The sequence below is a fragment of the Pinus tabuliformis genome, chromosome 1_1 (assembly GCF_031772625.1).
Source record: "Pinus tabuliformis cultivar Carrire ecotype Pingquan chromosome 1_1, CPIR1, whole genome shotgun sequence".
In the NCBI taxonomy this organism is placed as follows: Eukaryota; Viridiplantae; Streptophyta; class Pinopsida; order Pinales; family Pinaceae; genus Pinus; species Pinus tabuliformis.
Window position 1 is genome coordinate 494,069,642 of NC_142297.1, and position 72,089 is coordinate 494,141,730.

The following is a 72,089-nucleotide window of genomic DNA, read 5'->3' on the forward strand; positions in this document are numbered from 1 at the left end:
CTTGGGGAAAATTTCATTATGCTAAAATTCCATTTGGTTTGAAAAATTATGAAGCCACATTTCAGCGTGCAATGGACATCGCTTTTGCCAATGAAAAGGATGTATTTTTGGTTGTATATTTAGATTATTTGACAGTGTTTTCAAATTCAGATGATGAGCATCTTCACCATTTGAGGATTGTGTTTCATAAATGTAGGAAGTTTGGGATATCACTCAATCCGAAGAAAAGTTTCTTTGTCATGGATGAGGGGAAGCTGCTTGGCCATATTATATCAAAGGAAGGAATTCGTATTGATCCTTCAAGGGTAGAATCAATTCAGCAGATAGATTTTCCCAAGAACAAGAAAGAGATACAAGATTTTAACGGTAAGATGAATTTCCTATGAAGATTTGTATCCAATCTAGCTGAGCATTTGAGAGAAATTACTAATATGTTAAAGAAGGACAACGTGGTAAAATGGATGGAGGATGCTATGAAATCATTTAATTTGGTAAAGTATTCTTTATCTATAGCCCTGGTTTTGATTAGTCCCGATTATACATGATATTTCATTTTATTCTCATTTGCATCTGAGCATACCATGGTAGCAGTTTTAATGCAAAAGAGAGATCAGTTAGAAAAGCCCATTGCATTTTTCAGCAGGACCATTAGAGATGCTGCTTTGCGGTACAATATAATTGAGAAACAGGCTCTTTCTCTTGTCAAAGCTTTGAAGGACTTCTGAGTATATATTTTGCACTCCCACATCATAGCATACATTCCCAACGCAGCAGTTAAGGATGTGCTGGTACAAACCGATCCGGAAGGAAGGCGGGGAAAATGGATTGCAGCAATGTTAGAATATGATCTGGAGATCAAGCCTACAAAGCTGATCAAAGGAAAAGGCCTGGCAAGGTTGATGGCAGAATCAAATTTGCATGCTTTAGATATAAATCTTATTGCAGCCATGTCCGAAGATGAAGAAGAAAGCTCCCTGATTCAAGTGTCTGAAATGTTCCTTCAGTCACCGTGGTATTCAGATATTGTGTATGTACTTCAGCACCTCTCACCACCTCTGGAAATGACAAAAAACAAAGGTAGAACTCTCAAACTTAAAGCTGCTAAATTCTACATTTTGAATAATGCCCTTTATTGGAAGGATCTAGGAGGTGTTTTGCTGAACTATTTAATTGAAGATGAAGCCCAACAAGTGATGAGTGACTTTCACAAGGGTGATTTTGGTGGTCACTTGTTCTGGAAGACAACAGCAAACAAAATATTGAGAGCAGGTTATTACTGGCCAACCTTATTTTCAGATGTCTACAAAACAGTCATGAGCTGTCATGAATGTTAGGTTTTTCAGGGGAAAAGAAAGTTGTTGCCTCTTCCTCTAAAACCGGTTGAAGTCAATGCACCATTTCAGCAGTGGGGACTCGATTTTATCAGGGAAATCCACCCGACATCATCGGCTTAGCACAAATGGATCCTAACAACAACTGACTATTTTACCAAATGGATTGAAGCAATCCCAACCAAACAGGCAACCAACATGGTAATAATTCAATTTTTGGAATCAAATAATTTATCTCGTTTTGGTTGTCCTAGTAAAATCATGATATATAATGCAGCTACAGTCAAATCCAAGAAGATGATCGATTTTTGCAGCAAGTATAAGATTACCTTAGGTCACTCTACAACATATTATCCGCAAGGTAATGGTTTGGCTAAATCATCCAATAAGTCATTGGTGAACATCATCAAAAAGTTGCTGGAAAAAAATAAGAAAGGCTGGCATAAAAATTTAGTTAATACTTTGTGGGCATACATGGTTAACCAAAAGAAGTCTATAGGTATGTCCCCATTTGAAATAGTTTATGGCATTGACATAGTCTTTCCGACATCTCTTGCAGTTCCGGTTGTGAAACTTTTACAGGAGGCTGGCAGTGAGGAAGATGATTTTCAGTGAAGAATCAATCAGATGATCCATTTACAACAGACAAGGGAGGAAGTTTTCCAAAACACTTTCAGATTGCAGGAGAAGATCAAAAAGATCTATGATCGGAAAACAAAAGCAGATAAATTCCAGCTTGAGGATGTAGTGTTACGGTGGGATGCTAGGAATGAAGATAAAGGCAAGCATGGTAAGTTTGAAAACTTATGGAAGGGACCCTATAAGATTGCTGCATACAGAGGACAAAATTCATTTCTCCTCAAAGAGATGGAAGGACAAGATTTTCCAGGAGGACCAGTCAATGGTAGGCTCCTAAAGCGCTATTTCTTCTAAGGTGATTTATGAAATCATGAAGTGATCATTGTATATACCATTTTCCTTTCATTGCAAGTGTTCAAAGGATACAATTCATTTCAGCTTGGGGCCCGAGGTGAAGGCTATAAAGTTGATTGGCTTGTATCAGTGTTTGAGTCTTGAGTCAGTTTGAGTCTTGAGTCAATTTGAGTCTTGAGTCAATTTTCATAGTGTCAATTCAATCTTTGAAGTATATTGACCGTATTGCCCAATGGATGAGGCACTAGTCTACTTATCCCAGAGATCTATGGTTCTTGGCACCTCCAAGGAGATACCATCCCCATTGGAGCCAATGTTAGTGTCAGTGTCTTCACACTGCCATCAGTGATCAAAATTCACTCTTTTGCATTTCATACTAGGTGTCCCATTATGATGAGTTGCATTCCATTAGGTCATGGATCAACTGATGGTAGGGTCATTTCAGTTTTTTCCCTCATGACACATATCTGCTAACCTCTTTTCATATTTGATTCAGTCAATGGTTCAGGTTCATTTTTAGTTCATTTCATTAAATAGGTCTTAGGTCTTAGGGTTTCAGTCTCATTAGGTATTAGGGTTTTTCCATGACAAATTTTCAGTAACTATTGACTAATAATGGTCAACAGACACATGAGGATGACAATAATCATCAGAAAAGTTTTAATCTCATAATTTGTAAACTTAATAATTTTTTCACCTCAAAACCAGTTTTGAGGTGAAAACAAAGCATTGGTATATTATTTGTAAATTTCATGTAATTTTATTATTTCTCATATGTAATTAATAGTTTCATGTTGCTCCTGGTCACTTGCTGATATTTCCAAGTACATGCCACTACAAAAGCCAAAGAAATCAAGCATCAGTTCACCTGTTTCAAGCAAAAGATCAAGCATCCAAAAAACAGAGTATTTGAAAATGAAAATAGACATTACAAAGTGGGTTTTGAAAATTAAAAATCAAAAGTTGAAAAGTTATATAAAGGTCTTCCCTCTCTTAAGTCATTTCATTGTTTGAGTTAAAGTTCATGAGCTGAGCTAAAACACGATTTTGAAGTGTTATTGAACAAAAGGGGAGAAATTACTGTGTTTGTGGAGAAATCTGAGTGGCGCTATGCACCAAAGTCCGGCGCTACGCATAGAGCTGGTGCTACGCACCTGGGTATTTTCTGTAGTGTAAAATTGAACTGGCGCTACGCACCTGGCAGTTAGGCTCCAAATCATTGCAAATTGCATCAATTCACCTCAAAACTTCCCCATTGCCTCTTTGCAAGTAAGTAACACCATCATTCTTGTTGAAAATAGGTTGTTGCATCAGTCTTTGGTGGTTTTGTCTCTTAAAAAATAAAACCCTAATTTTCACCAAATTGTCTCATATATTTTAAAAAGATCACTCATTACTATTGTCCTATATCATCTATTTTTTGTTCTTTAAATCCCATCCCCCCATATATAATACCCTAGACATCATTCCCTAAAATTTTCCCCAATCCCCAAACCCTATACCTATACCCAAAACCATACATTATTCCCAAACCCTACTCACTCCCTAAATCCCATTCCCACTCTTGTTCACCCTCACCTATTTACCTATAAATTCTCTTCATACTCATCTTATATCCATTCACCCTATATCTTCATTCACCACAAGAGAAACAACTATACAACAATGGAGAGGGACAGTGAGTATGAGCTGGAAGAAGAAACCCTTAGTTGCAGTTCCAGGGAGAAAGACACACAGGGCAGGATGCCTCATAAGGGACGAAAACATATTAGAGAGGAGCCCACCAGTTTGAGGGAGCTGCAAGCCTGCCCATTTGCCATTTCTTGTTTTAGACATCAGTCATGTTTCAGTTTCTGTGAAATGGTGGAAAGGGTTAAATCTCATCATGAATTAGCAAGGTTGTTTGTGATACATTTGGACAAAAATGAGGTAAACCTTGCTGGAGTTACATTCACTTTGTCACCAGCTGTTATTTTAGAGGCTACAGGTATTCCAAATGTAGGTGAAAAGTGGAACAAAGGTCAGTACATTGACAGTAAGTACTATGAGCCTTACATCAAGGCTAAATATCATAACAAACTCAAGAGAGTATTCCCCTTTAAATTCTTGGAGGACAAGTTTGCTCCATTGATGAAGATCATCATCAAGTACTTTACTTGTGAAGGTAGGTTCTCCCGACTGTATGCCTACCACATTAGACTGCTGATGCATTTCACTAGGGTGAGAATGATGAATATCCCCTACTTCATGTTCAGAAACATTGAGAAGATGGCACTCATTGTAAAGAAGAAATCATACCCCCAGCGGTTAACCAACATCTATCACTACTCTTTTATTAAAATCATTGTTTTACATCAGCTGAACCTTATTAACATGCCATGGGAGACCTTCATTTCTCATGAAACGTTCAAAGGCCCTCAAGTCTTTTCATCAATGCCACATGAAAAAGGTGGACCTTCAGGACATGAAAAGGTTCAAGAGACTGAAATTGTTGGAGTGCCAGTATTTGTGACATATGAGAGAGGCACTACGAAACTTTTTGCAGCTGCTAGGCAAGTATTATCTCCACATGGAGTGGAAGGGGTCTCACCTTCATCTTCAGGCTACAGGAAAATACTATCTCCACAAGGAGTGGAAGGGGCTTTGCCTTCTTCTTCAGATAAACAGGTACAGGTTGGGAAGCAACACAAGGGCAAAGGTAAAGGCAAGAAAAAGATGTTGGAAATAATACTAAGAGGGGGGGTGAATCAGTATTATCAGAAAAACTTTTTCATTTTATGCTCAGAAACCTATACGCTACTTCAGTTAAGTGAAACAACGTGTACACGCAACTTTGTCTAAAGCAACCAGCGTATAACAATAAAACTTATGATTTAGTAGCTTATCTTCAGTAAATGCATCAAAACATTATTAACCATGATAGTAAAACAGGTGCAGTAGAACAGAACATATCATCACACAGAAAGCACACACATGAACACCATGATATAAGGTGGAAACCCAATGTGGGTGAAAACCACCTGCTGCAAGTCGTCTCTATCTTTCTTTAATGTGAAACTTCAGTTTACAATATTTTGTACTGGTGAAGCCTTATACCAGTACGCAGGCTACAACCTGTAGAAGGCTACAACCTTCTCTCGTTCTCCAAACTTCCTTGGAAGGGAGCTCCAACCCCCTTTGCTCTTGTACTAGCTAAGATACTAGTACGTAGGTGCCGGCCTACAATCTTCTTTCTTTCAGGTACCACCTTTCATACATTTTCAGACTGGATATTCCTGAATCACAACATTACAATCTGAAGACCACAATTCATTCAACTTTCATAACAGATCATTGAAGCACAAAACAACCAATACTAGCATCATCAACTTTGAACCACTGAAACCCTATCAACACCCAGTCACCAGAACACAGAGCAGACTACAGAACTCTGTAATAACAGTCAGACCCAGCTGCAAACCCAAAAATCAAGCTTTAAAATATACACGCTACTTCAATGAGAGAAACCTGCGTATACACGCTCTTTTACCGAAGACAACCTGCGTATAGATCTAAAAATAAATTATGTTAACTTGCAGCTGTACCAGACATCAGTTAGACCCAGAACATAACATTGCGTCAGTATGCAGATCTAGAAATGCGCATAATCAACCATATCATAATAGTGCATTTCAAGCTATTAGATCCTGATCTGTCCTTAGATCTTGTCTTCCATCAACCGGTGTGACTTCTCCTTAGCATAGATCGAGCAACCCAGAACCTGCATACCAGATCTCTTTCTTTTCCAGATATTCAAGACTTTTCAGATACACTTGCCTAATGATTTCCTTCTCCTTATATAGCCTTATGCCTTGTTCAATACTAAGAGCCAAAACCATAGTAATCCAAAACCATCAACTTCAAAACTAGAGATCAACACGTCTGTCGAGATACTTTGGTCCAAAGACATGGGCACAAGTACCGAGGACTAACTACCACGAACCAAAGGGAAGCTTCCCGACATATATGCCCTTTTCTGTTCATGCATATGCGTGTATACGTGCCTTCGTATATAGCTCTCCTACGTATACGCGACTTAGTATGCAGATCACCAGCGTGTATATGCAACTTGGACTTAATTAACCTGCGTATATGAGATTTCTCTTCATTCTGTAGTCTGAACGGAGATCTGTCATCAAAGAGAGTTGCCATCAAGGACAACACCTGTATCATAGGCCACACCTGTGCCAAAATGCCAACAATGTCCCCCTTTGGACTTGATGGCAACCTCAAGATCCTTAGAATCATTCTCCCCCTTTGTCATCAAGGGCAAAGGGCTGTGCTCCCCCTGAGTACATGCTGATACCTCTGCTTGGCTGTGCTGAATCATGCTCCCCCTGACTGTAGGCAAGATCTGCAAAAGATGTTCTTCAAAAAGAACCAAGACTTATACACCATAAGGGACCTTCCTATCACCAAAAGACTCAATACATACATCCATACACCCTACCAAGAGGGGACACATCAGAAACAATCAATTTGATTACATCATTCATCCCAGGCATAGTGGGGAAACCAACATAGGTCGTTACATGACCTTGACACCATAAAAGAGATATCACACAGGAGATACATAACATAGAGACAATAGATCTAGACCAAGACTTATGAAAGTCACTAGCAGCATCTGATAAACATCTTTTAGATCAGCAACCAAGATTTCTTTCTGAGCTCCTTCCAACTTCAGAAAAACATCAAAATGCCAACAATGCTTTATGAGACTTTAAGCTGCTTCCCCTGAACCTGTGCCTGCTGCACCCCCTGAAACTGTGCCTAAAGAATTCTGGCATACCCATCTTAGACCTTTTCCAACCAGAGTCTTCCCATGCTGTTCAGAACACCATATACGCGAGTTCTCCTGCATAAACCTGCGTATGTACGCGGATATTCTTTCTGCAACTATCGTACCCCATACACGCGACTTACTCAACATAAATCGGCGTATATACGCGGATATCACTTACGTAACTTGCATATACCAACTTTTCTGTAGAACGGAGAAGCTTCAACAGCAGTATGAAGCATCAACTACTCCCAGCTTTTTTTTGAGATATTCAAAAGTTTCTCTGGGCAGTGGTTTTGTGAGAATATCAGCAACTTGTTCCTTAGAAGGAACATACTCCAACTTGACCTTCTGCTCAAGCACTTGTTCCCGAAGAAAATGGTACTTGATTGGTATGTGCTTGGTCTTTGAGTGCATGACTGGATTCTTTGAAACGCTGATTGCACTTGTATTATCACATAAGATAGAGACTGGTGAAGTGCATGTGATTTGAAAATCCAGCAAGGTCTGCATCATCCAAAGAAGTTGTGTGCAACAAGATGCCGCAGCCACATGTTCTGCTTCAGCTGTAGATAAGGAAATCGAACTCTGTTTCTTGCTGAACCAAGATACTAATCTGGAGCCCATAAAGAATGCACCACCACTTGTGCTTTTCCTGTCATCCACGCTTCCGGCCCAATCTGCATCTGTATAAGCATGAAGTGTGATATCTGTATCTCTAGGATACCATAAGCCATAATTTTGTGTCCCTTGAAGATATTTAAAAATTCTCTTCACTGCCTAAAGATGAGTCTCCTTTGGATTTGCCTGAAATCTTCCAACCATTCCGACTGCATGCATGATGTCTGGTCGGGTACCTATCAAATAGAGCAAACTCCCAATCATGGATCTGTAAGTTGGTTGATGAACTGCTGCTGATTCATCATTTGCACTAAGGCTGCATCCTGTAACCATGGGTGTACATACAGGCTTTGAATTTTCCATGCCATACTTCTTCAAGATCTGCTTGAGGTGCTTGGTTTGAGACAAGAAGATGCCTCCTTCATTTTGTTGGATTTGCAATCCAAGAAAGTATGTCAATTCTCCAAGTAGTGACATTTCAAACTCTTTCTGCATAACCAAGGCAAAGTCTTGACTCATAGTCTCTTCATTGCTGCCAAAGATAATATCATCTACATAAACAACAAGTATTAGCAATTTGTTATTCTCAACTTTTATATAGAGATTGCTATCTGCTAATCCTTTTGAAAAGCCTTGTTGGTGAAGATATTTGTCCAACCGATAGTACCAAGCCCTTGGAGCTTGTTTGAGACCATAGAGAGCCTTTTTCAATCTGCATACAAGGTTTGGATCATTCCCAAGAATGAAACCATCTGGCTGCTCAATATATACTTCTTCTTCTAAGTCTCCATTCAGAAAGGCTGATTTCACGTCCATTTGAAATACCTTGAAGTTTTGAAAGCTTGAGAGAGCAAGGAACATTCGGATGGCCTCAAGTTTTTCTACAGGAGCAAAGGTCTCTTCAAAATATATTCCTTCTTGTTGCGCATACCCTTTACAAACAAGTCTGGCCTTGTTTCTAATTACTTCTCCATTTTCATTCAATTTATTTTTGAAGACCCATTTTGTCCCTATGACATTCTTATCTTTTGGTCTAGGGACCAGTTCCCAAGTGTTGTTCTTTTCTATCTGCTCAAGTTCTTCATCCATTTCTTTGACCCAACATTCATCTTTGCATGCTTCTTTCACATTTTGTGGTTCAGTGGAAGATAGTGACGCTAAATAGCTTGAAGCTTCTGCAAGTGTTCTTCTTGTTTGTATTCCTGCTTCTTTCTGCCCCACAATCTGAGATTCTGGATGATTCTTTTGCACATATCTGGATGGAGTCTTCTCTTCTATTCTTGTCTGCTCCTTTGGTTCTTCTTGAGGTTCTTCCTCTTCTTGATGTTCTTCTTCTTCATCATTCTGCCTTTGAGGATAGTCTTCATCTTCTTCAATGTCTTCACGATGAATTTGCCTAGGAATGTATCCCTTCTCATCAATCACTACATCAATGCTGTCCACAATTCTCCCAAGTCTTTTATTGTAGCATTTGTATGCTTTGCTATATGGAGAATAACCAAGAAGAATACCTTCATCTGCTCTTGGTTCAAGTTTTCCAAGTTGCTCATCAGTTTTCTTAATATAACATTTTCTCCCAAAGATTTTGAAGTGCTTCACCGAAGGAGTCTCACCACTCCAGAGCTCATGAGGTGTTTGAGTGTTGTTTACTCGGACATTTGTTTTGTTAAGAATAATAACAGCAGCATGTGCAGCTTCACCCCAGAAGGTTGCGGGAGTACCTGATTCATCAAGCATAGCACGAGCCATTTGTTGGATAGTTCTGTTCATTCTTTCCACAACCCCATTTTGCTGAGGAGTTCTAGCTGTAGAGAATTCTCTTCTTATCCCATGTTCTTCACAGAAATCGAAAAATTCATTTGAGGTGAACTCCCCACCTCTGTCAGATCTGAGGCACTTAATTTTGTGTCCTGATTCATTTTCAACCAAGGCTTTGAAGGATTTGAATTTTTCAAATGCTTCATCTTTGTGCTTCATAAGCCCTAACCAAACAAATCTGGAGAAATCATCAATGAATAATATCAGATATTCTTCTCCTCTGGGTGTCCTCTTCCTGAATGGACCACATACATCTGTATGGACTAGCTCAAGAGGCATGCTAGCTGATCCTTCCTTCTCTGGAAAGTTAGTTCTGGTTTGCTTTCCAAACTGACAAGATTTGAATATGGTGTTGTCTGGAATTTTGATATCTGGAAGACCACGAACTGCCTGATATTTGCATGCTTTCCTTATTTGTGAGAAGCTTAGATGTCCCAACCTCTGATGCCATAGCCAATGTTCCTCATCCTTGCTCAAGTAGCATTTTTGTCTTTCCTCAAAGATATATAGATTATTTGGAGTCCTTCTTCCCTTGAGCACTGTTTTACCTGTATCAAGATCGCGAACACAACATCCATTTGATCTAAATATTACCTCTGTTCCTTGATCGCACATCTCACTGACACTCAAAAGATTATGCTTCAATCCATCAACATATAAAACATTTCCTGCTTTGACCTTCTCTTTCAATGGAGCAACACCTTTTCCTTTTATGGCTGCAGAGATATCGTTTCCAAAAGAGACTTTCTTCCCCTTTTCTAATGCAGTATATGACTCAAGCTTTTCTTTGTCCCCTGTCATATGCTTCGAACATCCGCTGTCAATGTACCATAGACTTTCTTGACCTTCTGCATAAAAGGCTATCCCACATCTTTCTGGTTGTGGTTCCTTTATTCTCCATGTTCTGACATTTGAGGTTTGTTCCTTCTGAGTTGTCTTTCGGAACCTGCTCCTGCATTCAGAGTCTTCATGACCAAAGTTATTACAAATAGAGCATTCAACTTCATTTTCAAGAACCGAAAAGTTGTTATAAGTCCTTTTCATGGTTTCAGTCATTCTCCCTTGCTTTTGAGCTTCTCTAGTCATGATTGTCTTGTAGGAAACACACTGAGCTACTTTGTGACCGAAGTTATGGCAAGAAAAGCATTGACCATTAAAGAAACTTCTGCGATAATCAGATCTATCATCCACCCAATTGTAGCTTCTATTCACATTCATTCTTGGAGTAAATTGGGAAGATTTTACCTGTGGCTGATTGTAGCTTCTGTTTGTCCTTAAGATGGATTGCCCCTGGTAGTTTCTGTTTGCAATTCATCCCTGCTTTACCTGATGGTCTTTATTGTGCTCTTGATCATTTCTTCTTGCTGCATCAAGATAACTTTTAGAGGTAGAGGCTTGAGATGTTTCTCCATTATATCCCAGACCTGTCTTGATAAAAGGAGATCGCTGCACATTGATAATCTCATCCAAGGTTTCAGATCCTTTAACAAATTTGAGATTAATAGCTTTTGTTTTCTCAATCTCTTTTCTATGACCAACAATTTCACCTTCTAATTTTTCAAGATGTCTTTCCTTTTCATCAATTTGAAATTGTAGAGTATCAATGATCATATTCTTTTCTTCTACACATCTCTTGAGTCTAGTAATTTCATCATAAAGGTTATCCACATCTATAGCATCCATATAATCATCATCTTCAAATGCCATTAACAACTTATATTTACCTCGTTCATCTTCATCACTATTCGATAGACCATCACTATCTTCATGAGTGTAGTAGCTTTTCTTATTTGTACTTTGTTTCTTGTTCCATCTAGCAGGTTCCTTTCCTTTATCCTTATAAGGACATTTTGCAGCATAATGACCTACTCTTCCACAAGCAAAGAATTTAAAAGGTAACTTACCTCTGAACCTTCCAGAACCCCTTTGAAGATTTCTGACAAAATTTGATTCTTCTTCCTCTTCTTCTGGGACGTGGCTTGCTTCATAATAATCTTCTTTGCCTGATGCCTTGAAAGCAGCTTCTCTTCTGTCTGATGGACCTCCCTTTCTCATTTCATAAGCAGTTAGAATTCCATGTAGCTGAGACATAGTAAGAATTCGTAGATTTTCCTTTTCTTCTATTGCAGATACTTTAGATTCAAACTTGGGGGACAATGATCTTAGAACCTTTTCAACCACTACAGCCTCTTTTATTTCTTCACCCAAATTTTTCATACAATTAACAATCTCATCTACCCGAAGAAAATAGTTAGCCACACTTTCATCATTATACATCTTGAGAGTCTCATACTGAATCCTTAGAGTTTGAAGTTTATCACGCTTTACCTATTCATCTCCTTCATAACTCGTGACAATTTTGTCCCATGTCTCTTTTGCTGATTTGTAGTGCATTACCTTCATGAATTCTGTTTGGGATATACATCCTAATAGGGTACTGACTTCTTTCGCATTTGTTTCATACTTCTTTTTCTCAGCTGCATCTGTAGGAGTAGCTGAAGGAAAAGCGTAGCCTGTTTCTACGATGTCCCAAACTTCTGTACCAAGAGATTGAAGATAGGCAGTAACTCTTACCTTCCAATAATTGAAGTTTGTCCCATCAAAAACCGGTGGCCTGATTGATGCTTCTCTCTCGTAGTTGCTCATGATGAACGATCTACCTTCAAGCGATCAAGCTTCTCTGAAGGACCTGCTCTGATACCAATTGTTAGAAATAATACTGAGACGGGGGGTGAATCAGTATTATCAGAAAAACTTTTTCATTTTATGCTCAGAAACCTATACGCTACTTCAGTTAAGTGAAACAGCGTGTACACGCAACTTTGTCTAAAGAAACCAGCGTATAAGAATCAAACTTATGATTTAGTAGCTTATCTTCAGTAAATGCATCAGAACATTATTAATCATGATAGTAAAAAAGGTGCAGTAGAACAGAATAGATCATCACACAGAAAGCACACACATGAACACCATGATATAAGGTGGAAACCCAATGTGGGTGAAAACCACCTGCTGCAAGTCATCTCTATCTTTCTTTAATGTGAAACTTCAGTTTACAATCTTTTGTACTGGTGCAGCCTTATACCAGTACGCAGACTACAACCTGCAGAAGGCTACAACCTTCTCTCATTCTCCAAACTTCCTTGGAAGGGAACTCCAACCCCCTTTGCTCTTGTACTAGCTAAGATACTAGTACGTAGGTTTCGGCCTACAATCTTCTTTCTTTCAGGTACCACCTTTCATACATTTTCAGACTGGATATTCCTGAAGCACAACATTACAATCTGAAGACCACAATTCATTCAACTTTCATAACAGATCATTGAAGCACAAAACAACCAATAATAGCATCATCAACTTTGAACCACTGAAACCCTGTCAACACCCAGTCACCAGAACACAGAGCAAACTACAGAACTCTGCAATAACAGTCAGACCCAGCTGCAAACCCAAAAATCAAGCTTTAAAAGATACACGCTACTTCAATGAGAGAAACTCGTGTATACATGCTCTTTTACCGAAGACAACCTGCGTATAGATCTAAAAATAAATTCTGTTAACTTGCAGCTATACCAGACATCAGTTAGACCCATAACATAACATTGCGTCAGTATGCAGATCTAGAAATGCGCATAATCAACCATATCATAATAGTGCATTTCAAGCTATTAGATCTTGATATGTCCTTAGATCTTGTCTTCCATCAACCGGTGTGACTTCTTCTTAGCATAGATCGAGCAACCCAGAACCTGCATACCAGATCTCTTTCTTTTTCAGATATTCAAGACTTTTCAGATACACTTGCCTAATGATTTCCTTCTCCTTATATAGCCTTAGGCCTTGTTCAATACCAAGAGCCAAAACCATAGTAATCCAAAACCATCAACTTCAAAACTAGAGATCAACACGTCTGTCGAGATACTTTGGTCCAAAGACATGGGCACAAGTACCGAGGACTAACTACCACGGACCAAAGGGAAGCTTCTCGACATATACGGCCTTTTCTGTTCATGCATATGTGTGTATACGCGCCTTCGTATATAGCTCTCCTGCGTATACGCGACTTAGTATGCAGATCACCAGCGTGTATACGCAACTTGGACTTAATTAACCTGCGTATATGAGATTTCTCTTCATTCTGTAGTCTGAACGGAGATCTGTCATCAAAGAGAGTTGCCATCAAGGACAACACCTGTATCATAGGCCACACCAGTGCCAAAATGCCAACAAAAGATGCATGAGAAGGATCCTAATGATGGGCAGGAGAGAGATTTTGACCTTGTTGATCATGAGGAGACACAAGGAGTTGATGTCATTGACTTGGATACTCAAGATCCAAAGACTGTCAAAGACATGATCATAAAGGAAAAAGAGGCTGAGATACAAGCTTTGTCTGATAACTTAGAGAGGGCTAAGTGGATCATCAAATATCTAGAGCGAGAAAACAAACAATTGACCGACAAGCAAGTCCTCATGTTGTTGCAAATGATCAAGGAGAACCGACAAAAGGCTAAGAAGGCAAAGGTCAACTTGACTTCCATTGAACAAGAGATCGATAATGACCAGGAAACTTGGCTTGAGAGGGTAAATATACACCTTGAGGGGCTACCTGAGAAGGCCAATAGAGACAAGAAGATGCTTTGCCACATGGCCTACCACTACATGACCCGGAACAAAATAAGAAACATAAGAATGAGGAAGCTTAAGGCTAGGTTGAGGAAGGCCTTAAGGAGCAAAAAGGAGCAAGACAAGATAAAAATCTTGGCTGAAGCCTCACTAGCCCATCAAAGCAACTAATGGTAGTGCTTTGTGCCAAATCTACGCAAGTTTTGACAAATTTTGGTCATTTTCAATTTTTGAAATTTTGTAACACAGAAATTTTGCCCTAGGTGCATAACGCCACCGGCGCTACACTTTTCACTGGAAGACTTTTTGGAGAAATGGATTGTATATTTGGATCCATCATGATGAGATCATCAAACCCATAAAATCTTAGGAATTCTGGAGCAAAACTTGGTCACCAAAAGGTCAAAAAACCATCAAAAAATGACCTCTCTGCCTCTTTTTGGACACACAGAAGCAGCCTTGGTAAATTCCACTTTTGAGGGGGAAAATGACCTCTAAATGAAAACATTCAAGATGTTACAGAAACTAGACAGGAATACCTTTCCAATGAGCTATCTTGGGCCCAATTTTTCTAAGGGGAAGGCCTCCAAAATCAATTGTGAAGTGGAACTATGCATAGAGCCAGTTTGCCCAAAAATTCAATTTTCACCTAGTTTTTCTACAAGTTGACTTTTTCTTCCATCATGGATGAATTTATGATTATAAATGATGCTATGATATGTAAATGTAATTTTAAAATGACCTTAGAGGGTAGATTCATCATTTTGAGGTGGTTTGGGGGTCAATGAATCAATTTCCATGCTTATAGAGGCAAGTTGTTCCACTGCCTATATCCATGTTCCTTGTTGGGAAATGGTTGTAACAGTCCCTTATCTCTTGGATTCGACCCCTGATGGCTAGCATAGGTGGTTTTGATGTCTATATTATGTATTTTTTCAGTCATTAGCAAAGGTTTGACTCTCTTGGATGCTCTGAGCTACATTGTACATCTCTACAGCAGTTTGGCAAGGAAATAAACCAGGATTTGCAGCTATTCTTGTGGGATTATTGTGGTAATTTGTTTTTGCATAGTTTCTCCTTCTATAATTAGTTTTTCTCATGTGTTATGTGTGCCAAAATCTAGTTCATTCTTCTAAACTAGATGAAATCAAGATAGATAGGTAGAATACATTGGTTACAGTGCTCTGCCTTGGGAATCCATTTAGTTTTTAATGTTTTCCACAGTTTGAATAGGATACATGATCTCTGCATGCCCTCCTTAGCTCCTCATCAGTCTTATACCTACCATCTCACTCAATTACAAGTGCCAAAACACTTACCTACCTTTCCCCATAGAACACCCTGCATCCTGACTTCATTTCCCGAACCCAAAGTTGCCTGCTCCATTTGATCCAACAACAAAACCATCAAAATCAATCAAAAACCCTAGAGCTACTATACCTAGCCTAAAATCCATATTTGATCCAGTCATCTCGATTGAGATTGACAAGGAGAGAGCCCTCTCCTGACCTGGTAGGGCTAGCTACCAGGTTAAGCTTGGTATGCGGTTATCCTAGGATTGCCTCCCTTCAGCGTGAGGTCAATCTAGGCTCTAACACCACCACCCAAATTCAAATCAAAAAACCCCAGCACAATCATAACTAGCCTAAAATAAATTAACTAAAACAAAGTTAAATCATAAAGAGAGAGCCCTCTCTGAGATTAGGAAGGCTAGATCCTGATCTCCAAAGTTGGTTTGTGGTTACCTCTATCATTTCTTTCTTTAACAACTTCTAAAGAAATTTTGGAGTGATAACATTATTGGCGACCATACTAGGGACTCAATCCTTAGTCTAATAAAACTTTAAGGAAACCTTAAATTTCATCTTGACCCCCTTAAGATCATTTTTTGAAGTTGTTCTTGAAAAGTACATAAAAAACAGTTTAAAAAGTTAAAATTCTGGCTCCCAACTATACCAGGGCAAATCCAGATCCAAACCCTGCTACCATAGTTAATGACCCAGACAAAATTTTAAGAAAACCTAAAAAAGTAGAAACTCAAGCAAGTAGTAACCAGTTAGTTAAGGCAAATTCACTCCCTGAGGAGTTGTCAACTTTAGAGGAAATTCCATTTGATTTGTCATTTGACCTCTCGTTGTTTAGAACTAAATCAGAGAATGCAATCCATGAAATAGTGTTAGACCTTGATTTTATTCAACTCATTGAAACAAAAAGGGGGCCTATCCATCCTGATTTAGATAAATTTGTCTTGGACACTTTTGACAAGTTAGAAGCTTTAACCTCTACATTGATAAGCCATATAGATGATGCTTACCTTCAACAATCTGTTGAACTAGCTGCCCTCACTATTGTTACCTCTAAAATTTTTGCACAATCTTCACTCACTGTAAATACACCTTCTTTTACCACAACCTCACTAATAATACCCACCAAAATCCATTCCCCTAAACCAGTTATTCATCAACCATCCTCATCATTATCTAGTTCATCTCCATCCAATTCAAGCCCTTCCTCAAGCACCACAACTTTACCCCCTAGTCAAACCAGAATCTCAACCATGGTAGACCGATATGCACCTCTCGTTTTACCTGCACAAGTCCATGCCATGCCTCAAGATTATCAGAGAAAAATATTTTTGTTTGATGCTACTGGTCAGTACACTACCCAACAGCATGTGAACAAGATGACTAACTATTTTTAGTTGCATGAGATAGATGAATCAGATGTCCAAATGAGGTTGTTTTCCCAAACATTAATTGGATATGTCAAGAAATGGTTCAAATATTTACCTGCCAATCATATTGCAAACTTAGCTAATTTTCATAGATTATTCAATGATAGATGGGAGAGAAAGAAAAACCCTCTGCAAATACTTTCTGAAAATGACAACATTAGAAGAGCTCCTAATGAGTCAGTTCAGGATTATTGTACTAGGTTCAATAACATCTACAATGCAATCCCAGCCAATATTAAGCCTCCACCTATCCTAGCATTAATTAAATTCCCTGATGGCTTTGACGCTGACATGTCATCCCAATTAAGGGAAAGAAACCCTGAAACATTGGAACAAATGCAAAGCAATGATGTTAGTGTAGAGGCCAACCTATTAGCCAAGAAACCCAGAATGAGAAATGAAAAGGGAGTTGTAATTAAAGAGGAAAAATCCACTTCTGATGGAAAGATAGATAGTTTAGAAAAGAGTGTAGAGAGAATAATGGATAGATTAGAAAACATGGAAAGAAAAACTCAATAGGAGAATCAACAACTGCCCCCAATAAGAAACCCCAACTTTAGGAAGAACCTTAACACTGGAAAGAATGCTATACCAGATCAACAGATTATGCCTCCCTTCCAGGAAAACTATGCTGAGGGTTCACAGAGCCATGAAGGAGAGGATGACACCCAAATAAACTTGTTTGGAATAAAAAATGAAGATGTTGTTTTTCTTACCCAAGAAGAATAGGAGTTGTACATGCTGCAACAATTGCAGTTAGAATCTGGTGAATCCTTTGACTTTAAATAGGGATATGAGTCAATTATATATGACGTACACAAACAATATAGATTAAGAAGTAAAAAGAAAAATGAAGCTCCCACTAAAAGATCAATCCAGACCTAAACTAAAAAGATAATAGAAGCTCCTGTCACTAAAATTTTACAAATCCTCCCTAGGGGAACACCGGAGACTTCCACCCCAAAAATTGTAGCTATAACCTCTATTGAAACTCAAACTAAAACAATTATTGAAATCAATCCAAACAGCACTAATAAAAGCAAAACAGCTCAAACATAGGCTGAATTTCCTAGTACTAAGAAACAAGATAAAAACACACAGACTACATTTGTTAAGGAAGATCTCATCCAAACAAACAAATCTCAGCTCCCTTTCAACCTCAAAACTGAAATAGCAAAATTGAAGATATCAATTCCCTTGACCGAGTTAGTAAAGAATGAATCCTATAGATCACAGATAACTGAAACTTTAAATATAGGAGAGGGAGAAGATGTTGTCAATTTGAATGATGATCAACCTGAATTATTGTTTGGCCCTGAGGTGAATGGTACTCATCAGCAAGGGGGAATCCCTCCTTTCTACATTAGCCTGAACATTCATGACAAAATATTACATAATGCTATGTTAGACTCAGGGGAATCCCATAACTTGATGCCAAAAAAAATCATGTGGAGACTAAACTTAGACATTACCAGACCATATAAGGACTTGTTTTCCTTTGACTCTAGCCAAGTTAAATGCCTTGGTTTGATCAAGGATTTATGTGTAACTCTAGTCTAGTGCCTAGAAAAGAGTATTGTGAGGGACATAGTAGTTGCAGACATCCCAAATAAATATGAAATGCTATTATCTCGCTCATGGGGAGAAAAATTGCAGGGATCCTTGCAGTTAGACATGTCATATGCCACCATATCTATTTTTGGCCAACAAAGGAAACTGTATAGAGATACCTTGATGAAATACATGGTGAGTAGTGCAGAAAAACCACAAAACTTTCCTATATACTACATGCATTCTGATATGGACTCTTTCATCTTGTACAATTCAGAACATGACAATAATCAAATCATAGTTGTAGAAGAAAACAACAAACCCCCTGACAGTGAGAACATTTTTCATGAGTCCCTATTGCATTTAGACTTTGATGGAATTGTGAATAGGTTAGGGGCTGGTGCAGGAGCGTGGATCCACAATATGGAGAATAATCATTCTGAGGGACATGCATTCAGATTAAACTTCAAGTGCACCAATAACATGGTTGAATATGAAGCCCTAATCTTAGGGTTACAAATGGTTAGAAAACTTGGAGCCAAAAGAGTTTCTATAATGGGAGACTCTGAATTGATTATTAAACAAATTAATGGTGAATACTCTGTAAACAATCCCCGACTTGGCTAATATAGAGAAACTATCCTAGATTTGGTTAAAGACCTCCTAGAAACAAACTTTGCTGCCATTCCTAGAAAACAAAATATGCAGGCCCACAGTCTGGCTACTTTTGCTAGTACATGCAAATTTCCATTTCAACCCAACCATCAGTACACTGCAGAAGTCAGACATAGGCCTGTTATACCAGACAATTTGAAGTATTGGCAGATTTTCTCACAGGATTCCCAAATTTATAAATTCATGAATGTTGAAGGTGAGTTTTAGAATTGTAATATAGATATAGACTATACAATAGACAATGACATAGATACTGACATAGATGTAAATATTTTAGAAATAGTTAAACTAACTAAATTCACTAAAGTAGAAATAGATAACTTAGAAAATGTAGAAATAGAGGAAATAATGAATTATGATCCTTAAATTCTTGATCTTAAAAATAATTTTTTGCCTAAGGGATTAGTCCCCTTAGAATATTTGTTTGATTCCAACAATGTAGCTAGGAAACTGAAAATGGAACCTTTAAGAGCATACATAGAAGAATGTAACATAGGAACTAAAGAAAAACCTAAACTCATTAAATTATCAAAAACCTTACCTCCAGTTGAAAATGTTAAATACATAAATTTGTTTAAAGAGTTTCAATATGTATTTACATGGAGTTACGAAGACCTAAAATCTTATGACACCAACATAATTCAGCACAAGATACCTATAAAAGAGGATCATAAGCCTTTTAAACAAAAACTTAGGAGAATTAATCCAGCTCTTATGCCATCTATTGAGAAAGAAGTTAAAAGAATGTATGATGCCTAAATTATAGCTCCCATTAGATACTTAGATTGGGTTTCAAACTTAGTCACTACTAGGAAGAAAACTGGAGAAATCAGACTTTGTGTTGATTTCATAAATTTAAACAAGGTCTCATTAAAAGACAACCATCCTCTACCAAAAATGGACCATATCCTTCAAAGGGTAGTAGGCTCATCTAGAATTTCATTACTTGATGGATTCTCTGGATATAAGCAGATCTTAGTTCAACCAAAAGACTAAGCCAAAACTGCATTTACTATTCCTTGGGGTACCTTCATGTATTTGAAGATGCCTTTTAGATTAATGAACGCAGGAGCAACATTTCAAAGAGCTATGGATATAACTTTTTCCAAGGAGATCCATGATTTCTTAGTGGTTTACCAAGATGACATCACAGTCTTTTCTAAATCTGATAATGAACACCTAAATCACCTGAGAAGAGTATTTATCAAATGTAGGAAATTTGGGATTTCTTTAAATCCCAAAAAGGCACTCTTCGGTTTAGAAGAGTGTAAACTGTTGGGACATATAATAGCCAAAGATGGAACTAGAATAGATCCTTCTAGAATAGAGGCCATTTTGACCACTACCCATCCTAGAAACATTAAAGAGTTATAGTCATGTTTAGGCAAGATAAAGTTTCTTAGGAGATTCATTTCAAATTTAGCAGAATTGATTAGAGAACTAAATAACATGTTAAGAAAGGACTCAGCACTTAAATGGATAGTGGAGGCCAAACAGTCCTTTGAAGCCATCAAGGAAGCCCTAACCAAAACTCTAGTCCTTATAAGTCCTGAATTTCATAAAGATTTTATAGTTTTTTCTTTTGCTTCAAAACACACCATTGTAGTAGTCTTGTTGCAAAAGAACGACCAAGGATATGAACAACCAATTGCATTTTTTAAAACAAGCATTAGCTTTAGTAAAGGCTATCAAAGATTTCAGAGTCTATATTTTGTATTCTCACATTATTGCTTATGTTCCAAATTCAGTAGTTAAGGACATTTTGACACAAAATGGGCCTGAAGGAAAGAGAGGCAAATGGATTGCCACTGTTTTGGAATATGACATAGAAATAAAGCCTACTAAACTTATCAAAGGCCAAGGTTCAGCCAAACTCATGGCTAAATCGAACTGTCAGGCCCTATATATTAATTTCATTAGCACCCTTGATGATCACGAAGAGATGGTGACTCAATAGATCAGTGAACCTTTTACAGATTCACCTTGGTATGCAGATATCATATTTGTATTACTGAACTTACAAGATCATCCTGGTTTAAGAAGAACTAAAGCTATATTTTTAAAAATGAAGTCATTAAAATATTGTATCATAGATAATGCTTTGTTTTGGAAAGACAATGGTGGTATTCTTTTGAATTGTTTACTGAAAGATGAAGCTGATAAAATCATGCAAGAATTTCATGCAGGGGATTGTGGAGGACACTTGTACTGGAAAACTACTGCTGACAAAATTCTGAGGGTTGGTTTCTACTGGCCCACTCTTTTTGCAGATGTTAAGAAACATGTGACCTCCTGTCATAAGTGCCAAATATTTGAGGGAAAGAGAAAGCTTTTACCCCTACCTCTCAAACCAATCTCCACAGAAATGCCATTTCAACAATGGGGGTTAGAATTCATTGGAGAAATACACCCAGCCTCCTTAGCTCAGCATAAATGGATTTTGACAACCACTGATTACTTCACCAAATGGATAGAATCCATCCCTTCTAGACAAGCCACAGACACTATCATTATCTCATTCCTAGAAAATAATATCCTGTCAAGATTTGGATGCCCCCAAAAGCTCATTACTGATAATGCAGTTGCTTTTAAATCCAAGAAAATGGTAGACTTCTATAACAAATATCACATCACCCTTGGCCATTCCACTGCCTATTACCCTCAAGGTAATGGACTTGCGGAATCCTCTAACAAAAGGATGGTCAATATCATTAAGAAATTACTGGAGGACAACAAAAAGACATGGAACAAAAAGTTGGTCAATGCCTTATGGGCAGATAGACTAACTACTAAGAAGTTAATTGGTACATCTCCTTATTAGTTGGTATATGGAATGGATGTTATTTTTCCATCATCTTTAGGAGTACTAGTGATGAAAATCATCCAGGAATTACAGGTGGAACCAAATGATATCCAGAGAAGGATAAATCAGACCATAGAAGAAGTATATGTAAAATCACAAGTAATCCAGGACAAAATCAAAAAGATATTTGATAAAAAGACCAAAGCTGCTGATTTTTACATAGGTGATAAAGTTCTTAGGTGGGATTCAAGAAGAGAAGACAAGGGAAAACATGGAAAATTTGAATTCTTATGGCAAGGCCCTTATGTCATTTATGGTTACAGAGGTAACAATGCATTTTTCTTGAGAGAGATAGATGGATCAGATCTACGGGGAGGACCTTCAATGGTAGAATGCTAAAGCATTATGTTACTATCCAGAGATTAACAATAGTTCACTTTACTTTCATCATTGTAAATAACATTGCAAAGTTTAGATTGGATTGGATGGTGATCTTTTGAAGTTGAAGCCCGAAGAGAAGGCCCTAAGCTTTGAAGGTTTCACCATCATATGTATGAATAAGGTAGAAATCACAGAAGGACAATTTACAAGGTAATTGCAGTTGCAATTCAAAGGCTATTGACCTTAAAGTTCTTAACATTTACTAATCTTAAAGTTCTTGACATTTCACCAGGAAATGCCATCCTCATGTGGAGCCACTGTTAGGGTCCTATAATAATAGGATTCATAATTTTGAATTGGCTATGATTAGTCTTGTAATATTGTACATACTTTTTCTTTCTGCAAAATGTTTTCCATATTAAAAATTAAAAAATGTAAAGAGGGTATGTCCTAAAATAAATATCAAAGGACAAAAAGAATAAGAAAAGATAAAAAAAGTAAAAAATTATCAACCCCAAACAAAAACAGATCATGAAAGTGTGCAAATTCAAGTGCCACTACTTTTACTTTACTGTGCAAAATAATGGTTGTGTGTAGCTTGTCATAAATGCCACAACCCATGACAGTCAAATTGTTTAATCTTGACTATTTCATGTTTTAAATTTCATGTTTATAGATAGAGAATAAAGATCTAGCCAAATTGTTTAATCTTGGCAGATCAGTAGTTAGATAGAGAAATAAAATGTGATCATAATCTTAATTTGAGCCATTGGAAGTTATAAGGTTAGAATTAGATATTTTACTTACCAAAAGAAAAGGAAAGAAAGGGTCTACTAGCCTAAATGCACCGAATAAAATGAAGAAAAAATGTTAGGATAAGTAAAGGGTAGGTAGAAGGAAGGTTACACAAGTACAAGTTTGTTAAAGCATAAGCACATTTATCATGCTTAATCCCATGTTTCAGTGTGTAGGAGCAGTTATGAAAGTGAAAGGATGTTCACAAGCTGATTTAATTAACTTCCCTTCATTTCATTTCCCCCCACTATATACTTACTAATTTCCCCATTATCCCATCATTTCTTATGAATATACCCTTTTCCCTTCATTTTAACCCTTACCCCTTGGTTTCACACATTTCCCTAGCAAATTACCCTCCAAAACTCAATCCCATACCAAAAACCCCTTTTCCCTAGTGTGAAACCCTTTCCCCATGGAAAAAATCACTTTCCCCCTTATTAATTTCCCTATTTCATCTAAAAAACCCATAAAAACCCTTCTCCTAAGTTTTTCTCCCTCCGCATTATTTAATTAATTCCCAAAATTCACATTTTTCCCGATATAAATCCATTTAACCCACCACCCTTGGTGTGGTTAACAAACCTCGCCATATTTAACCTTGCTCCCACTCCATAAACCCATTCATTAATTTTTAATCCCCGCTTTATATCATTAATTAATTACAATTAATTGTAATTAATCCCCCAGGCCCTGCAAATCTTCGCCCCTATTCCCTCCGTGCAGCTTCACCGCGTGACAGCCATCCAATCTTTCACCCCCAGATCTGACGGCGTGCATCCATATCACATTGATTCCCTTTCCAATCTTTACCAGCCCGAGAGCATGCAAGATTCGCGGTTTTTCTCAAGCCCTTTATGGCTATGTGGCAGCTCCAGGTGAACTCTCGTTCTCTCAAGGAAATACCGCCCAACTGCCAAAAGAGGTGTGATGGCCCCTGAAACTGCCTTCCCGCTAAAAGCTAAACCATCCACTATTCATTTATAATTACCACGCCAAAATTTGACCGTTACCCGTTAAAAGGCCGAAGAAGCCCATTTCGACTCTTTTCGCTCATTTTCACTGTGAAAGTTTCCTAAGCCTTCTTGTGCCACCCTGAGCCTCTGCAACCAAATTTGACCACCGATTACCTTCCGAACACGCTCCAAACTCTGTCCACAGACATCCCAGTTCAATAAAGCCATTCATTGCATTCCCCATAGACCTATGCTTTATTAACGATTGTTTTATTTTGCAGGTGATTAGAAGGCCAGGAGATTGAACAAACAAGTTTTGATACTAGTCACAAAACTTGTTTGCTCCAGATTCTCAGGAAATGTATTCAAAGGCTTCATTTAGCAGGAGTTTTGTGTACAAAGAGAAAATCAAGTTTAAACCAGAGACAAAGCAAGAAGAAATCATTTACACAGAGGCAGTAATTGTTAAAACAAAGATAAATCAACAACAACATATTCACATTTTTACATGAAGTCAAACAGGTCTTTAGTAAAATTCACTTTTACTAAAGACATAAAAGCAGGATAAGAATAAAAGATACCAGATGATGTGATTTACTGTGACAGGTAAAAATAAAAGCAGGTGACATAGAATTCATGTTAAAACACTAAACATAGGAGTCAAATAAAGTGTATCAAATGAAAAGTCATAAGTAAACATAACATCCAGCGTGAAGACCAAACAGCCAAGCATATTAAAGGGAAAAATATCAAAGACTAAAAGACAGTAGAACCTAAATAACAAGGACATCAAACAGCGGTTCAATAGTTGTCTCTATCTTCTTACATGAAGATATTTATTTTTCCTAGATTAGTTCTCAATACAGTTTGAGATATTTTGTAAATTCTTTTTGTATAAATACTTCATAATTCGAAGTATTGAGTGTGGATTATTATACATTTGTAGAGTTATTTTGATCTTGAACCTTAGGGTTATTGTACCAATTTCCAAATCAACAGACTCGAGAAAGTAATAAAAAGATTGCACTACAAGATTCATGAGATGAGCTATTGCAGTGAAGTATTTTCTTTGTCTGATTTTGTTACTTTCTTATGTGTTTCATAGACTTAAATTTTATCTAAATTTGAATGAATTAACTCAAAATTTGTTTAAGTACACTATGTTTTGCACAGTTAATCATTTATATGTTTTCCTCTGATATTTCGATTTGAGAACCCATAATATCTCTCCAATCTCGTTTTACCTCTTACATTTCTCTTCATAATCCAGCCTAGGGAACCCTTAATTGCTCCCTAGATCCGATTGGAAACCATTTCACCATCAAGCCTTTGAGATCTATAGTAACTCCTCTATCTTGCCCTGTAGACACTGTTTTTAGAACTTAATCCAGTCTTGTTTGTCTGACATTTGACCCCATAGCCCAATGGTAAAAGGCAACCCTTTTTCATCTAAGTAAGTGATCCCACCACCCAAATTCAAATAAAAAAACCCCAGCACAATCATAACTAGCCTAAAATCAATTAACTAAAACAAAGTTAAATCATAAAGAGAGAGCCCTCTCTAAGATTAGGAAGGCTAGACCTTGATCTCCAAATTTGGTTTGTGGCTACCTCTATCATTTCTTTCTTTAACAACTTCTAAAGAAATTTTGGAGTGATAACGATGTCCAAACAAATGGCCCCAGAGAAGGATGATAAATTAGAGGACTGCAACATTGGATCAAAGGAGGAACCCTAGATGATCAGGCTGTCCAAATAAATCCCCTTGCAATACAGACAAAGGTATTTAGATCTATTCAAAACTTACAAAGATGTATTTTCTTGGTCATATAATGATTTTAAATCGTTTGATACAAATATTATTTAGCATAAAATTCCTTTGAAGGGTGGGATAAAACGATGCAAATAGAAACTCAAACAAATAAACCCACTCTTACTCCCCTCCATTGAAAAGGAGTTAAGGAAGTTGTTGCAGGCCAAGATCATAGTCCCTCTAAGATACTCTGAGTGGGTAGCTAATCTAGTCCCTGTCCGTAAAAAGAGCGGAGAGATAAGGCTATGCATGGACTTCTGAAATTTAAACAGGGCGTCTCTAAAAGATAACTACCCTCTACCCAATATGGATAATATATTGTAGAAGGTAGTAGGTGCAACCATAATGTCCATGATGGATAGATTCTCAGGATATAACCAAGTGGTAGTCCACCCTGAAGACTAGAGAAAGACTACTTTCACCACCCCATGGGGAACCTTCATGTACGCACACATGTCGTTCGATTTGATAAATGAAGGGGCCACATTTCAGAGAGAAATGGATATGGATTTCATGGGCGAGCAAGAGAAATATGTGATAGTCTACTTAAAACGACATCACAGTCTTTTCTAAGACTAATGAAGAGCATATCCTCCATTTAAAACTCACCTTCGAGAAGTGCAGAAGGTATGACCTCTCTCTGAATCTGAAGAAATCTCAGTTCGCCCGAGTGAGGGGAAGTTGCTTAGACACAGAGTAGCACAGGGAGGAGTAAAGATTGATCCTGAACGAGTCAAATCTATCAACCTTATTCCCTTGCCCAGAAAAAAGAAAGAAGTCTGAGCCTTTTTGGGGAGGATAAATTTCTTAAGGCGATTCATACCCAACTATGCTGAGATCATGAAAGGAATCACATATATGCTCAGGAAGGAGAACAAATTAAAGTGGAGCTCCATCCCCCGTGATTCTTTCACAAGGATCACAGAAGTTGTGGCTGAGTCCCCAGTGCTATGCAACCCCCATTATTCAGTGCCCTTCTACATATTTTCTTTTACCTCTCCACATACCATTTTTGTTGTGCTGTTACAGAAAAAATAAATAAGGTTACGAGAAGCCCATTGCCTTTTTCAGCCAAGTCCTAAGGGAAGCTGAGATGAAGTATGATATATTGGATAAATAGGATTATGCACTGGTCAAGAAGCTGGAGTCATTCCATATGTATGTACTGCAATCTGAAACCATATCATTGTCCCAACGACTACAGTCAAAGACATTCTAGTGCAGGGAGATAGTGAAGGAAAGAGGGGCAGATGGAAAGCTAAAATACAAGAATATGAGCTAGAAATCAAGCCTACCAAGCTCATCAAAGGCCAAGGGTTGGCCAAAATTTTGTCTGAATCCAACTACCAAGCTCTCGGGATAAGCCTGATCATAGAGGAGGCTAGTCTAGAGGATGAACAGAGAAGAATTAAAACTAATGAATAAAAGATCTATGCCAATTATGAGGGATCGCCCAGGTATAAGAACATTGTTCAGTACCTCTTTTTTCTAAGATTCCTGTTGAGACTGGATAGATCAAAATACTAGCGTCTAAGATTGCAGGCACATAAATACATTATATCCAACATAATTCTCTATTGGAAGGACCTGGTGGGGGTATTACTGTTGTGTTTGGTTGAGGGAGAAACCCATGAAGTGATTGAGGATTTCCATGGGGGGTCTATGGAGGACACTACAGTTGGAAGGCAACAACACACAAAGTATTTAAGGAAGGATTTTACTGGCCCACGTTGTTTGGAGATGTTTATTCTAAGGTCATTTCATGCCAAAAATGCCAGATGTTTGCTAAAAGATAGAAGTTTGATCCTCTCCCCCTGATTCCTATGCATGTAGAGGAGCCCTTTAGACAGTGGGGATTGGACTTCATCGAATAAATCAACCCACCTTCTAGCAGCCAACAAAAATGGATTTTAACAGCCACTGACTATTTCACCAAGTGGGTAGAGGTTATCCCAGCTAGGAATGCTACTGATTTAGTGGTGATAAAATTCATGGAGGAGAACATAATTTCCCGCTTTGGGTGTCCTTTTAAAATCATCACTGATAATACACAGGTATTCAAATCTGCCAAGTTCACCAACTTCTGCCACAAATTCAACATCATTGTTGGACACTCCATTACATACTACCCTCAAGGGAATGGCTTGGCCGAGTCTTTTAATAAAACTATGGTGAGAGTTCTAAAGAAGACCATCACTGAAAATCAAAGGAAATGGGAATCTCAACTAAAGTTTTCTATGTGGGATAATAGTGTAACACCCAAAGGATCCCCTGGGAAATCTCCTTTTGAGATAGTATATGAAAAGGATGGTTTCTTCCCTATCCAATTAGCAATGTCAGTAGCTAAGTTTCTACAAGAAGTCGAGGAAGAGCCTAGCGCCTTGACTAGAAGAAGAAATCAGTTGGTGGAGCTTCACAAGAACAGAGAGCAGGTGGGGACCAAACTATTAAGCTACCAACAAAGGGTGAAATATCTGTCTAACAAGAAGGCTAAGGACAGACCTCTTCAGCATGGAGATTTAGTTCTCAGGTGGGATGTGAGATGAGAAGACTGTTAACACCCAGCTTGTTCCCTTTGACTCCCAAGGGAATACGGCCGGGGTAACCACTAACCAAGCTTTGGATTACAGTTTCTAGCCCAACTGTAATCAGAGAGGGCTCTCTCTTTAAGGTTTGTCTCTGTTTTGTGAAGATTTTAGGCTAGTTATGAGTTCAGGGTTTGGTTTTATATTTTGGTTGAGTGATGTCTTTCAGTGCTTAAGGTGGAAATCTTTAGACAGTATTAGTCCATTGGGCAATGGAGTCTGTGGCTACAGGTTGTTTGAGAGGTAGGTTGGGATTGCTGAAACTGCAGGGCCATTTGAATATCTCATGAAACAAACTTGAAATTATGAGGATGAAGTGTGTTTAACCAGTGAAAAGCAATTAAGAATTTTCCACTAAGCTGGGGTGTGAGAAAGAGATATATTGTAAAGGAGCAGATTTGAATTCCTAAACAATAGTCACTGTGAAAGATATAGTGTAGAGGTGCGGCAATTAAGAATTACACCTTTGTAACCATAACTGAAGAAAAAATTTATAGTAGCACAGATTGAATTCAGGGTATTCTATGAATAAATCCTGGAATTAGTCTTTTTCTCTGCCACTAACTGTGAAATATAGGACATGGATGAGTTATGACGAAATAATAAAAGAACATAAAGAAAGTTTAAAGGAAACTTATTGAGCCATGAAAACACGCAAGAATCCTGTAGCATTCAGCAGTCGCGTTACAACGCCTCAGACAAAACAAAATTTGGAAATTCCATCGGCCTTTGTATTAAACTCTGAAAATTTACAGCATAAGAACTCTAGAAGAGAAATCAACAACCACCCCTGCAAGCTTATGCGAGGGGGAATATATACAATCGGTCATGCAAAATATCTGAACCGTTGAGTCATCTGAGAAATAAATACGTTCAACAACTTTACAAAATAGCAGATAAAGAAGTTATTACGGCTATGAATACAAAATGAATTCTCTTTAATACTGTCAGAAGACTTTTTGACCTTTGGAGGCCACTGAGTCGGTTGAACGTTCTGTTATAAATGCTGAATGATGTGTCTTCATGTCTTTGTCCTGCTGTAGCCTTTTCAGCCCTATCATCCGTAACTTTCAGTGTTGTCTTGGTGGCCTAGTGGGTTTTCTGAGTTGGCTCAGCCCATTCTTCTATAATCATACTGTGTGCATCACTTTTTCTGAAGGTGATGACTTATGTCTTTTGATGAAAAAAATTGATGAAAGGATTTTGATTACAATATCATCTATATCATTTTGGTCCACCATTCTTGTGTGAGCAATTGATGTCTCAAAATTGCATCCAAGGTCTCATCTGCCTCTGTATATTTGTAGAAGTTTGGAGGCACTTCAAACAAATGCTTGATCTCATTCATGATAAAAAATAAATTCTCTACTCTATCATAGAGATTTTGCCCAGATGTTGGCCCTGTTCCTTCTGAAGTACTTGGTGTTACAGTGATCTGATTTGAAGCAAATGTGTTGACCCTCTTTGCATAGTTCTCATGTGAAAGTAGCCTACCCGCGCTGTTCAGTAAGCCAGGAAGACCTCTGCCTTGTAGTACTGCAAATTTGTCCATGAACCTGTTTACTTCTATCTGCATGTCCAGGCTTCTTCTTTCCAGTGTTTGTACCAGGTTTCTTAATGTAAGGACCCTCTTTATCAGCAAAATGGTTTCAGTTTTGCTGGGAATTCCCATTGCTGCCAGCTGAGGACCTGTACGGTTGTTGAGCACATTAATCATTCTATTGGCTACCTCAGGCATGTTGCCTAGAGATGCCCTTGCTCTCTGGATTTCTCTATGTGCTTTTCCTATGAGCTCCATTTGCTCATGAATGGTCTCAATGTATTGTCACTGATCTGTGATTGATTGGCCAATGTTGGCCCATAAGACTGTCTTGAGTTCAGCCACCACTTTGTCCAGGGTGAGCTCTTTTTCCAGCTCCTTTATCTTCTCTTTAAGGGCTTTTATTTCCCTTCCTTTTTCTGCTACATTCTGCTTGGATTTGTCATATTTTTCATTGACCTTAGCTAGACTCTCCCTGGCCTCATTTAGTTCTGCCATTTGGGCTTCCAGGGCTTGGATCTCACTCTTCAGCTTCTGCATGTCCAGGCTTGGAGCCTGCTCTGTTGTTGGTGTTGGTGTTGATGTAGAGGGTGCTGTCTGTTTTGTGGGAGGAGCAGTAGTTTGAGGAGGTTCCTCAAGATTGATTATCTCTAGAGGGGGCTGAGAAGTTTGGCCTCCTTCCTTTTGTTGTAATGTTGCCTGCAGTGCTGCCTCTGATTCTCCCAATTTCTCTTGTGTCTGGATCAGCTGTTTGTACAATGATACCAGCATAGCTGCTGCATCTTGATCATGTTTCAGCTGAGCAACCTCTTCTGTTTGGGGATGAAGAGTTGCAGGGATCTTGATCATCTTCCTCAATGCTGCCATATCTGCATCCCTTAGTTTCAGCAGTGCTTGTACAGCCTTAATGTCCTTGGGATCATGCCCAAGCTCTATGATGATATCCTCCAACGCTTTGATTCGGTTGTCCTTTGCTTGGGAGGAAGCCTTTTCCAACTCAAGTTGGGCAGCTGTGTTATTTAGGCTATTTTCCAGCCTAAGATTTACCAATGTTTTGTCTGCAAGAGTGGCATACACCATCTCACCCGTTTGCTTGTGCAATTCTATTTGATCCATAGGGTGGATGTCTTTGGCTAGGACCTCAAGGTTGGTCCTTATGTAGTCTGCAGCTGACTGGGGCTGCAACATGGTTGGCATGAAATGACTCATTACCATTTTTCCCTCATGTACATCATAGGCAGACATCAATCTTTGCTGGTTTGTAGGAGCCATCTTTAACAAGTGATTGTAGAGTTGTATCTTGATTGGCTCGTTCCTCTTTTTGATATCAATAAATTGTTGTTTGATGCCTACTTCAGCTCCCTTTTGGTGGCTTGAGGAGCTGACTTCTCCTCCAACTGTCCTTTCATGTTCCTGCTGAAAGGAACTTGCAGATGCCTCCATACTTGGTGGGCCCATGCCTAAAGATTGCCCAATGGGCATTTCTTCCTCAGAGAGGGGATTCATTCTATGCCTTTTCTCCCCATGAGTTGTGGAGGTGGTGAGGGGAGTCTCCTGCTCTCTATCCCTCTTTTTCCCCTTTTCTTCTTGTTGTGGAGTTTGTAGTACTGAGGCCTCCACTGTAGTCTCTTGCCTAGGAGGTAGAGTGTCCTGTGCTTTCTGCCCTATGGATATTGGGGCCTCTAATGTTTGTTCTTGCTGCCCTGGATGCTCTTGTTCTTGCTGTTTTTTCTGTTGTACCTCTTGCTGTTGTAATTCCTGCTGATGTTCTGTAGGAGCTAGCTGTTCTGCCTCCATCTGTTTCTCTTTGCCTTTGCTGGAAGTTTGATGAGTAGTTATGGCTTCTTGCTGATGTGCTGTGAAAGATGATGCAGCTGCTCCAAGCTACCTTTGATATGAAGAGGAAACTTGCCCACAAGTTTCCAAGTCAGCCTCTTTCTCAATATTTTTTGCTTCTCTTTGTAGTATTTTCTCTCTAGTCATTGGCTCTTCTAGGGTGCCCTCTTTCCAACTTAGTTGATTGGCATATTTCTCAATATGAGGCAATCTGACATGAGGATAGCCACCCAGTTTATGTTTTACCCTTCTGAGAGAAATGAAATGATTAGGGTCATAAGGTATCCATTTGAAACTAGTTTCAAATCGGAGGGCCTCTAGCATGCCATCTGCTTCCTTCCATCCCTCCTCCCTTATGTTGTAAAGGAAAGGGCCTAGCTGGTTCCTGACCTTTAGCTACACTTTTTTGTTTTTACTATGGAAATGGATGTGGTCTGCATTTCCTAACTGCCTGAAATATTCCAAGGCAAATAGTCTCATGGGGACATATCTTGGCAGCCTGTAAGGGTCCAGCTCACAGCCATAAAGTCTGATTACTGTGTGGTGTTGGTAAAAGTACCAATCACCAATGTTGTAGGACTTAGAAAGGTGTAGAATTCTTTGCATTTCATCTGTTAATCTTGGAGGAGGAACACCATATAACAAGGTCAAAGCTGGATGAATGAAAAGGTCTATGAATTCAGAGTATGTGTATGGTGAGCAAGAGGTGTGATGAAAAACTGAGGTCCAAAACACAACTGACCTTGGATTTCCCTGGGCATCAAGTTTCTTGAGAGGAATAGGGAAACTGTCAGGTTGATAAAATAAGAACAGATGATATATGTATCTGGTGTATCTAAACACCTTTTCCCTTTCTAGATTCAACAGTTTCTCATGAATCTTGTTTGCAATGTATGTAGCATAATCATAGTGCACAGCAGGAGGCTTTCCAGGAGAAAATATGGACAACATAGCCATAATGGTGTCATCAACATCCTCAGTTCCCTTGTAGCCCAAGACATAGCTGATCAAATCTACAAGCATTTTGCCCAAGTCATTGAGGTATGGATTTCCAATAGGATGCGTTCTCATAGTTTCAGAGCCTGGTTGTATGAATAACTGATTGATTTTGATGATCTGGGCATTGGACAGGTTGCCCCCCTTCTTTAATAAATCTAGCATGGAGAGGGGAATTAATGGTCTTGCAGAATGAAAGTTGAGCATTTGATTTATGGCCTCAGGGGTGATATGGAACAAGACTGCACCTGAGGGATTGAGAACAACTCTCTGACATGGATCATAGCATTCACAGCATCTATGGATCAAGTCTGGAAGGGCATTGACTTGAGAGAGGTTGTAAATGGGCAAGTTGGAGTCCCAAATCCCTAAAATATCAGCTCCACTGAGGTGTTGGGCCTTTAACTCATTCAGCAGATGGATGTTAAATTTGGAATTCATTGAAAATGATTCTATCATCTGATAATCCTTATCCCCCAGGGCCTTCCATTCTAATTCTCTTTGTGGGGCATTCAGAGGTTGAATATTCAATGCTATTGGTGTTTCCATGGCTAATGAGGCCTCCGATTTGTATGTGAAGTGGTTTTACTGAAGAGAGCAGCACTGTTACACTAAAAAATGTCACCTTGACTACTTACAGTTAGTATGGCTCAAAATCAACAGTCATGCTACCCTCTTAGGCAAGTCTTATGCCTCTGTTATCCATCTCAAACTCAAAGAAGAGAGAAGGTCTTGTAAAAACTATGTTTATCTCATGGCTAATGAGGCCTCTGATTTGTATGTGAAGTGGTTTTACTGAAGAGAGCAGCACAGAGGGGTATCTTTAAAGCAGAGAGGTATATTTGATCCGGATTTAAACAGGAACGCAATAGATTACCGAGATAACCATAAATACAGAGATGAGATAACCATAAATACTGAGATGCAGCGGAAATAATACTTCATTTTATTAATGGAAAATACTAAAATCTGTTTACAAACAGAAATGGAAAGAAACCAGCTAGGGCGATGGTAGCTTATCTCTGAGAAGAGATGTGGCGGCTACATGCCTCTGAACTGTTCCCAACTGTATTACAATGAGGCTCGAAGGCCTATTTATTGTTGAGAAACAATGGAAAACCCTTCACATCCCGAAACCTAACCCTAGAAGATGAAACGCCAAATTGTGGGTCCGGTTTGGGTAAATTGGTACATCAATTTCCCGGGGTCGTAACTTTGGCATACGATCTTCGTTTGACGCGTACGATAGCTCGTTAGAAAGATCTATCCGAGTACTACCACTTTGGGGGGCAACATCGGTCCATGGACACATGTTGCCCCAGAATCCCAAAAAAACGTCGTTTAGGGCCTCGAAACGGCTCCGGAAGTTCAGGACCCGAAAAACTGCTAAAAATAGTAAACTGTGCTACAATTTAGGAAACTGAAAAAGCTGAAAGAGACAGTTGTGGGGGTCCAAATGGGTTGGTGGGTGGCCACCACATCCACCTGGATCATTCCTCCCCCCTTAGGAAGCAATGGTCCCCATTGCGTTGAGTTCCTCCATCTGCTGAACTTGTCCTGCAATCTCTGATGTGTCCAGTGATGGTGGGAAGCATGGTCGACGATGGTCCACATTGAACATTTGGTGCAAGTGAAGGAATGGAGGAATGATGTGCTCCAAAGCATTGTTCCCATAGCTTTGGTACTGCTGTAAGGACCATGTCGGAGTGGTCTGAGCTTCTGATGGGTTCTGGTAAGGCGTTCTTTCTGTCGATGCAACCATACTTTGTTGCCCACCTGAAACTTGTGTGGTACCCATGTGGGTGAGGAGAAGTTGTTCTTGTGTTTTGTCATGACCGTATCCCTTTGCTGCTGCTGTTGCGTAGAGGAACCCTTTGCAGGGGTCATGGATGTAGCAACAATCTTCCCCTTACTTTGGGGGTGGACTAGGCAGATGAATTTCCTGGTCTGTGATATGAGCTTGCTGCCTTTCTTGGTAGTGATCAAAGATGTGGCGGTAGGTGCGTCTACCTCCGATATCCTGTATAATGAATTATTCAAAGAAATAATGACAGCACGAGGCCTTGACTCATACACAGCATGTCGCCTCCACAAGTATGGTTGGCCTAATAATACATCACAAACATCCAGAGGTGTAACATCACACAATACCTCGTCTGTGAAGGGCTTGATGCTGTAGGGAAGGCGGCACTGCTGGCGAACTTTGAGATCTCGTCCTTCATGAAGCCACCCAATACTGTACGGCTGTGGGTGTGGTGTAGTCGGTAGGCCCAACCGCTTCACGACCTCTGTAGAAACCAGGTTCTTTTGGCTACCACTGTCAACAATGAATCGCAGCGGTGAACCCTTAACCCACATCTGTGAGTGGAAAAGAAGCTCCCCCTCCTCTGGATCTTCGGGCTCATTTTTCTTGATCTTGGCAGTGGCAACAGTGGCACTGGGATCCGCATCAATGATCTGCTTTCCTTTACCATTCCCCTTGTCGGGTTCTGGCTCAGGGTCAGAACATGCATCTGATTCGGAAGCCTTCAACTCAGCCACCAACGACTGCTTGGTCCGACACTCACTTGTGTTATGAGTGGGACTTTTGTGGAACTCACACCACTTTCCTGTGTCCTTCTTCGGCTTCGTGGTGTTGTTCTTTTCTTGTGGCTTCGACGGGTTATCTTGGGTCACCCCGCCTTGGCTTTGTCCTTTGGGCTTCAGATTTGCAGATCCAAAGTCTCGCCTCTTCTGTTTGAACTTTTGCTCGATTTTGACAGCGTATCGGTATGTTGTGCCAAGGGAGGGGATGTTCAAGAACCCCATCTCTTCCTGGATGTATTTGTGTAGGCAGCCGCGGTATTTGAGTACCAGATGCAGCTCAGAATCTTTGATACCCAACTGTGTGCGAAGGGTATGAAAAATGTTTGTGAACTGCGGCACATCTTGGTCTCGTCCCTGCCGCAGTGTGGTCCATTTGATGTATTTGTCCTCATAGCTTCCGACAGGGTAGTACTGCTCCTTGATGGCATCCCGGAAGTCATTCCAAGTGGGTGCGGATGAAAATAGTGAGCCTGTACTTTCATCCTTCTGCTCGCAGTAGGTTTCCCACCAGTCCTTGACGTGGGGGGTTGCTTTGAGAAGAGCGAAAACAATCTTTTCCCGACTTGAAAATTCATGAACAAAAAAATACCCATCTAGCAGATTTAACCATTTATCTACGGCATCTGCATCTATTTGACCCTAGAATATGGGGATTTATAAATTAACTTGTACCTTGAAGGGTGTGGCATTTCCAGAGTCGCTGTTGGAAGCCGATGCGTCACCTCTAGGTAGCCGATGAAGGATCTGCGCAAAGCTATCCATCATCGCGTTCCTTTGCTGCTCGAGTGCTTCTTCGAGCAAGATTTTGATAGGATCTCCTGCCCCCTCGTCTTTCTTCTCATCCGCCATGGGAGGCCGTCGAGATTTGCGAGGCTGGTCTTGCAAAGGTTCGACCAGTTCAAGCCCTAACTCCTTATATCCCGACCTCGTTGGGGACATGCAAAGAAAAACAGAGAAAAAGCAGACCGCTCTGATACCACTGATCCGGATTTAAACAGGAACGCAATAGATTACCGAGATAACCATAAATACAGAGATGAGATAACCATAAATACTGAGATGCAGCGGAAATAATACTTCATTTTATTAATGGAAAATACTGAAATCTGCTTACAAACAGAAATGGAAAGAAACCAGCTAGGGCGATGGTAGCTTATCTCTGAGAAGAGATGTGGCGGCTACATGCCTCTGAACTGTTCCCAACTGTATTACAATGAGGCTCAAAGGCCTATTTATTGTTGAGAAACAATGGAAAACCCTTCACATCCCGAAACCTAACCCTAGAAGATGAAACGCCAAATTGTGGGCCCCGTTTGGGTAAATTGGTACATCAATTTCCCGGGGTCGTAACTTTGGCATACGATCTCCGTTTGACGCGTACGATAGCTCGTTAGAAAGATCTATCCGAGTACTACCACTTTGGGAGGCAACATTGGTCCATGGACACATGTTGCCCCAGAATCCCAAAAAAACGTCGTTTAGGGCCTCAAAACGGCTCCGGAAGTTCAAGACCCGAAAAACTGCTAAAAATAGTAAGCTGTGCTACAATTTAGGAAACTGAAAAAGCTGAAAGAGACAGTTGTGGGCGTCCAAATGGGTTGGTGGGTGGCCACCACATCCACCTGGATCAATATTGCAAAGGAACAAAGGGTAAATTGTAATAGCAGCAATTGAAATATTGCACAGAGGACTGCCAGAGCAAATTTCAGGCCTGAAAAACTCTCTTTACGGTGAATTAGAGCAGTTCGGGTTTTAAGTCCACGAATGCGCGGACAGATTGTGTTTTTCACTCTTTTAAGCTAGCTTCGGACAATTTACGGATACAAAACCAGGCGCAGAGGAATGCTTTGGATAAATACCTGGTAAACTGTCGGCAATTGCTACAATTGCAGGTGGAATGGAAGCGCCAGCGGTTTCTGGGTCGATTTCTGCAGGTTGGCAACGAATGAACGTAATTTGCATGCAGAGCACATAGTTCTTGTTTTTGCAAAAGTGAGAAAAAACAGCGTTTTTCGACAAAAATATGGACTTTTGGGATTTTGGCGCTTTTTATGGATGACGTCAGCATGACGTCAGCATGACATCATCGAGTGATGTGGCGGCCTGTGAGTGGTCCATGGGGATGATGAGGTGGCGGACAGGTCGGAGCAGTGGCGGACAGGGGCGCTGATGTGGCAGCGATGTGGCATGACGCGAGCACGACGTGGCAGTGATGAGGAGGTGACGTGAGCAGCAGAAAACCATAAGCGGTAAGTGGATTTTCTCGGACCGCCTTAGATACGGCCGCGGTTTTGTCAGAAGGCGACCCGAGAAATTGTGGGGGCGACGCGTGGCAGAGGCCTGACGTCACCCTCTGACAGTTTCTCGGGTGCTATCTTACGGACGTCGGGCCCGACCCGATATGCATGTGGGCCGTCCGATGAAAAGACCCGGATCCGACGGTCGACGGATCGCTAAAGTGCCAGGACAATACGGAAGGGGGCCGGGAATAAAATAATATTTGTCTTTGAAATGTGTGTCCGGCGGGACTTAGGACTTCGGCGGATAATATGGGTTTTCAATGTATTTTTTATAAAAACGCGCATTTGCGCCAAACTTTGGATAAAGCCGAAAAGTGGGTTTTGATGTATTTTTGCAAATAAAGCGGGTTAGGGGTGGAAATGGGGTTTTTTACAAGGTTCTTTTGCAAATGAAGGGGAAAATGGTTTAAATGATTTCTGAAGGGAAAAGAGGGGTAATGCTTAGGCTGTTAAACTGACCAGAGGTCAATTTAATCCCTGACTTTGGACATATGGCTATAATGCCAAGGGGAAGGGAATATTTATAGAATGCTTGGGGTTTATACACCATAGTGTTTATAATAGTAGGGGAAAAAGGGAACATAGGGGATTTAGATAATAAGAAGTTAGGGGTTAATATGAGTGGAAAAGGTGAATGAGTGATAACACTAAGTTGATATGAAAACAACTTAGCTTAGGGAGTAGATCAAAATGAAAAGAATTTTACACAAGAAATGTGGCTTTTAAAGGAACAAGAACCACCATAAGACCTTGAATTCTTCCATGAACACAACTGGTGAAGGGATATTAGTAATGAACAGTGAAGGAGGGAAATAGGAAGTTAGACATGCTCCTTTGTTTTGCTTCAAAGTGATGGGGAAGAGGAGCTTCCCCTTATTCATTGATTCTTCCTTTATGTTAGACCAGCAAAATTCAGTTGAAAGGAATGACATTTCTGCAACCCCCTCTACCTACCCATCTGCTTGCCTAGCATTTTTTTGTTTCTTCATGGAGGGTGCACTTAGACTTGCAGACCCTTATGTGCCTTTTTCTTTTCTTTTGAATTTTTCTTTTGATTTTCTATCTAGAACTACCCTTATTGCTTCCAAGGTCCCAGATTAAGCAGTTGGGAATCTTAATTCTCTACCTAACTTCTGGTCTGCCAAGATTAAACAATTTGGACAGACTTCTTTCTCTATTCTACAACAAAAAATTGAAACATGGCATGATCCAGATTAGGCTGTAGGACCATCCATCAAAATTGAGTCAACATCAAGCTATGTACACACATTGTCTTCCCTTGAAAATATGGGATCTTTGCATCACCAAAGCAGAGCATATTTGGAACTTTCTTTGCCAATCATGAAATATGAAACCTATTGGTATAGGTAGCTAGCAGTGGCTCCGCATGGGGATGGTTTTTCCATTTGAAAGACCAAGAACAGCAGGTCAGAATGCCTTGGCCCTTGGCTTCTTTTATCAAAACTTGGATTATTGTTCTTTGAAATCTCAAAATTGTGCTCTTGCCATCTTGGTAGATCTCTGAACTTATTTGACTTTTGCTGATAACTTACAAAACTTGGGAAACTGCATTTTTACATGTTAACAGAAAGTAATATATACACCTGAATATGTACAAGGGAAACTTAGGCTGCACTCATGGATGGTAGTCAAAATAGTGCTTTAACATCCTGCCATTCACAGGACCTTCATCCAAATCAGCTTCATCAAGACTTTTAAGGAAGTAGGTGTTGTTTCCTTGTACTACTTGAACAACAAATGGTCCTCTCCAAAGGGAATCAAATTTTCCATGTTTTCCTTTATCTTCCCTTCTTGAATCCCACTTGAGGACTTTGTCACCAATGTTGAAATCTTCCGCCTTGGTCCTTCTATCAAAAGCTTTCTTTAACTTTTCTTGTAAAACTTGAACTCTGCTATAAACTTGGTCTCTAGTTTGCTGCAAACATATTATTTGATTGATCCTTCTTTGCATGTCATTGGGCTCAGCTTGACTTTCTTGAAGTAGTTTCATAATAGGAACCCCTAGTGATGAAGGAAACTTGGCCTCTAATCCATAGACTAATTCATATGGGCTACCCCAATTGATCTCTTGGTTGTTAGTATATCTGCCCATAAGGCATTGACCAGCTTCTTATGCCAGTTCTTCTTATTTTCTTCCAACACCTTCTTTATGATGTTTACAAGGCTTTTGTTTGATGATCCAGCTAGGCCATTTCCTTGGGAATAGTATGCAGTAGAATGGCCCAAGGTAATGTGAAATTTGTGGCAGAAATTCACCATCTTCTTAGATCTGAAAGAAGCAGCATTGTCTGTTATTATCTTATCAGGACAACCAAATTTGGAAAGGATATTGGTCTCCAGGAACTGAATGATAGTAGAATCATTTGCTTGTCTACAAGGAACAGCTTCAATCCATTTAGTAAAGTAGTCTGTAGCTGTTAGAATCCATCTATGTTGGCCTGAGGATGAGGGATGAATTTCCCCGATGAAATCCAAGCCCCATTGTTGAAAAGGTCTTTCTGTTGCAATAGGCATCAAAGGGAGTGGCAGTAACTTTCTCTTTCCCTCAAATATTTGACATTTGTGACATGAGGTGGTAAATTTTTTGACATCAGAGAAAACAGTGGGCCAATAGTAACCAGCCCTCAATATCTTATCCACAGTGGACTTCCAATACAAGTGTCCACCGCAATCACCTGCATGAAATTCTTTCATGGCATTGTTAGTCTCATTCTCAATCAAGCAGTCTAACAGTATACCCTCATGGTTTTTCCAAAGTAAATTGCCATCCATGACACAAAATCTTGAAGCTTTCATTTTTAGGAACCTACACTTAGTTCTGGACAATCCTGGGGGAGCACACAGGTTTTGCAACACATAACATATATCAGAATACCAAGGGGATTGTTCAAAGGCTACATTGATCTTTGGAGTCGCCAGCTCCGGTTCATTGTCCAGCTGGTTTATGTCTAAGGCTTGGAAGTTTGCATCTGTCATTAATTTGGCCAGACCCTGCCCTTTTATCAGTTTTGTAGGTTTTATCTCAATATCAAATTCCAAGATGTTGGCAATCCATTTTCCTCTTCTACCTTCTAAGTTTTCTTGAGTGAGTATGTCTTTCACAATGGGACTTGGCACATAAGCTATAACATGGGAGTATAGGATGTAAATCCTAAAGTCTTTAATGGCCTTGACCAAAGCATAAGCTTGCTTCTCCATGATTTGATATTTCAGGGGTGCATCTCTAAGAGCTCTACTAAAGAAAGCGATGGGTTTTTCATTTCCTTGGTCATCTTTCTGTAATAAGACAATAGCAATAGTATGCTGGGAGGCAAAAGAGAAAATGATGAATTCTTTATCAAATTGAGGATTTTTTAAGACTGGGGTTTGGGTAAGGGCCAATTTTATACCTTCAAAAGCTTGATTGGCTTCTACCATCCATTTCACTTTTGAATCCTTCTTAAGCATGTTATTTAGTAATCTGATCAATTCTGCTAAGTTTGGGATAAACCTTCTTAAGAAGTTGATCTTACCTAAGAAGGCTTGCAATTCTTCGATGTTTCTTGGGTGGGGCATTTGTAAGATAGTTTGTATCCTGTCTGGGTCAATTCTAATGCCATCCTTTGAAATGATGTGACCTAACAGCTTACCTTCTTCCAAACCAAACAGAGACTTCTTGAGGATTAAGGAAATGCCATATTTCCTACATGTTAAGAATATTTGTCTCAAATGCTTCAAGTGTTCTTGGTCATATTTTGAGAAGGGTGTGAGGTCATCTAAATAAATAACAAGGAAGTCATGAATCTCCTTGGCAAAAGCAATATCCATTGCTCTCTGAAATGTAGCCCCTGCATTTTTCAATCCAAAAGGCATTTTTACAAATTTTAATGTTCCCCATGGGGTAGTGAATGTGGTTTTGTCTTGATCATCAGGATGTACTAGGATCTGATTAAAGCCTGAGTATCCATCAAGTAATGAGATCCTTGAAGCCCCTACCACTCTTTGGAGAATTTGATCCATCTTAGGTAAGGGGTAATTATCTTTCAAGGACACTTGATTCAAGTTCCTTAGATCAACACAAAGCCTTATTTCACAAGTTTTCTTTCTTGTGGGCACCAAATTTGAGATCCAGTCTGAAAACCTGATTGGTGCTATGATGCCAGCTTTAAACATTTTTTGCAGCTCTTTTTCAATTGAAGGGAGAAGCATGGGATTGATCCTTCTCAATTTCTGCTTAAATGGCTTTTGATTAGGCTTGAGAGGGATAGTGTGTTGGATAAAGAGGTGTCATAGGACTTTAAATCCTCATAACCCCATGCAAAGACATCTTGAAACTCTTTGAAGAGGTCAATGTATTTAGGCTTTTGATCAGGAGGTAAGGATGCAGACAATTTTATTATCTTGGGCTTTTCAACAGTTCCAATGTTGCATTCATCAATGGCAGCATTAAGGGGCTACATCTTTGGTCTTCTAGGGATATCATTTGAATCAAAAATGTCCTCCAACGGAGTTAGGCCTGTTGGAAGAAAATTGTATTTCAGCTCTATGATTTCAGCCTCTGCACCAGCTATTTCTTCACAACTGATTTGTTGAATTTCTTGTATGTTGTCTTTGTTAAAAATTGTTGGATGTAGCATTTGGTTAGCTGTTTTGGGTGATATTTCCCTGTGGTTCAGTTCACTAAGTATTTGTGATTGACTTGCTCCCTCAGTGTCAATGTTTAGTCCTGCAAATTCTTGTTGCACGGTCAAGAAATTATTTATTTGTGTATCATCTTCAAACACTTGCCAGTCTTTAACATTGTTTGGGAAAGAGGGTCTGTGTTTTACCTCGACTGTAAAGCAATGGCTAGGTTCAAAGGGTAGTTTGAAGGTTCTTGCAAATGTGGCCAAACTATGAGCATGAAGATTATGGGTTCTAGAGATTTTGGTGATTTGAAATTCAGTAAAGGAGTTTAGTATTTCAGCAGCAGCAGACCTATAAGATCTCAATATTTTGTCATTAGTGACAAAATTCCCCTTTACTTGTTGGATAATTAAGTCTGAATCTCCCATGATTGAAACCTTTGTGGCTTGTAAGGATTTTACTAGTTTGAGGCCTAGTAAAAGAGCTTCGTATTCTACCATATTGTTAGTGCACCTGAAGTTTAGCCTATAGGCTCGACCCTCTGCTTGATTACTTAGTTCATTATGTATCCAAACTCCTACTCCTACCCCTAATTTGTTGACTGAACCATCAAATTCAAGAAACCATAGGATCTCTTGTTTTAGGGGAGGCTTAATAGCTTCTCTGTAATCTGGAATTGTGAGTTGAAGTTCTGGTTTTTCACTTAGTTTATCTTCTAGGACAGTCTCATCACTTGATTGGATCAGCTTGATTTCTAGAGCAGCAGCTTGTTCATTAATGTCCTGATATTGTTTGAGTGTCTTGGTTTCATCATCATTTGTAAGACCTGTATTATCATTGAAGAGAATATATGAGTCTAAGTCAGAATGGACAGCATATATGGGGAAGTTTTGAGGTTTTTCCTCACTACTGACCATGTATTTCATAAGTGACTCTCTATATAACCTCTTGGGTTGACCAAAGACTGAGATGGTGGCATATGACATGTCTAATTGTAGGGAACCTTGGAGTTTAGGCCCCCATGATCTTGATAACAACATTCCATATTTAGGTGGGATATCAGCAACTACAACATCCATCAAGATTGTCTTATTGGGGTATTGGACAAGGGAGACACAGAGATATTTTATCAGGCCTAAACACTTAACTTGGCTGGAATCAAACGAGAATAGGTCCTTATACGGTCTTGTAATATCTAGATTTAATCTTTCCATGACTGATTTTGGCATCAGGTTGTGAGAGGCACCCGAGTCAAACATTGCATTGTGTAATATCTTATCATGAACATGCAAGCTGACATAAAAAGGTAGGATTCCTATAACTGTTGTTTTTCCATCAACCTCTGGACCGAAAAGTAGTTCAGGAGTATCATCCAACACATTAACATCATCTTTGTTATCAGTAAGTTGAAGGGATTTCTTGATTCGTTGTTTGTAGATGTTGTGTTTGGCCAATTCTGAAAGAGGAATGGCTATCTTCAATTTTCCAATTTCAGCTTCTAAGTCAAAAGGTTTATCAGGTTGGGTTTTAGTATTTTGATTAACAACCTTTTCCTTTTCAATGGAATCCTTGATGCCTTCCTCCTGGTTCTCTTTCTGATCTTGAGGCTTGTCCTTTTTACTCACCTCTTGAGGAGTGTTACTTGGATTAGGCTGCAAGGGTGATGTAGCCATAGGCTATTGTTTTGAGGGCAATGGTTCAGTGACTTCTTGAACGGTTACTTCATTTGTAACTGAATCAATTGTGTCATTTGGCTTTGTGACTATGGCTCTTTTGGGTTGCTGGCTATCCTTTGTTTTTTCAGGCTATGTTACATTTATAGTTCTGCTTCTTAGCTTGTATTGCTTATTAACTTCATAAACAGCTGTATCATAGCCTTGTTTAAAGTCAAATGACTCACCTGACCTGCTTTGGAATTGCTGAATGTCATCATCCTTATGATCTTCTTGACTCAGAAAAACTTGCTGCTCATCATTCAGGCCCATCAGGTTAATGTGGGTGTCATCTGTTTGCTCATTCGAAGTGGATGCCTCAGTATAGTTTTCTTGGAAAGGAGGTCTTATGTCTGGATCAGAACCGGCCTTGCCAACGTTTGGGTTTTGATTTCTCCTAAAATTGGGATTCCTGATAGGGTTATTTTGTGGTGCTTCCCAAGATGACTTTCTCTCAACTGATTCTACTCTATCACCCAATCTCTTCATACCAGTGAGTATTGCATCCAGTTTTTGATCAAAGGCTGAGGGTTCTTCTTTGAAGGTGGTTCTCTTTTCCAATCTTGCCCTATTTCTTTTGGCAATCAGGTTAGCCTCTACTGTGACAGCAACCTTTTGGGCATCTTCAAGGGTTTCAGGGGCTCTTTCCTTCAATTGATATGCCATATCAGGGTCAAAACCATCAGGAAATTTGTACAAGGCTAAATCGGGAGGAGGTCTTAAATTCTGTGGTATTGTGTTATATACATTGTTGAATCTTGCACAATACTCCAAAACGGTCTCTTGAGGACCTCGTTTGATTGTATCATATTCACCAAGTATGTGCAGGGGATCTTTCTTTTTCTCCCATCTGTTAGTAAAGGCTTGATAAAGCTCATCCGGAGTTGTGATGGTATTTACAGCCAGTGATCTAAACCAAGTCCTTACATCCCCTGTCAGGCTCTGAACAAAGATTCTCATTCTCACACTGTCATCATCTATTTCATAGTTCTCAAAATGGTCTTGCATCCTTTTGGCATGCTGAATTGCTGTGAAAGGGCCAATGGAGTCAAAATATGAGATCTTGGATTGGTAGTCCTGAGGTAGAGTTGCAGCATTAGCAGGCAACTGCAGGGGTGCATATCTATTAGTCATATTTGCAGAATTTATAGGACTGACAGGGATAACTGGGATAACATGAACGACTTGTACAACAGGGGTAATGGGAACGGTAGAAACTAGAGTGTTGGTCAAGGGAATATGTGCAGTGGATGGAGGTGTGAAAGGAGGGCTTTGAGATGTGGATGGTGAACTGGGCTAATCAGGGGTAGACCGAAATAGAACCCTAATTGGAGTTGGAACAGGGTTTGGGTAAGTTGTCTCAGGACTCAAATCAGCAAGAGTTTCCTGTCCTTGTTGCTTCCTAATGATTTTAGGGATTGTATTAGGATTTCGAAAACAGTTGGTGGATTGGGGTCAGGATTTGACCTTGTATATCGTGGATTCTTCTTGGGCGCCAGCTTCTGAACTTGTTTTTTGAGTATGTTTTTGGAATATTTTTGTGTCTACGAGGGCCAGACAAGATTTTGGAATGGTTGTGTATATCTTAAAGCTAGCATGAAGATTGACTGAAGCAGCTTTAAGAAATATACAGAAATTAGAAAATCCTGAGGAGTTCCCCAGTGGAGTCGCCAATTATGTTAACACCCAGGTTGTTCCCTTTGACTCCAAAGGGAATACGGCCGGGGTAACCACTCACCAAGCTTTGGATTACAGTTTCTAACCGAACTGTAATCAGAGAGGGCTCTCTCTTTAAGGTTTGTCTCTGTTTTGTGAAGATTTTAGGCTAGTTATGAGTTCAGGGTTTGGTTTTATATTTTGGTTGAGTGATATCTTTCAGTGCTTAAGGTGGAAATCTTTAGACAGTATTAGTCCATTGGGAAATGGAGTCTGTGGCTACAGGTTGTTTGAGAGGTAGGTTGGGATTGCTGAAACTGCAGGGCCATTTGAATATCTCATGAAACAAACTTGAAATTATGAGGATGAAGTGTGTTTATCCAGTGAAAAGCAATTAAGAATTTTCCACTCAGCTGGGGTGTGAGAAAGAGATATATTGTAAAGGAGCAGATTTGAATTCCTAAACAATAGTCACTGTGAAAGATATAGTGTAGAGGTGCAGCAATTAAGAATTACACCTTTGTAACCATAACTGAAGAAAACATTTATAGTGGCACAGATTGAATTCAGGGTATTCTATGAATAAATCCTGGAATTAGTCTTTTTCTCTGCCATTAACTGTGAAATATAGGACATGGATGAGTTATGACGAAATAATAAAAGAGCACAAAGAAAGTTTAAAGGAAACTTATTGAGCCATGAAAACACGCAGGAATCCTGTAGCATTCAGCAGTCGCATTACAATGCCTCAGACAACACAAACTTTGGAAATTCCATCGGCCTTTGTATTAAACTCTGAAAATTTATAGCATAAGAACTCTAGAAGAGAAATCAACAACCACCCCTGCAAGCTTATGCGAGGGGGAATATATACAATCGATCATGCAAAATATCTGAACCGTTGAGTCATCTGAGAAATAAATACGTTCACCAACTTTACAAAATAGCAGATAAAGAAGTTATTACTGCTATGAATACAAAATGAATGCTCTTTAATACTGTCAGAAGACTTTTTGACCTTTGGAGGCCACTGAGTCGGTTGAACGTTCTGTTATAAATGCTGAATGATGTGTCTTCATGTCTTTGTCCTGCTGTAGCCTTTTCGGCCCTATCATCTGTAACTGTCAGTGCTGTCTTGGTGGCCTAGTGGGTTTGCTGAGTTGGCTCAACCCATTCTTCTATAATCATACTGTGTGCATCACTTTTTCTGAAGGTGATGACTTATGTCTTTTGATGAAAAAATTTGATGAAAGGCTTTTGATTACAATATCATCTGTATCATTTTGGTCCACCATTCTTGTGTGGGCAATTGATGTCTCAAAATTGCATCCAAGGTCTCATCTGCCTCTGTATATTTGTAGAAGTTTGGAGGCACTTCAAACAAATGCTTGATCTCATTCATGATAAAAAATAAATTCTCTACTCTATCATAGAGATTTTGCCCAGATGCTGGCCCTGTTTCTTCTGAAGTACTTGGTGTTACAGTGATCTGATTTGAAGCAAATGTGTTGACCCTCTTTGCATAGTTCTCATGTGAAAGTAGCCTACCTGTGTTGTTCAGTAAGCCAGGAAGACCTCTGCCTTGTAGTACTGTAAATTTGTCCATGAACCTGTTTACTTCTGTCTGCATGACCTGGCTTCTTCTTTCCAGTGTTTGTACCAGGCTTCTTAATGTAAGGACCCTCTTTATCAGCAAAATGGTTTCAGTTCTGCTGGGAATTCCCATTGCTGCCAGCTGAGGACCTGTACGGTTGTTGAGCACATTAATCATTCTATTGGCTACCTCAGGCATGTTTCCTAGAGATGCCCTTGCTCTCTGGATTTCTCTGTGTGCTTTTCCTATGAGCTCCATTTGCTCATGAATGGTCTCAATGTATTGCCACTGATCTGTGATTGATTGGCCAATGTTGGCCCATAAGACTGTCTTGAGTTCAGCCACCACTTTGTCCAGGGTGAGCTCTTTTTCCAGCTCCTTTATCTTCTCTTTAAGGGCTTTTATTTCCCTTCCTTTTTCTGCTACATTCTGCTTGGATTTGTCATATTTTTCATTGACCTTAGCTAGACTCTCCCTGGCCTCATTTAGTTCTACCATTTGGGCTTCCAGGGCTTGGATCTCACTCTTCAGCTTCTGCATGTCCAGGCTTGGAGCCTGCTCTGTTGTTGGTGTTGGTGTTGATGTAGAGGGTGTTGTCTATTCTGTGGGAGGAGCAGTAGTTTGAGGAGGTTCCTCAAGATTGATTATCTCTGGAGGGGGCTGAGAAGTTTGGCCTCCTTCCTTTTGTTGTAATGTTGCCTGCAGTGCTGCCTCTGATTCTCCCAATTTCTCTTGTGTCTGGATCATCTGTTTGTACAACGATACCAGCATAGCTGCTGCATCTTGATCATGTCTCAGCTGAGCAACCTCTTCTGTTTGGGGATGAAGAGTTGCAGGGATCTTGATCATCTTCCTCAATGCTGCCATATCTGCATCCCTTAGTTTCAGCAGTGCTTGTACAGCCTTAATGTCCTTGGGATCATGCCTAAGCTCTATGATGATATCCTCCAACGCTTTGATTCGGTTGTCCTTTGCTTGGGAGGAAGCCTTTTCCAACTCAAGTTGGGCAACTGTGTTATTTAGGCTATTTTCCAGCCTAAGATTTACCAATGTTTTGTCTGCAAGAGTGGCATACACCATCTGACCCGTTTGCTTGTGCAATTCTATTTGATCCATAGGGTGGATGTCTTTGGCTAGGACCTCAAGGTTGGTCCTTATGTAGTTTGTAGCTGACTGGGGCTGCAACATGGTTGGCATGAAATGACTCATTACCATTTTGCCCTCATGTACATCATAGGCAGACATCAATCTTTGCTGGTTTGTAGGAGCCATCTTTAACAAGTGATTGTAGAGTTGTATCTTGATTGGCTCGTTCCTCTTTTTGACATCAATAAATTGTTGTTTGATGCCTACTTTAGCTCCCTTTTGGTGGCTTGAGGAGCTGACTTCTCCTCCAACTGTCCTTTCATGTTCTTGCTTAAAGGAACTTGCAGATGGCTCCATACTTGGTGGGCCCATGCCTAAAGATTTCGCAATGGGCATTTCTTCCTCAGACAGGGGATTCATTCTATGCCTTTTCTCCCCGTGAGTTGTGGAGGTGGTGAGGGGAGTCTCTTGCTCTCTATCCCTCTTTTTCCCCTTTTCTTCTGGTTGTGGAGTTTGCAGTACTGAGGCCTCCATTTTAGTCTCTTGCCTAGGAGGCAGAGTGTCCTGTGCTTGCTGCCCTATGGATATTGGGGCCTCTAATGTTTGTTCTTGCTACCCTGGATGCTCTTGTTCTTGCTATTTTTTCTGTTGTACCTCTTGCTGTTGTACTTCCTGCTGCTGTTCTGTAGGAGCTAGCTATTCTGGCTCCATCTGTTTCTCTTTTCCTTTTCTGGAAGTTTGATGAGTAGTTCTGGCTGCTTGCTGATGTGCTGTGGAAGATGATGTAGCTGCTCCAAGCTTCCTTTGATATGAAGAGGAAACCTGCCCGCAAGTTTCCAAGCCAGCCTCTTTCTCAATATTTTTTGCTTCTCTTTGTAGTATTTGCCCTCTAGTCATTGGCTCTTCTAGGGTGCCCTCTTTCATACTTAGTTGATTGGCATATTTCTCAATATGAGGCAATCTGACATGAGGATAGCCACCCAGTTTATGTTTTACCCTTCTGAGAGAAATGAAATGATTAGGGTCATAAGGTATCCATTTGAAACTAGTTTCAAATTGGAGGGCCTCTAGCATGCCATCTGCTTCCTTCCATCCCTCCTCCCTTATGTTGTAAAGGAAAGGGCCTAGCTGGTTCCTGACCTTTAGCTGCACTTTTTTGTTTTTACTATGGAAATGGATGTGGTCTGCATTTCCAAACTGCCTGAAATATTCCAAGGCAACTAGTCTCATGGGGACATATCTTGGCAGCCTGTAAGGGTCCAACTCACAGCCATAAACTCTGATTACTGTGTGGTGTTGGTAAAAGTACCAATCACCAATGCTGTAAGACTTAGAAAGATGGAGAATTCTTTGCATTTCATCTGTTAATCTTGGAGGAGGAACACCATATAACAAGGTCAAATCTGGATGAATGAAAAGGTCTATGAATTCAGAGTATGTGTATAGTGAGCAAGAGGTGTGATGAAAAACTGAGGTCCAAAACACAACTGACCTTGGATTTCCCTGGGCATCAAGTTTCTTGAGAGGAACAGGGAAACTGTCAGGTTGATAAAATAAGAACATATGATATATGTATCTGGTGTATCTAAACACCTTTTCCCTTTCTAGATTCAACAGTTTCTCATGAATCTTGTTTGCAATGTATGTAGCATAACCATAGTGCACAGCAGGAGGCTTTCCAGGAGAAAATATGGACAGCATAGCCATAATGGTGTCATCAACATCCTCAGTTCCCTTGTAGCCCAAGACATAGCTGATCAAATCTACAAGCATTTTTCCCAAGTTATTGAGGTATGGATTTCCAATAGGAGGCGTTCTCATAGTTTCAGAGCCTGGTTGTATGAATAACTGATTGATGTTGATGATATGGGCACTGGATAGGTTGCCCCCCTTCTTTAATAAATCTAGCATGGAGAGGGGAGTCAATGGTCTTGCAGAATGAAAGTTGAGCATTTGATTTATGGTCTCAGGGGTGATATGGAACAAGATTGCACCTGAGGGATTGAGAACAACTCTCTGACATGGATCATAGCATTCACAGCATCTATGGATCAAGTCTGGAAGGGCATTGACTTGAGGGAGGTTGTAAATGGGCAAGTTGGAGTCCCAAGTCCCTAAAATATCAGCTCCACTGAGGTGTTGGGCCTTTAACTCATTCAGCAGATGGATGTTAAATTTGGAATTCATTGAAAATGAGTCTATCATATGATAATCCTTATCCCCCAGGGCCTTCCATTATAATTCTCTTTGTGGGGCATTCAGAGGTTGAATATTTAATGCTATTGGTGTTTCCATGGCTAATGAGGCCTCTGATTTGTATGTGAAGTGGTTTTACTGAATAGAGCAGCACAGAGGGGTATCTTTAAAGCAGAGAGGTATATTGCAAAGGAACAGAGGGTAAATTGTAATAGCAGCAATTGAAATACTACACAGAGGACTGCCAGAGCAAATTTCAGGCCTGAAAAACTCTCTTTACGGTGAATTAGAGCAGTTCGGGTTTTAAGTCCACGAATGCGCGGACAGACTGTGTTTTTCACTCTTTTAAGCTAACTTCGGACAATTTACGGATACAAAACCAGGCGCAGAGGAATGCTTTGGATAAATACCTGGTAAACTGTCAGAAATGGCTACAAGTGCAGGTGGAATGGAAGCATCAGCGGTTTCTGGGTCGATTTCTGCAGGTTGGCAACGAATGAACGTAATTTGCATGCAGAGCAGAATAGTTCCTGTTTTTGCAAAAGTGAGAAAAAACCGCGTTTTTCGACAAAAATATGGACTTTTGGGATTTTGGCGCTTTTTATGGATGACGTCAGCATGACGTCATCAGGTGGGGTCAAGGTCGGATGACGTCATTGAGTGACGTGGCGGCCTGTGAGTGGTCCACGGGGATGATGAGGTGGAGGACAGGTCGGAGCAGTGGCGGACAGGGGCGCTGACGCGGCAGCGATTTGGCATGACGCGAGCACGACGTGGCAGTGATGAGGAGGTGACGTGAGCAGCAGAAAACCATTAGCGGTAAGTGGATTTTCTCGGACCGCCTTAGATAAGGCCGCGGTTTTGTCAGAAGGCGACCCGAGAAATTGTGGGGGCGACGCGTGGCAGAGGCCTGACGTCACCCTCTGATAGTTTCTCGGGTGCTATCTTATGGACGTCGGGCCCTACCCGATATGCATGTGGGCCGTCCGATGAAAAGACCCGGATCCGACGGTCGACGGATCACTAAAGTTCCAGGATGATACGGAAGGGGGCCGAGAATAAAATAATATTTTTCTTTGAAATGTGTGTCCAGCGGGACTTAGGACTTCGGCGGATAATATGGGTTTTCAATGTATTTATTATAAAAACGCGCATTTGCGCCAAACTTTGGATAAAGCCGAAAAGTGGGTTTTGATGTATTTTTGCAAATAAAGCGAGTTAGGGGTGGAAATGGGGTTTTTTACAAGGTTCTTTTGCAAATGAAGGGGCAAATGGTTTAAATGATTTCTGAAGGGAAAAGAGGGGTAATGCTTAGGCTGTTAAACTGACCAGAGGTCAATTTAATCCCTTTCTCTGGAGATATGGCTATAATGCCAAGGGGAAGGGAATATTTATAGAATGCTTGGGGTTTATACACCATAGTGTTTATAATAGTAGGGGAAAAAGGGAACATGGGGGATTTAGATAATAAGAAGTTAGGGGTTAATATGAGTGGAAAAGGTGAATGAGGAGTGATAACACTAAGTTGATATGAAAACAACTTAGCTTAGGGAGTAGATCAAAATGAAAATAATTTTGCACAAGAAATGTGGCTTTTAAAGGAACAAGAACCACCATAAGACCTTGAATTCTTCCATGAACACAACTGGTGAAGGGATATTAGTAATGAACAGTGAAGGAGGGAAATAGGAAGTTAGACATGCTCCTTTGTTTTGCTGCAAAGTGATGGGGAAGAGGAGCTTCCCCTTATTCATTGATGCTTCCTTTATGTTAGACCAGCAAAATTCAGTTGAAAGGAATGACATTTCTGCAACCCCCTCTACCTACCCATCTTCTTGCCTAGCTTTTTTTTGTTTCTTCATGGAGGGTGCACTTAGACTTGCAGACCCTTATGTGCCTTTTTCTTTTCTTTTGGCATTTTCTTTTGATTTTCTATCTAGAACTACCCTTATTGCTTCGAAGGTCCCAGATTAAGCAGTTGGGAACCTTAATTCTCTACCTAACTTATGGTCTTCCAAGATTAAACAGTTTGGACAGACTTCTTTCTCTATTCTACAACAGAAAATTGAAACATGGCATGATCCAGATTAGGCTGTAGGACCATCCATCAAAATTGAGTCAACATCAAGCTATGTACACACATTGTCTTCCCTTGAAAATATGGGATCTTTGCATCACCAAAGCAGAGCATATTTGGAACTTTCTTTGCCAATCATGAAATATGAAACCTATTGGTATAGGTAGCTAACAAAGACAAAGGCAAACATGGGAAGTTTGATCTGCTATGGTTCGACCCCTTCAGGATTGTAGAATAAAGGGGAAATAAAACTTACATGCTTGAAAACTTGGATGGTGAACTGTTGGAACTACCTGTAAACGGTCAGTTCCTAAAATTTTATTTTCAAATTAGAGATATCTATCTCTTGCTCATTGTAAATATCTGGTGTGTGTGTTAAAATTGTTATTTGAATTTTTTAGTTTATTCTCAGAAAAATCCTTTTTCACATAATTATATTTTGTTTAAGAATAACTCCATGCCCAATGGAAGGAAAGGCTACTGGTCTATAGGTCCTCAGCACCTTTCCAGCAAGGCATTGTCCCCAGTTGGAGCCAATGTTGTCACTCACTACATTGTGGGTTTCAATTGGTCAAGGTTGCCCGAGAGCAGTGAAGTTAAAGCCATTTTTCAGGCCACAGAAGCCATCAGAGCTTAACCAAACCCTCCCCATTACCAAGTGCTCATAAAAATATTTCCAATGGTATATGGAAGTCCAAAAATGGACTCCTGGAGCAGAAGATAAATCATTTTGAAGATTACCTTGGAAAAGCCCAACTAATATAGAAAAATGACAAGGTGTAGAAGACAAATTGCAATCGGAGGTCTAAGACTGATTGCAATCACAAGTTGGTCTTGCTGGCAGGTAAGTAGCACTAGCGGAGGTAGAGATAGCAATCCAATGATAGTCGATATCACATATCGTCAGTGGAAAATCAACGCTTAGTATTGATCGGTGGATTAGGGCTCAATATTCATCGGCAATAGCGGGGTTTTAAGTCCCAAAACTGCGCAGGGGGACAATATTGTGATGCAATGTTAAAGTTCTGGGGGAGGGCTAAAAAAGATAACAAAGGAAATTCTCAACAAAACTAAGGTGGGTGCCCCCTTTCTCTCTCCTCCATGTGGCATCGACGATTGGCGATCAACAAATCAATGGGGTTTCAACTTAAAAAGACTTGCAAACATCGATATTATGATAAAGCGATGTATTTCCAAGGGGCCGAGAAAATAAAATACAAAGGAAAACATGAAAAAAGAGGGCTTGACATGCCTCTTTCTCTCTCCTCCAAGCGGCTACATGGCGACCTCTGATTGGTCCACCGAGCTGATGTCAGCAATGACGTGACAAATATAGATGATGACATAGTTGTGGACAAGTGTCACTCATTTTTGGCTTTTTCAGGGGTCTAATGGGGTTATTTCTAGGTGCCACATTGCACCACTCACAGGGTGACACATGGCAGTAATGACATCAACAATAACGTCAGCCATCGCAATCGACAATCGGTGATTGCATAATGTAAATATTTCTCTTTCGTTGAATCTCCTTCCCAGTTGTGATTGCGATAAGAAAAATCCCCCTTGGATGCGATGTTCCATAGGATATATTCCATAAAGATATCGCGTCTAGACTGTAAGCCTGCACTAAGGAAAAAGGTAAAGGGATCTCCCTCTCTGTGGATGCAATTCCGATAACAAAGGAATAAGGCCCTTGCGCAGTCGTTGAGAGCCTTAGCACTCATAGGACTAAGCCCTTGGTTCCAGCGCCCAGTCATATGTGGAAAGTTACAAAAGTTGATGAAAGCATAGGGGCTAAGGGGAAAATTAAAAGCACCCACCTGTTTCATCTGATTTTAGTGTTTAAAGGTCTGCGGCTGAGAGATTTGGTTGTCACACTTCAGTGAGGCACCGATAGTGCAGGACAGAGGGAAAAAGGGCATGATGGGTTGGTAGTTAAGGCAGACAGTGACTAGGAACCGGCCAATAGAGGATTAACCATGACTTAGCATGAACATGCTAGTACCAAAGGCCAACAAAGAAGAGTGGCATGAAGATATTTCCAAAAACCATCATTTCAGTTTCAATGGATTAATTTTTTGTTGTTGTTTTGATCACAGTATTGTTATTCTGTTTTTCTTTCAAGAAAGGAATCTCCCTGCTGTAATAGTTAGAGGATTCACGCTGAGACACCCATCCATACAGACAACTGTAACTTGATCCTAAAATATATTTTTTGTAATTGATTTTCTTGCCCTCCCTCTCATTATAAAAGGGAGGAAGAAACATTGAAGAAAGGTTCTAAATTCTAGGAAAAAATTGTACGTGCTTCTGAAGTTGTATGGATTCTAGATCTACATCTTTCTTAATATGAATGAAACAGTGGTGATTCCCATGTTCGAGTATTACAATATGTTGTTTCTTTGTTAAACTTCTATTATGTTCACACTTCCTCTCTGATTTCAAGAAATCGTAGCTACCAGAAATATCTCTTATATTCTTACAAATTCATTGGTGTTAACTAGTTAATACATATGCCTGTATGCAAGTCTGAGATTATATCTTTAACTGTGCGCTTCTTGAAATCATAACATTCACTCTTCTTACATCCACCTGTCTATCTTTAGCTCAGATAAGTATATAACTCTTGATGTTTGAAGCTCTGTGTGATGAGTTATTATTCTCTTTCTCTTTTTTCATTATTCTGCAAAATCTGATTAAACTGTAAGTTCTTGATTACTCGGCCTTCACTTGTTTTTGCCTCATTCTTGTGAGTTGTATATGTGAAAGGATACTAGAAATACATGGCTTCTATTCTTGGATGAAGGAACCAACCCATGTTATTATGTGTAAATTTGTATATTTGTAGTTACTATGTGTAGAAGATGCATATGATGCCTTCGGTTTCTTGAGGACCATAGGAGATACATAGAATTTAGATGTGACCAGGCACTGGTATTGTAAGCAATCCAAGGTTGTCTCTAGGAGAGACAACAACTAGTGTCAGATCGATCTACTCTTTCTCTGTTTTTCTTTGCATGTCCCCAACGAGGTCGAGATATAAGGAGTTAGGGCTTGATCTGGTTGAACCTTTGCAAGATCAACCTCCCAAACCCCGATGACTACCCATGGGGGGGAAGAAAAGAAAGACGAGGGGGCAGGAGATCCTATCAAAATATTGCTCAAGGAGATCCTCAAGAACAACGGAATGTGATGATGGATAACTTTGGCCAGATCCTTCAACGGTTGCCCATCGGCGGCGCTGCCACATCCAACAACCACTCTAGAGGCTCCACTCCTTTTAAGGTACAAGAAAATTTTGACATTCTCATATTTGAGGGCCAAATAGATGCAGATGACGTAGATAAATGGTTAAATATGCTAGAAGTATATTTTTCTTTTCATGATTTTTCCATCTAAGAAAATATTACTTTTTCTCTTCCCAAAGCCACCCCCCACGTCAAGGACTAGTGGAAAACCTACTGTGAGCAGAAGGATGAAAGTACAACCTCACTATTTTTAGTCACATCCACTTGGAATTCATTACGGGATTCCATCAAGGAGCAGTTCTACCTTGTCGGTAGCTATGAAGATAAATACATAAAGTGGAAAATGTTGCGGCAGGGAAGGGATCAAGATGTGCCGAAGTTTACCAATGTTTTTTATACCCTTCGCACAAAGTTGGGTATCAAGGATTCTGAGAAACATTTGGTACTCAAGTACTGCGGCTACCTACATAGGTAAATCCAGGATGAGATGGAGTTCTTGGACATCTCTTCATTCGACACGATGTACCGATACACCGTCAAGATCGAGCAGAAGTTTATACAGAAGAAGCAAGAATTTGGATCTACAAATCCGAAGCAAGGTAAAGGTTCCCCCAAACCACATAACAAAGGACAAAGCCAAGGCGGGGTGGCCTAGGAAAATCCACCAAAGCGGCAAGCAAAGAAAAACACTGTGAAGCCAAAGAAGGACATGGGAAAGTGGTGTGAGTTCCATAAGAGCTCCACTCACAACATAAGTGAGTGTGTTGGCTTGTTGGGGCCTAACCCAGGTTCGGAAGAGTTATTAGCCAAAAAAATCCTGCTCTACTGGCCCTTTCGGCAATAGTCCACAGAGCGCGACCTGAGGTCTCACCTGAGGTAGCAAGGGAGGGTGCTGGAACCAGGTTTCCACACCCTTGGGATGTCTTGATGTGGTCTGGGGGGTGGGTTTCAATCGATCTGTGTCCTCGCGCCACTCTGCACTGTTTTCAGGCTTCTGCGTAGATCCGCTTTATTATTAATGAGGTTATTATAGATCTAATCTACTTCTTAAGGTCTTTAAGCAAACATTTACCAGTAACAACCAGTGCGCACAATCATAAATATGCATAAATTCAGAACATAAGCAACAGATAGATTTGCGATAAAGCACACAATGATTCATAAATTCTTATCTTTATTTATCTCCTTTCCAATACAACTAGATCCACCCTGCGCACTCAGCTGCAGGGGTCCGCGCACACAGCTGTGGACTCTACCAGGCCTCTGCACACATAGCTGCAGAGCCTCTATCTATCTACCAACACCCTTGACTCGGACTTACAGATGCAGAGAGAATATTGCCTTCATAAACCCATAACATTAAGATCCAAAAAGCAAAAAATGACTTCTAACCTTAGAGCCTTGCTCTATTTATACATTCCCATGGTCCGTGGACCATGGGCAAGCTGACTCACTTTCTATTTTCTTACATTATTTTCGGGCAGACAACCCTTTGACTTGACTCTTTACAACTCGTGCTTCATGCACTTTGCGGAACCTTTACCATACTTTTACCCAAAATTGTGGGCTTTGAGCCCCAAAATTGTTACGCGGGGCCTCCGCTACCCAACAGGCCCCCAACACAATCATCGTGACTCGTCCCGAGTCACTCGGCTGGTGTGGTAATCTTCGCGTGGAGGTCATTCAACAACTTCTGCACTTCGCTTACACTTGCCACAAAGTCTTCTGCCATCTGTTGTACCCGTTCTACGTGAGCCACCGATGTATCAGTATCAGTTTCAGTTGCTTGTCCGGGTTCATATACTGCCTGCATGTGTGCCACCTTTCGCTCGATGGTGGTGGAAACCGCGAATGCCTCATCAAGCCAAGGCTGGATGCATTCTTTAATCACTGCTTCCTTCTGCTGAGCAACGTCAACTTGTATCTTGAGAGCCTGGGCCTCCCTCATCTTGGCCAAGCGCTGCGTAATAGCAACCATCTGCGCAGTCCCCCTGACATTATCATAGGCTAGTTGTAACTCCCTTGCTTCTATTTCCAACTACTGTAAATTTGGGTCTTCCTGTAGTGAAGTGACCGTAATAAGTGACTGATCCAACAAGCTGACACACTCCTGCATGGCACGTGCTATTGTTTCCTGCCCGGATTGAATGATGCCTTTCCATTGCTCTGTGACCTCCGGTGGTGTAGAAGGTTGTGATTTCAGTTTCATTTTAGCAATATACAAGCTGAGGGCCAACTAGATCCTCACTTCTTCGTCCTTTGCTTCATGGAACCCACTGGCCAACTTGTGGATCCGTATGCCGATAGGTAAATCTGGCGCAATCTCGAGCTCAGGGGAACGGTAACACACTTCCCCCACAATTTCGTTCAACTGCCGATTTTGTGCAACTACTTCATCACGTTGGAGGCTCAACCTCTTGATGTTAATTCGCTGCTCACTAAGTACCTGCACTGCACGGCCTTCCATAGCACGAAGCTCTGTTTTTACGCAGTCCTAAAGCTGGTATAAGCTTTCGCGGGGGAGGGCAGCCAAATTTAATCCAAGCCTTGTAAGCTGGCCTACGACAGCTCTGTCCGCCGCGTTGTCTGCTGTTAATGCTCCTGCCGGGAGTGTGATAGCATTAGCCATTTTGGCCTGTAGTAGCTGCTCAGTTGCTAACATACCCGTAGCTCCATGGGTAGCGACTATTCCTAGCTGCAGGGCCTGTGCTCCAAGTTCCTGTAGCTGCGCGTTGAGCACCCCCAACATAGTCTTCTGCTCCATCATGGCCTTGTCGATCATCTCCCGAGTGACTTCACAAACTATATCCCCTATGTCATATAGGTCACCTTCGGTCAATGTGATAAGTTCCCCCTCCAACTTGGACGCCTTGGTCTTCTTCCGTGACTTCGACCATTCAGTCGAATGCGGTCGTTTTAAGGGTGAATAGGTGGTGGATTGCGTCGCTCCCTCTGTCCCTGTATCCATTTCCAGCTCTATGGTTACCTTCGGGCCACTTTCGTCCTCTATCGTAGCAGCCCCTCCTGTTGTCACCTTGCCTGTGGAAGCCTGCGCTGCCTCCCGGGCCACCCGTACTTCCGCAGTGTGTTGTTCGTTCCGCTTTTGTTGTGCTAAGCACTTGGCCTCAGCCTTCTGTTTTTGGATGGTGGTCTCATCGCGTCCTACTGCATCTGGTCTGCGCCACTCCGGTGGCCAGGTATCCAACACCACAAAAAAAAATAGCCTCATCGATGGCAATGAAGGGAAGTGTGGTCCATGTCTGTTCTGGATCCTTACACGCCCGGATGTATACATGGTGCATATCCGCCTTAAAATCAATTATGTTCTTCACACTATCATATACCTCAGTAGATAGACAGGGTTGCTGGTTGATCCACTGTCATATGCTCGCGTCCATTAGTATCCAGAAAATCTTGACTTCTCGGATTCTTGCGGCGTCCTTCGTCGCCCAGAGCGATGCGTATTTTGCGGCCTCTGGCCAATCTTGGTCTAGGGAAGGAAACTAACTATCTTCGAGTAATTCACTTGTAACCAATAGGATGGATAAAAGCAACCATGCATAGTGGAAGGTCTTACCCTCCTCCTGGGCCTCCCTGCAGTTGGTCAGGAATTCGTCACAGAGGAACTGTGCCCAATTGAAGCGTTCCCCTTCTGCGCATTGCTCAGCTAACGCGACGACTATTGCTGGGACCTCATTGCCTCGACATTTCCTCATCACTTTTCCTGCCAGCAACTGGGTAGCAATGCGGACCCCTTTGTCCAGAATACTATCAATAGCATACCCTCTCTGTTTTTTCTCCAATTTGTATTTCTTTTTCAGGGCTTCCGTCATCGTCAAATCACCACTCATACCAACGATTTCCGCGGGGTCCCTGCCTTCATAGGGAAGCCGAGAGATCTTATGAATGAGCTTCGTCGTGATGGGGATGGGTTTGTCTATCCATAAGTACCCATCGTGTACTAGGCAGAGTAGTTGATGATGAACAATATTGTAATGGGGGGCTGATGAAAATGTGGAATTGACAGGAGGCAGAGTAGCCCAGCCTCCTCTACCTTTCGCAGCCATTCCTGCGGCTGTAGTGTCGTAACAGCCCCCTCCGTGCTTTTCTCCATTAGTTCGCTAGTTTCCAAATGGGGAAACTTCTTAGTATACAAAAGGTCCTAGTGTTCAAATTTCATAGTAGGGATGTGGTCGATCGTTGTGCCTTCGAACAGAACCCCTTTAAGGAGAGACGGGGTGATGAGTATGCTATCAACGACATCCAAATCTTTAGGTACCTTGGCCCTCCCTTTCCTTGGAGGAACATACTTAGGCCACTTTGCTGGAGCCCGTACTGGCTGGATATCTTCTTCCATCTCTTCTTTTGGTTCTATTTCTTCGACAGAGGTCGGGGGATCCTCTTCCTCTTCATCGCTCTCAATACTAACAGTTTTCCCCTTTTCCTCCATCGACAATTTTTCGAATCGCGGGTTTCCCGAAGACATCCATACCAGGCCTGCTACCTGAGGGTTCTTCTTGGTTCACAGCGTCCGAGGTGATTTAGGGATCTCAACTGTACTCCCTCCCAGCAGCGGAGGGTACTGCATCGCCTCCTTGGTTATGGCTGACATCTTAATTAGGGTCTCCTGCATATCCTTCGGCAATGTTTGAAACCACAGACTCTCTCTCAGGAATACCTCATCGATATTATTCCTGTTTGCTTGATAAAAACATTACTTAATTCGCAAGGTGCCAAGGGTTGTTTGGTGAGAAGCCATATGTGCTTTATATGCATCTTTGAATTTAAATGTGACTGTTCCCCGCATTCGTGGCTCATTAATGCGAGTTTGGCAGCAAATCCATTCAGCCCTATGTCTTAATGGCCCGCCGCCCACTCCTCGGTGTCTTAAATGGGACATCTTGCCATGAACAGTATCTGCAACAGTCTCCTTCCATCCTTCCCACGTGGTAGCGCAATCCCTGGTATGTAGACGCATCCAATGCTTCCTACTGGTCCTGTGTGCCACGTCCAAACCGTACAATGTTCCTACAGACTTATTTATAGTCCGGCACCCTCTTCCAACTACGTGGAGCGCTGAGACTGGGCCTACTATAGATAGTCAGGTGGTCGCATCCCTCGTGTGGGACTTCCTCTTCCCTGCTAGCCTGGGCTGCGAGCACCCTTCGCATACCTTTGCACCGGGTAGTGCATCGTGTTCTATGCTCCCTCGTTCAGTAGGGTGCGGGCACAACCATGATAGCAGGGTTACGACTCGTTCTCGTATCGTAGGAGGGTTGGCCAGGTCCGGTCCCCTTATTCTCACATTCGCGCGGCCTGTTTGTGCGACTCCGATTTTTATTTTTCCAATTTCTTCATCCAGCCTCGCGCTTTTCCTCCTTAGCCTTGCCCCTTCTTCCTCAAGTTTGTGAAGTCTCAAGATGCCACGCCGAATGGCTTCCTGTAATTTCTGTATCCCTTTGTCCAAGTATTCACTTTCAGTTCGCACTGCAGAGGCAGTGGTCGGGGAAATTCTCTTCGCTTTCCTAATCTCGTTGCATCTGACCACAGGTAGAGTTATCTTCGCACGCCCAGTTTTTTTTATGGTCTTATTGGCCCAGCGAACCCCTTTCACACATAGATTCTGCTGGGGTGATGGTAGTACAGCGTACATCCGTACCCTCCGTCGTAGACAGGTGCCCGAACTGCTTCGTCGTGGCTTCCTTGGCTGCGATCGTCACAGAGGTCCTTCAACCCATACACGCATCCGCCTTATACCTTCACACCCATTCCACATCATCTTCCTAGTTGCACGCCATATTGGTGTGGTTCTCGCGCGTAGCGCTCCTTCTGGCACACCTTGTCGCTTTCGCATTACGATTGAAGTTCCGCAGTGGTTGATGAAGTCCTCCCCACTTGTTATGCCATTGTCCGCTAGTTGATTACTTACCTCGGTTGTCACGCGCTACAGTGATCTAATCATCATGTTACAGTTGAGCGTTGTGACTTCATGCAATAGGTTCTGCCATCGTTCTATCTCCTTATCTGAATCCAATGTGCAGGAACTATCGTGCTCCCATGAGGATCTACCGTCCATTGTGGGATTCACCCGATCCTGGTCTTGCGCTATTATCTGGTATATGCATTCTAGTTCATCGTCACTGTCCTCATCGTGCTTCAGTTCGGTGTAATGTGCTCCTTCGGCTGGGTCCAGTGGAACTATAACACGGAGTGACTTTTTCTCGAATGTCATCTTTCGTCTTTTTAAGTTGATGATCCCATTCATGTCCATGGCCCAATCTATTCCTAGCAGCACAGGGTATGGATTATTGTCATCAACAATTTATATTACTTCAAAGTATGTGCATACTTACGCCTTCAATGTCCACTGTCACCCCTTGCAATCTTCCCATTGGTAAGATCTTTTGTTGGTTGGCCATCCGTAGTTGAATAGGAGACCACTGTAGTGTGGGCCTGCCCATGCGTTCCCACGTTTGCTTAGGCAATACATTCGCATCCGACCCCAGATCCAGGATGACCTGATCCATCTCATACTCACCAATTTGCATCGTCATTTGCATTTCCCGTCCAGTGCACAAAGCATGTTTTCCAAGTTTCTGGACTACGCGCGGCTCCCCTAAACTTGCGCACCTAGTGATCAGCTCTTATAGTCCCTTAACTGCCTTATTATCACGTAGCAGCTTCATACATGTCTCTAAAAAGGTAGTAAGCATCGAGGGATCCATTCCCGACTCATTTGGATCCCTACTACCTGGAGTAGAGGCTTCCATGAAGCTCTCCTTAGCTTCCTTAGACGTCCCCTTCACATGTTCCATCTCAAATTCAGGTTCGTTTGTAGGGGTATCACGACCCTTCACATCTTCTCCGGGATGTTTCCTCGTATCTCCCCCTATAGTGGCGTCGCTCCTCAGTACCATGTTTACGCTGGGGTCCTCCTCGTGTGGCTCAAACCTCATCATTTGGATATTTTGAGTTGGACTAGGCTGTAGTACCCCCTTTTCGCGCATTTGGGCAATTAACGTTGGACAATCTACCATTTCATGGTCAAACTACTCACAGTACGGACAAGATATTCTCGTCGGGTTAGTGCAATCACGAGCGTAGTGCCCCGGCCCTCCGTAATTATAACAGATTAGCTATCTGCGCCCTCGTCCGCGTCCTTGGAATCCACCGCGTGGCCCCGCGACTGGGTCAAAACCCCATGTCTCAGCCTGCATTCTATAGGCTGGGGTCCTCTCCATCATTAGCTCGTAGCTTCGACACGTTCGCTCGTCATGACCCACTGATCTACAGAAGTTGCAATACAGCTACTGCGGGGTCTAGGTATACTTCTGCAATAGGTGACAGTTTTATGATGCGTGCTTTCCTCCTACTTGACAAATCGTGCACTAGAGTGCGGGCGCCGCACTTGGACCTACTTGTACCTCCAATCTTAATGGCATCGACCCTCCTCCCGCCAGATTGTTCGCGAATACGGGGCAGTGATCCTTGTTGTGACCTTGGCCTTTGCATTTGATACACCACACTTCTTCACGCGTCTCTGGTCGACGCGCCCTATCTTGCTTCAAACTTTACATCTCTAAGCATTGGTTTTGTAGTTGCACGTGGATTTGCTGAACTCCCAACCCCGGAACCTGTATTGGAGTTTCATGCAACCTCATCACTATCTCTAATTCTTCAGCTTGGGTTGAGATCTTTTGTTGTGACAGCATCGTCCTCAGATGTGGTGTCAAAGACACCACAAACCACGCGCGGTGTTGCGCATCTGTCAGCGTCATGTTAGCCTCACGGATTGTACTCTTCAATCTCTGATCCAGATCCCACGGGGTTTCACTAGGTAGCATCATGATCTCTTTGAACCCGATGATCGACTGCGTCTCTGATTTTGGCCGGCTAAATTCTTTGTTCAACGTATCCTGGATCTCCACTATTCTCGCATTCGGATGATCACTAGAGTGCTTTATATACCACGTCAACACGCGATCCTGTAGCGCGCTCACCAAAGTAGCCTTTTTGATGTTATCATCCGTAACACCTTGGGCTTCCCATACAGCCTTTACCACGAACCAGAACTGATCTAGTTCCTCATTTCCTATGCCTCTGAATACCGGCAACTTGATCGCACTTGCCATTCCAACCCTCGATGGAGGCGGAGGTGGTGTAGGTGAAGATGGGTTTGATGTAGGTGAAGTGGGTGATGGCATGGATTGCAGTGGTATCAGTGGAATGCGCTGCTTTATCAGCCGGATTGCGCTTCTCGGAGATAACCCTGCGAGCTCCTCCTCGCTTTCTCATGTAAGTGAAATCAGAGTATTGTTCTCTAATCCTTCAGTCCCTCGGTAACCTCTTCCGCTCCGCGTTGCCCCAGACATCAATGGCCGCGCATAACCAATTTTTCACATAACAACATTTTAATCCAAGTATTCAATGATTTGATGTACTTACCCCGCGGTCCTTGGAGAAAGCGCCTTTCTGCTTTGCTGTAACTCACAGTTGTGTCAATCACGAATTCAATGATAAACCCTCCTATTATTCAATCCAACTAGCGATCTACTACCTGTGCGATTTTATCTTCATATGCTTCTAGCCTGCGCACCAATTATGGAGTCCACACGATGCGCTGATCTAGTCTGCACCTTCCCTGACTGTGAGCTAGCCTCGCAATCCACTCATACAACTCTGTCAAGAAGGACGCGAAGAAGATCTCGTGGATTTCGGTGTATATGTAGCAATCCAGCCACCTTTCCTCAGATATCTGCGGATTTCTGTTTTCCTGTACCATGAACTCGTGAAGCTTCTGATCCAACCAATCTTCAAGTTCTTTCTTCGTAGGGTTCCAATGTTCCGACACCAGACATCCCTTAGGCAGATCCCGGTCCCGGCAACAGAACCATTTGTTGGCTTGTTGGGGCCTGACCTAGGTTTGAAAGAGTTAATAGCCAAACAAATCCCGTGCTACCGGCCCTTTTGGCAACAGCCCGCGGAGCGCAGACTGAGGTCTCACCCGAGGTAGCAAGGGAGGGTGTTGGAACTGGGTTTCCGCACCCTTGGGATGTCTTAATGTGGTCTTGGGGGGGGGGGGGGGGGGTCCTAAATCGATCTGCGTCCTCGTGCCACTCTGCACTATTGTAAGGCTTTCGCGTAGATCCGTGTCAATGCGCTTTATTATTAATGATTTTATTATAGATCTAATCTACTTCTTAAGGTCTCTAAGCAAACATTTACCAGTAACAACCAATGCGCGCAATCATAAATATGCATAAATTCAGAACATAAGAAACAGATAGATTCGCGATAAAGCACACAATGATTCAGAAATTCTTATCTTTATTTATCTCCTTTCCAATACAACCAGATCCACCCTACGCACTCAGCTATAGGGATCTGCGCACACATCTGCGAACTCTACCAGGCCTCTGCACACACAGCTGTAGAGCCTCTATCTATCTACTAACACCTTTGACTCGGAATTACAGACGCAGAGAGAATATTGCCTTCATAAACCCATAACATTAAGATCCAAATTCAAAAACTGACTTCTAACCTTAGAGCCTTGCTCTATTTATACATTCCCATGGTCCGCGGACCATGAGCAAGCCGACTCACTTTCTATTTTCTTACGTTATTTTCTAACGGAAAACCCTTTGACTTGACTCTTTACAACTCGCGCTTCGTGCACTTCGCGGAATCTTTACCATACTTTTACCCAAAATTGTTGGCTTTGAGCCCCAAAATTGTTACGTAGGGCCTCCGCTACCCAACAGAGTGTTGAGCCAAGCAGTCACTAGTGGTCGAGCTGAAGGCTTCAAAATCAAATGCATGTTTTGACTCTGAGTCAGAACCCAACAAGGGGAATGACAAAGGGAAGTAGATTATCGATGTAGATCCCAATGCCACTGTTGCCACCATGAAGACCCATAAGAGGAGGAGTGCCTCTTTGACTCCCAGATGTGGGTAAAGGGTTCCACACTACGGTTCATTGTTGACAACTGTAGCTAAAATAACATCATTTTGGTAGAGGTCGTGAAGCAACTGGGTTTAGCGAACACAACACACCCAGAACCATACACCATTGGGTGGCTTCACCAAGGACGAGATCTTTACGTGAGCTAGCAATGTCTCGTTCCATACAACATCAAGCCCTCACGGATGAGGTATTATGTGACGTTTCTCCCCTTGATGTTTATGATGTATTATTAGGCCAACCATACTTGTGGAAGCGAAATGCTACGTATGATTCAAGGCCTTGTGTTGTTATTTTTACTTTGGGAAATAAGATGTATAGGATACCTGAGGTAGCACCACCTACCGTTATCCCTTTGGTTACTACAAACAATGCAGTAAGCTCATTTCCAAAACCGGGAAATTTTTTTCCTGATGATAAGCCCTTAGGGAAAGAAGAAGACAATGGCCACGACCTCCAGACAGGGCCCTCCACACGACAACAACGAATGGACATGGTCGTGGAGAAGTACAAGGACATATTCACCTCCCTCGCAGGGGTGTCTTTGCACTATCAGGTCAAGCACTCCATCGATCTGACCCCGGGTGCGCCATTTCCCAATAGACCAATCTATTGGTGCTTCATTATGGAGAATGACGAAATCAAGAGGCAGATTCAGGAGCTACCGCATAAAGGTCACATCCAGTCGAGCTCATCGCTCTATGGGAGCCCGATCGTGTTGGTACAGAATAAGGATGGGACTTGGAGACTCTGTATTGACTATCAGGCGCTAAACAAGATCACTTTCTGGAACAAGTACCCGATCCCACAGATTGATGAACTTCTGGACCAAGTTAGGGGGGGGGGGAATATTTTTGCAAGATCGACTAGAAGTCTGGATATAACTAGGTACCAGTCGAACCCTCCGATGTGTGGAAGACTGCCTTCAAAGCTAAGGAGGACCTTTTAAAATGGTTGGTTATGCATTTCAGGTTGATGAATTCTCCTACAACCTTCATGAGGCTGATGGATGACATCTTACGACCATTCGCCAACTCATTTGTAGTTGTATACTTGGATGACATCTTGATCTTCAACTAGAGTTGGGAAGAGCACCTCCACCACATCCGACAGGTTCTCCAAACACTATGGCAACACAAGTTATGTGCTAATTTGGAGAAATGAACTTTTGGCATGACCCAGGTTTAGTATCTAGGATACATTATTTATGAATGAGGGATGCATGTGGATCTAACCAAGATCCAAGTCATTCAGGATTGGCCAGCCCTAACCACTTTGACAGAGCTCCATATATTTCTACGTCTTGCAAATTTCTACTGCAGGTTCGTGTTGGGATTCTCCCATATCACTTGGCCCTTGAGTCAAGTCACCAAGGGAGGAGCGGCAGAAAAAATATTTTGGTCTGAATCTCAACATAAGGCATTCGCAGAGTTGAAAAATCGCCTCTGCTCTACACCAGTGCTCACATTACCAGACTTGCAAGAACCATTTGAGATCAAGACAGATGTCTCTGACTATGCTATTGGGGCATTCCTTACTCAAAAGGGGCATCCAGTGGCATATCACAGTGAGACACTTTCAGACAATGGAAGCATTACATTTTTGGGAAGGAAACAATCTTCCACATAGACCACCGACCCCTGCAGTTCATACAGACACAAAGGAAGTTGTAGAATGATCGCTATCAGAAGTGGTTCACATACCTGCAAAAGTTCCATTTGAATATCAAGTATAAGAAAGGTAGCACCAATAATGTTGCAGACTACCTCATCTGACCACTAATCATGTTGTTAACCACCGTGCTCAACTCTTGTGGGAACGAGACTTCTGATTGGCCACTTCTCTACAAAAGTGACCCAAAATTTGGCTGCACATACCAAACGCTCTTGGTGGGTCAGCAAGTTCCATATTTTCACCTCATGGATGCCCTGTTATGCTACCTGGGACACCTTTTTGTTCCTTCAAGTGAGCGTGCCAAAATTATCTGGGAAGCACACTATAGTTGATCTGCTAGGAATTTCAGGGTCGAGAAAATGGTGTCAGTGCTGTAGAAGTATTTATATTATCCGAATCTTTGACAAGATACCAAGAAGCACATCACATCCTGCACTGCCTGCGCCATTTCCAAACCAATCATCAAGAAGCAAGGCCTCTATATTCCGTTGCCTACCCCTAGTCGACCTTAGGAATCCATCTCCAGGATTACAACTGTGTTTTTGTGGTCGTCGATAGATTCTCAAAGATGACCATTATGGCAGCCTGCAAGAAGAATATCACAACAGAAGCCACTACTAAACTCTTCTTAGAACGAGTGTGGGTACACTTTGGGATCCCACAATCTATCATCTCAGATCAAGATAGCAGGTTCCTCAGTACATTTTGGTCTAGTCTTTGGTCAATGCTAGACACCAAGCTCACTAAGTCCACAACTTTCCATCCCCAAACGGATGGCCAAAAAAAGGTCGTCAACAGGATGATCGTACACATTTTGCGCATGTACAACTCAAAGCATCCATGCACATGGGATGAGAGCCTCCCCTATGTCCAACATAGCTATAACCAATCTCTCCATAGCTCTACTAGCCACAACCCTTTTGAGGTGGGCTTGGGATTTCAGTCACTATGTCTCATTGATGTTGCCATACCATTTGCAACTACTCAGGCAGATTCGGCTTATGTCTAGTCGGAACCCGATAAGGCGAACAACTTCATTGAGAACATCCAACATATCCGCCAGTATATCCATGACATTGTGGAGAAATCAAATGCCAAGTACAAGCAACGACATGAAAACATCGGGTGCCACACAAGTTTCAGGTGGGTGACAAAGTCTGGTTGCATTTGTAGAAGGAACGCCTTACCGGAGGCTATCGAAAACTCAGACCACTCTGATATGGTCCTTACACCATTTCCAAGGCTATGGGAGACAATTCATTTGAGCTCACCATTCCCCCATTCCTTGGCTTGCACCCAGTGTTCAATGTGGGCCTCCTTCAACCATACTACCCACCATCGATAGACACATCGGACATTGCAAAACAACTCATACCTATAGAGTAAAATCCAGATTGCATGGAACAAGCCACAACTGATTGAATCATGGACACGCAGATCAAGAGCACCCGACAACAGAGGATCCAACTATATCAAGTTGTCAAAGCAGGAAAACTCCTTCACCAGGGCAAGTGGCTCACCAGGGACCAAGTTCAGTAGAAGTTTCCTCATTTCATGGAGGAACTCAACACAATGGGGACCATTGATTCCTAAGGGGAGAGGAATGATCCAGGTAGATATAGGTGGCCACCCTCCTATTCCACTTGGACCCCCACCATTGTTTCTTTCAGTTTTTCAGTTTCCTTATTTGTAGCACAATTTACTATTTTTGATAGTTTTTCGGATCCTGAACTTCCGAAGCCGTTTTTAGGCCCTAAACGAAGTTTTTTGGGAAAACTGTGACCAACATGGGTCGTCAACCAATGTTGGTATTCAAAATTTTTAATCCTCTGATATATCTTTCTAACGAGGTATTGTGCGCGTCAAACAAAGATCGTATGCCAAAGTTACGACCCCAGAAAGTTGATGTACCAATTTACCCAAATGGGGCCCATAGTTTGGTGCTTCATCTCCTAGGGTTAATTTTTTGGATGTTTAGGGTTGTCCATTGTTTCTCAATAATAAATAGGCCTTTGAGCCTCATTGTAACATAGTTCAGAGGCATGTAGCCGCCACATCGCTTCTCAGAGATAAGCTACCATCGCCCGAGCTAGTCTTATTTCAATTCTATTTGTAAGCATATTTTAGTATTTGATATTAAGGAAATGAAGACTTATTTCTACTGCATCCCTATATTTATGGTTATATCTGTAATTTTTTGCATTCCTGTTTAAATCCGAATCAAAATTCCTCAAGGTTAGTGATGGATTCTGGATGGCATTCCAAGTTCGGTTTGGTTGTGATCAGACCACCGATTTTGGTGTGATCACATTTTGATGAGGCTGAAGGTGGTTTAACCTTTGGATTCCCTTGGTTGTTTTGGATTGGTATTTCCATGAGATCCCACATTCATTCTTGGAATATCACATGAGGGTGACTGGCTGAAAGAAATATTTGGTTAAGCAATGTCTACGATCGGGTGGTATGTGGAAGTCTCGAACCTAGTCGGATTTGCTTATGATTAATAAAAGCTAAGTTATCTTTCTTTTTCACTTGTTTATATGTAGATTTAATGGCTATTATATCTCTATTATTTTCATGATTAAATGCTGGTTATAAGCATGGTCATGTGACTGGTTCATGGCATGGTTATTTCATGTATTTACTTGTACTTGTTAAATGATGGATGCAAGACCTAATTGATGTTATACCAGTTCAATGGAGAAGGTGGTGATCCTTCTTGTATGTTTCATAATTGTTGTCAGCCATTCATGCTCTATCTTGTATACTAGACCTGTAAGTTGTATTGATGCCAAGTGTTTGACAGAATGTCAGTCCTGGTTGGGGATACTCGGGCCTAGTCTTGAGGTTGATTTTGATTTTTTAGTCTTGTCATCATGTCTTTGATGGATTCTGGAAGTTGTAACAAGTTCTGGGCAGTGGTCGGGATTGTGGACTAAAAAACGTGCCTTGAATTTCATGGTCGTTGGCACAGGTCTGCTGGGAAAATTCCCTGGATGCTGGCAACAGGCCTGTGAGAGAGATTGCAGGCCAATGGATGTTGTCATGCCCATAGCATGAGAGAAACCAGGGATCAAGAGGCTTAAAACATTAGTATGACTAGGGACCAGTTGTCTAAGTGGATGACATGTCCTCTAGGGGTGTTGTTGCTGATGTGGAAGGTTTTATTGTTGTGTTCCCTCGATTCCATTTCCTTAAGGTCACCAAGGAGGTTGAATCCCTTATAGTGGCCTCTCTCGTCGCATGTTTACCCTAATTGGTCGGTTACTTGGGTAGATATGGGAGGAGGGGGTGTCACAATTTTAGTGTAGATGTTGATTTTTAATTATATTTGATTGTTTGCATTAGATTTATGGATTTCAGTGTAGATGTTGGTTTTATATTATATTTGATTTCTTATACTAGATGCATTGATTTCTGTGTAGATGTTGATTTCTAATCCTATTTGATTGCTTGCATTAGATGCATTGATTTCAGTGTAGATGTTTCTTTTCTAATCATATTTGATAGCTTGCATTAGATGCATTGATTTTTGTGTAGATGTTGATTTCTGATTTATGATAGTACATTAATTTTAAAATATTGGATTAACAGTGTGATTGATTTTAGTGCAAGCACAAAAAAATTATTGACAATGTGCATTGATTTTTGTGTTATAGTAATTCAACTTATTAATATTGGAGAGAAAGAGAGAAAAGTAAGATGTTTATTACAATAGCTCAAGTTAAATATTTGAATGGTTTACGATTTCAACTGCACTTTTCATATAATTGATATGAAAATATGGCAAAACTAACAAGGGTGAAAATAAGAATAGTAGAAGAAAATAGTTGAGATTGATCACAATGAAGATTATTTGTAATTGACTACATTCTTATTATTCACATTTTTTGTCATTCAACACTATTACATTGTCACTTTGCATTCAAAAATTTTATTTCATCATTTTTCATAATTAAAGTTATTAACAATATCTATCATCTCAAGGATTGAGGTAACTTAGAAAATTTAAAATTAAAACTACTCTTCGAGATATATTTAGTAATACACGGAGGGACACTATTAAGAATTAATTAGTAGTAAAAAATTGTGATACCTAAAATTAAATGAAATAGATGTGCAATATCAATTCTCCTGCAAGCTATTGACAAGATCATCTTCCTTCTTCATCACAAACTAATAACTAATAGACAATTATATATATAACACAAAAATTGTAACATTCACAAACATTACCATCCAAATCCAAACACATAAACACACAAACCACTCAAAGCATCCAAACATAGACACACACAAACCACTAAAAACATCCAAACACAGATGTACAAACCATTCAAGGCAAGCAACATAGACTAAATTAAAGAACAAAATTATATGGTCATGTCAGACAAAGAAAACATAATGTAAATTTCAAAGTATGAAGTTTATCTCAAACATATACATAATAATGAAATTTAAAAATATGACGTTGTTACCCTCAGTTCTATCATGCGACGAGAGGGACCGAGGTGCAAACTTTTCCTCAAATTCTACACTCCAAAAAGAAGATTT